The 72,089-nt window shown below is 43.0% G+C and overlaps 2 protein-coding genes across 2 annotated transcripts; one reads left to right on the top strand and one right to left on the bottom strand.

Annotated features, from left to right (window-relative positions):
* The first annotated feature begins 30,042 nt into the window (after nt 1-30,042).
* On the top strand, nt 30,043-42,977 carry LOC109735479 (uncharacterized). Its single transcript, XM_073504304.1, has 16 exons — nt 30,043-30,067; nt 30,171-30,260; nt 30,346-30,435; nt 30,532-30,636; nt 30,738-30,821; nt 34,851-34,940; nt 35,026-35,115; nt 35,212-35,316; nt 35,418-35,501; nt 35,588-35,758; nt 36,876-36,950; nt 37,040-37,189; nt 38,396-38,521; nt 38,621-39,338; nt 39,444-39,541; nt 39,628-42,977. The coding sequence occupies exons 1-16, from the start codon at nt 30,043-30,045 to the stop codon at nt 42,975-42,977; spliced, it is 5,451 nt and encodes a 1,816-aa protein (XP_073360405.1).
* A 6,020-nt stretch (nt 42,978-48,997) lies between these two features.
* LOC109735486 (hsp70-Hsp90 organizing protein 1-like) lies at nt 48,998-52,111 on the bottom strand. The gene is made up of 4 exons (XM_040396695.3): nt 52,058-52,111; nt 50,303-50,557; nt 50,133-50,212; nt 48,998-49,921 (listed from the first exon to the last, which is right to left on the bottom strand). Exons 1-4 carry the CDS (start codon nt 52,109-52,111, stop codon nt 49,801-49,803), a joined length of 510 nt encoding a protein of 169 aa, XP_040252629.2. The 3' UTR covers nt 48,998-49,800.
* Nucleotides 52,112-72,089: the final 19,978 nt, after the last annotated feature.

The following is a 72,089-nucleotide window of genomic DNA, read 5'->3' as shown; positions in this document are numbered from 1 at the left end:
TTCATAAACTTTTGGCAACTTTTTATATTATTTTTAGGACTAACATACTGATCCAGTGCCCAGTGCCAGTCCCTGTTTGTTGCATGTTTTATGTTTCGCAGAAACCCCATTTCAAACGGAATCCAAACGGGATAAAAGCGGACAGAGAATATTTTTATAATATTTGGAGAATACGGGAGGAAGATTCAATGCGAGACGGTGCCCGAGGTGGCCACGAGGCAGGGGGGCGCGCCCCTGACCCTCGTGGGCCACCCGTAAGGCTGTTGCTGCTCTACTTTGGACGCAAGAAAGCTAATTTTCAGAAAAAAAATCACGGCAAAGGTTTCAATCCAATCGGAGTTACGGATCTCCATATATATACAAAACAGTGAAAGGGCAGCAGAAAGAACGCAGAAACAGAGAGAGACAGAGAGACAGATCCAATCTCGGAGGGGCTCTCGCCCCTGCTACGCCATGGAGGCCATGGACCAGAGGGGAAACCCTTCTCCCATCTAGGGAGGAGGTCAAGGAAGAAGAAGACGAAGGGGCCCCCTCTCCCCTTCTCTTCCGGTGGCGCCGGAACGCTGCCATGGCCATCATCATCACCGCAATCTTCACCAACAATTTCACCACCATCAACACCAACTCTTCCCCCGTCTCTGCAGTGGTGTAACCTCTATCTTACCCGCTGCAATCTCTACTTAAACATGGTGCTCAACGCTATATATTATTTCCCAATGATGTATGGCTATCCTATGATGTTTGAGTAGATCTGTTTTGTCCTATGGGTTAATTGATGATCGTGATTGGTTTGAGTTGCATGTTTTATTATTGGTGCTGTCCTATAGTGCTCTCCATGTCGCGCAAGCGTGAGGGATTCCCGCTGTAGGGTTTGCAATATGTTCATGATTTGATTATGGTGGGTGGCGTGAGTGACAGAAGCACAGACCCGAGTAAGTAGGTTGTTTGTGTATGGGATAAAGAGGACTTGATACTTTAATGCTATGGTTGGGTTTTACCTTAATGATCTTTAGTAGTTGCGGATGCTTGCTAGAGTACCAATCATAAGTGCATATGATCCAAGTAGAGAAAGTATGTTAGCTTATGCCTCTCCCTCAAATAAAATTGCAATAATGATTACCGGTCTAGTTATCGATTGCCTAGGGACAAATAACTTTCTCGTAACAAAAAGGTCTCTACTAAAACTAATTTAGTTGTGTATTTACCTAAACAGCCCCTACTTTTTATTTACGTGCTCTTTATATTCTTGCAAACCTATCCAAAACACATACAAAGTACTTCTAGTTTCATACTTGTTCTAGGTAAAGCGAACGTCAAGCGTGCGTAGAGTTGTATCGGTGGTCGATAGAACTTGAGGGAATATTTATTCTACCTTTAGCTCCTCGTTGGGTTCGACACTCTTACTTATCGAAAGAGGCTACAATTGATCCCCTATACTTGTGGGTTATCAATCGTCTATGTGAATATGCCCTGCCTATCCATTTTCAGTAGATATTCCATCTGTCATCATACCATATTTATCCATTCAAATGTTGTTCTTGTGTATCAGACGTTCAAAAGGAAGAGGGGGATTGCTGATCACGAAGGAGGACGAACAAAGCATTTGGAAAAGGTAGTGACACCTGATAAATCAACTAGCCCATTAGGTGTAGTGGCATATCACCAGACCCACAAAACACGGCCCCAACTCCAGCAGACTCTAGCCCTACTACACTGGCCCTCTCTGATGCCCCAATTCAGCAGACCCCAACTGCAGCAAAAAGTATGATGATGCCAGTTGACATAGCACCAGCTCTACGATGCAAAACCCCCATTCAAATAAAGAGTACACCAAATCAGTTGCCAAATCCCTTTTTGAACGACAGAGAGCCCCAATTGCAGCAAATAGGACCCCTTTTCCACTTCTTCCCAGTTTAGAAGACGAAGCTTATATTGTTGTCAGGACCTTTGTGCGCATCTTTCTTCATGGAAAGATTATACCACACACAAAGAACAATTTCCAATCTTCCTCCACAACTTACGTGTAAGTAATGTACTAATGTTATTCATGGTAATCAGTGCATATGTTTCTACTGACAGAAGATACAAGATTTCATTCTTTTAAATAGGCGAGGACCAAACTCGATAGTCAAGACGAGTAAGGCTTGGTTGCGCTTTTCAAGCACTCGTTGATGAAGTATCGTTCCTACCTGAGGCAAGCGCACTTCGATGGCAAGCCTCTAAACGAAATTTATGTAAAGTCTCCGATGCTACATTTAGTAGACAGTGACTGGAATAATCTTGTTACACATTGGTCATGTCTGCAGTGTAAGGTACTGTATGTGGTATCACATCACAATTTGAACTACATTTATGCATGTGCCTTACCGTCTCACTTGTACGAAAACTGTTTGCACGAGAATACTCATTCTCAAGGGAGCACAGAATCTCGCAACTACACTGCACACTCCATTGCTCTTGTGAGTACCTCTTGCCCTGTATGACCATACTTACTTTCATAGCTGGTTGATCATGTAGCATCACTGCACATGTTAGCCTCCTTATCCTCTGGTAGACAATATAAGATCCGTATCTGAAAGTGCATTATATCGACTAGAGGGGGGGGTGAATAGGCGATTTTTACAAATTCATCACTGAGGAATTTCAGGGTGAGGAAATTCCTAAGTCACGAACAACTAGTAGCGGAATAAGTACTCAGATGCAAGCATAACAGAAAGGTAGCACAGTCATCATGATGAAGTGAAAACAAGCACAGAGTACAAGTAGCGTCAACACAGGATAAGCAGGCTGAAGACAAACTGACTGAAGAAATTGAACTGAGGAAATAGAGAAAGTCTTCAGTCAAAGTCTTCAAACAGTAACAATCAAGAACAACAACACAATAATGAGGAAATGGAAGGGTTGAGGAAATAGAACCAGTAGCTCGGTGAAGACAGTGATTTGGTAGACCAGTTCCAACTGTTGTGACAGTTGTACGTCTGGTTGGAGCGGCTAGGTATTTAAACCTGAGGACACACAGTCCTCACCATATTCTCCTTGAGCTAAGGTCACACAGACCTCACCCAATCACTCGTGGTAAGTCTTCAGGTGACTTCCAAACCTTCACAAACTTGGTCACTCGGCGATCCACACTTTTCTCTTGGATGCTCTAGACCATGACGCCTAACCGTTTGGAAGATGCACAGTCTTCAAAGGTAACAAGCGTCGGATCCACACAGGAACAATCTCTTTAGTGATGCTCAATCACTTTGGGTTTGTAGGTGTTTGGGTTTGGGTTTTCCTCACTTGATGATTTTCACTCAAAGTCCTCGGAGGATGGGATGCTCTTAATGACAAGTGTCAGTTTCTCTCGGAGCAGCCAACCAGCTAGTGGTTGTAGGGGGCGGCTATTTATAGCCTAGGGAGAAGCCCGACATGATAAGACATAAATGCCCTTCAATGTTATGACCGTTCGGTGGGTAGATATTTTGGGACAGCTGGCGCGTAGCACAGCAACAGTTGGAAACTTGGCTATCAAATTCCGCACGGCTATCATGATCCTTACTTGTAGGCAATCCGCACCGGCGAATTCCTAACTCCTCAGTCAGAACAAATTCCTCAGAGACCATAAGAAATTCGTCTCTATCACTGAAGAAATTGACTGAACTGTATTAGATTTCCAATGGCTTCACTCGAAAGGATTGGTAGGTGTAGGATTTTGAGATGAGCATCACTTGGAAACTTTTCCTTAGTTTTTCCTCGACCCCCTTTGACAGTACGGTGTTTCCTATGACTCAAGAAATAGAAAATGAAACTAGGAAAACAAAAGTCTTCACGATTCATGTTCCTCGCATGAATATCAAGTCTTCACGGTCACACCAATTTCTCACTTTCAATCTTCAGAAAGCCAAAGTCTTCAGTTGAAGACATTCATTTTAGGGGTCGACTTTCTCTGTAAATATCAAACTCATCATAGACTTATAGACCTGTGTACACTCATAAACACATTAGTCCCTTAACCTATAAGTCTTCAATACACCAAAATCACTAAGGGCACTAGATGCATTTACAATCTCCCCCTTTTTGGTGATTGATGACAATATAGGTTAAGTTTTCAACGGGGATAAACATATGAAGTGTAAATATTGATATTGAGGAATTTGATTGCAAGATATAGAAGAACTCCCCCTGAAGATGTGCATATGTGAGGAATTTGCTTTTCAGAAGCAATGCACATTGAAGAGTAGAATCATGGAGAGCTCCCCCTATATCTTGTAATTCATAGATGCATTTAACATATGATATGAAGAATTTGAAATGCATGATGAAATATGGCGACTGATGTAATTCAGCATGCGTGCATTAACATATATGAGGAAATAGCATGCAGAAGAACATAGCAAAAGTATCAGACCACCATCGGGTTTAAGTTTACAACTCAATCCAACAAAGACTTCAGAAGAACGAGAGTTGAAACATAGCCAAAAAAAGCCCATATATAGACCCTCTTGAAGACTAACTCAAATTTCTCCCCCTTTGTCATCGAATGACCAGAAAAGGGACAAAAGAGAGAGGACTAACGCCCCTGAAGAATATCATCACGAAGTCGATGGAGGAGCGCCAGCGTTGTTGGGGTCGGTTGTTGAAGTAGTGCCTGCCGCAGTGTCGTCCAAGTCTTCATTTTCATCAGTCTTGCGCGATGAAGAATAAGAGCTGGCCACCAAGTGAGGAACTTTGGCCTTCTTGAATTTCTTCGAAGGTGGCTGAGACCAGTCAAAGTCCTGCTTGAAGCCCATCTTCTTAAGATCTTCTTCACCGTAGAGATGAGACAGAACAACCCAGGTGCGATCAAATACTTCATGCAGATAGTAATGGTTCTTCTTCACTGAATTCTGAGTGATTGTCATGTTCTGAAGAATTGAACCAAAGTGCCTCTTGACCCATTTGTGATTGAGATCGACCTTCTGGTGAAGACTGAGGAGGAGCTCACGATCAGTCATCACTCTTGGAGCAGTGGCTTGAGGATTTGACTTTGAAGCGTTAGCGGCAGAGTCATGAGTGGCAGAGTCATCATTGGTGGAGTAGGATGCTACTTTGCTAAACTATCCATCCAATGGATGTGTTCCTTCATCAATAACAGTGGCCTTGCCCTTCTCATCAGCTGAGGAAATGGTCCGTTTGAGGATTTCAATTGGGGGCAAGTAGCTGCCGTGGTTAAGAGTATCAGCCTTGTAGTTGATTGAAGACCTTGATATGATGAATCTCATGATCCAAGGAGCATAAGGCTTCAATTCAAATGGTGAAAGAGCGACATTGGCCATAGTCCTCATGAAGAAATCATGGTAGTTGACAGGAACTCCATGGATGATATTGAATAGCAGATTCTTCATGATGCCAACAACCTCTTCTTCATTAGAGTCGTAGCCCTTGATTGGACTGAGGGTCTTGGTCAATATTCTGTATATAGTCCTTGGCACATAGAGAAATTCCTTCACGAGGAATTTGGTTCTTGGGGCTTGGCCAGGCTTCAGAGGCTTCATCAACACTTGCATGAAATGATCAGATAGCTCAGGTTCATGGTAGATGAGTCTTGCACCTTCAAGGGGAGGACTGACTGGTAGGGCATGAAGCAATTCAGAGGCCGATGCTTTGTAGTGAGTGTTCTCAGTCATCCAGTCCAACACCCATGAATTCACATCTTTGGCGTTGCCGGTGATGTACAACGTAGCGTAGAACTGAAGAATTAGCTCTTCATTGCAGTCACAGATGTCGGTGCAGAAATTGAGCAGCCCAGCATCATGAAGAACACTGAGGACTGGGGTGAAGCAGGGCAGCGACTCCATATCCACATGAGGAATATGCTCATGGTCAAAGATCTTGTCCTTATCGAATAGCAGTGAAGAATAGAAACTCATTTGACTTGCGGTCCAGAAGCGCTTCCGTCGAAGACGAGCAGAGTCATAGGGGTTGTAGTCAGTGAAGAATATGTGTTCATGGAAGAAATCGTCAGCTTTGAACTTATGTTTCTTTGAGAAGGGATTCTTCGGCTTGGTTTGAGGAGTATCAGTCATAATCTTCACAGCCTCTTGAATCACAGTCTCAGGAGCCGTAGGCTGAGGAATTTCAGGTGCAATGTCATTGGTAGCAGCCTGGGTCTCCATGTCATCAACAACAGTCACATCAGCACTACTAGCTGGAACTTCTTCAGGAATGGCAAGCAGTGAAGCTTGAGGTTCTTCAGAGCCCGTGTGAATTTCTTCGGTCTGGACAGGGACTGAGGAATTTGTTGCAGAGGAGTGAATAGTGGTGAATTGCGGTGATGACTTTCCCAGTAGTCATCATTCAGAATAGGAGTGGAACACCCAATATCCACGTCTTCATCATCTTCATCAATTTCCTGAACGCCTGCCTCTTCAGATGTAAACTGAGGCATGGGCGATGATACCAATGGAGTTGAAGTGATATTGTCCACTTCAATTTCCTCATCCAACTGCTCTGACGAAGCAGTGGAAGGATCTTCTTAATCTGATCCACTTGGGATTTCATAATCCTCACCAAAGGGAATAATCTCCTTTGATGGCATGCTTGAAACAAGAACATCATCTATAGGATTGTCATAAGAGCTCGTCAAAGTCTTCATTTTCTTTGGTGCTCAAGACTCTGAGGCGGCAGATGCTTTCCTTTTCTTCACAGCTGCTCGCTCCGCAGCTTTGGTTTTCTTCGCTTCTGATGCAGAAGGAAGGATAGGACTTGGCGTTGGTGCAGGAGGAGCAGAGGAATCTGGTGCAGTTTCCTCATGCGCAACTGATGCAGTTGCCCTGCCTTGTTCAGTGTCTTCACGCTCAGCAGCAGATGCTTTGACTGGCCTGGCTTGATCGTCAGGTGCAACACTAGTGGTTGCCCTGGCAGTTTCTTCAGTGGCTGGAATAGCTTCATCAGCCCTGGTGCTCTCATTTTCTTCAGCAGCCTGATCTTCATCAGCGGCGTTGGTATGTTCTTCAGTTGGCTGGGCAGATGCTTCAGCCTGAGGAGATTCATGTTGCGTTAGGGCTGCAACATTTGAGGTGAATCTCTCTGCCAACTTGACGAATCTGACCTTGGCTCCTAGCCAATCTGCACGGTAGGCGTCAAATTCATCACTGAGGGTTTTGATCTTAGCTTGCATAGTCACAAGTTCATCAGTTGTCATTTTGAGAACATTCTTCTTCAGAAAACGCTCGTTCTTGTACAGAGGTTTCTTCAGCTGCCTGTGCTTCTCAAATTTCCATTTTCCTCGCCTATGAAGGCTATCAACATGTGACTTTGGCCAGGTGTGAGATTGAAGTTAGGCATAGGAGTGTTGGGGTCCTTGTGCCAGAGATCAATGAAGTCCAGGATCAACTTGGGATCCAAAAGAAGAGGCACATTTGTGCCTTTGGCTCTAGCGGCCCTTTGCTGTCTGTCTCTGATGATATCAGCAAGTTCATCATCATCAGCTTCGTCTTCACTTGACAGAACATGGAAGGCAACCTGCTTCTTGTGAGGACTTGGTCTAGTGCCTCGTCCAGCAGTGGCCTTGCTCTTCAGCAATGTGGGGGCCTGTTGAGGACTATGGAGGAGCTGAAGAACTTGCAGATGCTTCTGAAGCAATTGAGATGCATATGGTCCTTTGGCAAGAGGCAAGATGCACAGGTGTTGAGGACTTTGCAGGAGCAGCTGAAGATTTTGCAGCTGGAGGAACTGGAGCATCTTGAGGAATTTTCTTTGAGGGCACAGAAGAGCTTGGCCGTGAGGGCATTGCTGAGGAACTTGGTGGTTTGCGAGCTGGCTTCTTAGGCATAGCCTTCTTGGGCTTGCTAGCAGAGGCCTCAGCAGCGGCAGTAGCAGAGTCTTCGTTGAATTTCCTCACTGCTTCCTTAGCCAGTTTGGCCAGTTTTGCTTGCCGCTTGGCCCATTCATCAGGATAATCCTCATCGCACATGAGGCTAGTGGGATCAGCTTCTTGGCCAGGTGCCAGCGGAGGTCTTGGGCAAGGAGGGTGTACTGCGAATTTCTTCATATACTTAGGAGTGACATATCAGTACTCCCTCCAATCTCGTGCCCATCATCTTTCAATCCTCTAAATGCGCACCTTGCGCTCATTCTTCCTTTCCTTTCCATGAATTGCTTCATCAGGAGTGCAGTACCATGCATAGATGTCATCAGGGATTTCAAAAGCAGTGTTCACTTCCAGTTTCTTGCCTCCCTTCTGAGGTTTCTTGCCATCTGCCATTTTCTTCAACTGAGGATTTTGAACAATTGAGTTCTCTGAAGAGGTATGCAATTTGTCTTCGAGGAACGCTGCAAATGTGTTAAGTTGATGAGAACCTAGTGATTCAGCAACGGACATGTGTACCTATGAATAGAATATAGGTGCGAAGAATTTGGAGAGGTCGTATGCATTCTCAGAAGTTTTTGCAAAAATGGACAAGTTTGAGGAATTTGACCAGAGGTGTCTTGAGGAATTTCACTAAGCGTTCTTTGACTTAGGTTCCAGAGTTGTATAGATTGAAAAATCCACACAATTGAGGAATCTTCAAGAAAAACATTGCTTAGAGAAATAGATCAAGAACAGAGGCTTGTGTGAGGTGTTTAAAGTGTGGAAGTTGAAGAATAAACACCTTTTGAAGATTTTGTGGAAATCATCAGAATCAACAAGGGCAGTAAAAGTAACTTTTAATTACCCTTGACGAAGAACACGATGAACTGGGAGTTGTAGATTGGAAGTTCGTCAGTCCAGATCTTCCACGCCCTAACTTGGCAGAGGAAGACAGCTACCGCGGCGGCGGAGTGAAGATTTCCGCGCTCGGCGCGAGTACGACGGAGACGAGGTCGAGGCAGTGAAGCTCTTCCTCACCGGCGACGATGGAAGTAGCGGCGGCGCTAGGTCTGGAGAGCTCGAGCGAGGGGAGAGAGGTCGAGCAGGGTAAATGAAGTCTGAGGAGGGTGAGGGGTATTTATAACCGAGGTGAAAAACCGTTCGTCCGAGAAAAATGGACGAACGTGCCCCTGACCCTTCTCATCCTAGCGACATGTGTCACCCACGTATAGAGCGGTGGCGATTGTGTGAGATTGTGGGTGAATAGATAAATCCTATCGTGGGATGTGGAACGGTTTGAGCGGCAAAAGCCGAAAATTCAGATAAGACTATTTTAACGTTTCGTTCGCAAATTCTTCAGCTGACAAGGACACAATGAAGATTTTGAACGGGTTTCAAATAGAACGCACATGAAGAATTTGTGAACAAATTGGGTTGAGTTTAGCATAAAGGGGGAAGGGTCCGATCACATTCACTTAGCAGAAAAGGCAACTTGAAGAATTAGCAATAAGTGAATGCTGTAGAGGACTAAAACTCAAATATATATAGTCAATGAAGAACAACGACGGAAAGAGTGAAGACATTGCAAAGTTGAAGAAATTAAACGACTGAGGAATTTCAAAAACTGAAGAAAAACTCAAATTGAAGATTTTCAACTTTTGTTGGTGGCGTGACCCACCGTATAAGAATGATGATTTCAAACACCGCGTACAATTGTCGTACGGCTCTGAGAATCAAATTCTTCGTTAATTTCTTCACACTTAGAGGGTTAGTCTTCATTGATTGAAGAAAAAAGTTACTTCGTGTGTTGCACAACTAAGTCATCAATTTTGCATAAGTGTTAGGATGTGTGTCCTTTTCAAAGGACATTCGAAGATTCTAAGATATTTAGCTCACACCGCAACTTGCTAAATCTCTTCTCATCCAAGGGCTTTGTGAAGATATCGACTAGCTGTTCTTCAGTCTTCACGTGCTCGATAGAGATGTCGCCCTTCAACACATGATCATGAAGAAAATGATGATGAATCTGAATGTGCTTTATCTTCGAGTGCTGAACTGGGTTATGAGAAATCTTGATGGCACTCTCATTGTCACGGTAGAGAGGCACATTCTTCATGTTGATGTTGTAGTCCTTGAGGGTTTGCTTCATCCATAGCAATTGAGCACGGGACGAACCAGCAGCAATGTGGTCAGCTTCAGCAGTTGAGAGTGATACGTAGTTCTGTTTCTTCGAGGACCAACATACTAAGGATCGTCCGAGGAAGTGGCATGTGCCTGATGTTGACTTGCAGCCCACACAATCACCAGCATAGTCGGAGTCAGAATATCCAATAAGATCAAAAGCCGAGCCCTTGGGGTACCATAATCCAAGTTTTGGACTGTGAGCTAGATATCGAAGAATATGCTTCACAGCCTTATGGTGTGATTCCTTCCGTGTAGCTTGAAAGCGGGCACACATGCAAACACTAAGCATAATATCTGGCCTAGATGCACATAGATACAATAAAGAGCCAATCATGGAGCGGTATACCTTTTGATCAAAGTCAATACCATTTTCATCAGTGCATGGATGGCCATTTGTGGGCATAGGGATTTTGACGCCTTTGCAATCTTGCATGCCGAATTTCCTCGATACATCCTTGAGGTATTTCTCCTGAGATATGAAGATGCCGTTGCACTGTTGACGAATTTGAAGACCTAAGAAGAATTTCAATTCTCCCATCATAGACATTTGATATTCCTCACTCATCATATAGGCAAATTTGTCACTGTAACATTGGTTAGTACAGCCAAAGATAATATCATCAACATATATTTGGCACATGAATAATTCATCATCATAGGTTTTGGTGAAAAGAGTTGGGTCAAGTGAACCGGATTTGAAGCCTTTCTTCATGAGGAATTCCTTCAAAGTATCATACCATGCCCGAGGGGCCTGCTTGAGGCCATAGAGGGCCTTATTGAGTCTGAAGACTTTGTCAAGATGCTTTGGATCTTCAAAACCTGGGGGTTGAGCAACATATACTTCTTCCTCAAGCTTACCATTGAGGAATGCACTTATCACATCCATTTGATATAAGATGATATTATGATGGTTAGCATAAGCAAGCAATATGCGAATAGCCTCAAGTCTAGCAACAGGTGCAAAAGTTTCATCGAAATCAATTCCTTCAACTTGTGTGTAGCCTTGAGCTACAAGCCATGCCTTATTCCTCACCACAAGGCCATTTTCATCTTGCTTGTTGTGGTAGATCCATTTAGTGCCGATGATATTGTGCTTGCGAGGGTCTGGTCGCTTGACAAGTTCCCAGACATTGTTGAGCTCGAACTGATGTAATTCCTCTTGCATCGCTTGAATCCACTCAGGCTCCAGAAATGCCTCATCTACTTTGGTGGGCTCTGTCATAGAGACAAAAGCAAAGTGCCCACAAAAGTTAGACAAATGTGAAGCTTTTGAGTGTGTGAGAGGACCTGGTGCGTTGATGTCGCTGATGATTTTCACAATCTGCACTTCATTTTCGATGCGAGGATGAGTAGGTTGATGAGTTGAGTCGGCTCAGCATTTTCTTCAGAGCCATTTTCCTTAGGTGCACCAGTATGATGTTCTTCACGTTCTGGAATGACTTCTTCAGCAGATTCTTGGTAGGAATGACATCCTCAGTAGCCTTGAACTTGATGGTTTCCTCAGGTGACTTTTCATCTAGCACAGGAGGTAGGTGCTCTCTTTGTGAGCCATTATTTTCATCGAACCGCACATCTACAGTTTCAACAACCTTGTGGTGAACGGTGTTCAAGACTCTATAGGTGTGCGAGTCCTTTCCATAACCAAGAATAAAACCCTCATGTGCTTTCAGTGCAAATTTAGAATTGTGATGAGGATCTCTAATCCAGCATTTAGCATCAAAGACTTTAAAATAACTCACATTGGGTTTCTTGTCAGTGAGGAGTTCATATGAGGTCTTTTTGAAGAATTTGTGAAGATATACCCTGTTGATGATGTGGCACGCAGTATCAATTGCCTCAATCCAGAAGTGACGAGGCGTCTTGTATTCATCAAGCATAGTGCGAGCCATCTCAACAAGAGTCTTGTTCTTGCGCTCCACCACGCCATTCTGCTGAGGAGTATACGGAGCAGATAACTCATGAGTAATACCAAGTTCATCAAGATAGTCATCAAGACCCGTATTCTTGAACTCGGTCCCATTGTCACTTCTGATGTGCTTGATCTTCACACCAAAGTTGGTTGAAGCCCTTGAGGAAAATCGTTGGAACACTTCCTGCACTTCATGTTTGTAAGTGACGATATGCACCCATGTATAACGAGAATAGTCATAAACAATAACAAAGCCATATGAAGATGCTTCATTGGTGAATGAGGAATAATGATTAGGGCCAAAGAGATCCATGTGAAGCAATTCAAATGAACGAGTGGTAGTCGTGATCGTCTTTGAAGGATGCTTGGCCTTAGTCATCTTTCCAGCTTCACAAGCTCCGCACAGGTGATCCTTGAGGAATTTTACATCCTCGATGCCAATGACATGCTTCTTCTTCGCGAGCGTGTGCAAGTTTCTCATGCCAGCATGACCAAGTCGTCGATGCCATAGCCATCCTTCTGAAGCTTTTGCAAGTAGACAGGTAGCAGGTTGTGGTCCTATAGAGAAATCAACAATATACAGATCTCCTCTCCTAAAGCCTTCGAAGACTTTGGAATGGTCAGCTTCCATGATCAAGACACAATGATACTTGCCAAAGATAACAACCATATCAAGATCACAAAGCCTTGAGACAGACATGAGGTTGAATCCTAAGGACTCGACAAGCATGACTTTGTCCATGTGTCGATCCTTTGAGATCGCAACCTTACCTAGACCCAATACATTGCTTTTGCCTTTGTCAGCGTAAGTGATATGCTTCCGATGCGATGGAGATAAAGCAGTGTCCATCAATAAGTTCTTGTCACCAGTCATGTGATTTGCACATCCACTGTCGAGGACCCACTCAGTGGCTTTGGGTTGATCATCCTGCAGATGAATTAGTGCAACTTACGAACTCATATACTTCATCAGTGAAGAATATGACATCAAATTCATCAGATCAATTTCATCAAGCAATAGAACAGATAGCAATATGAGGACGTGAGAAATGAAAATTCATTTCTTCATGATTAGCTTGTGCCCTTTCAAGCATATTCAGGTCTCCAGTAAATTCTTCAGATGATTAAGTTCGTCTGGAGACCTGACCCTGCATAAGAGATTAGTTCTTTTTCTTCACCACCCAGATCTAGAGGGGTGGCAAAGAGTTCATCATTCTGAGAGCTCCATAAGAGAAAGGTGGCATAGATGCTAGTCCACTTTGTTTCACATAAGAGGGGCTAGGGTAAGCATATGAATAAGTAGAGAAATTCTTCGAGGACTTATGAACATAATGGTTTGAAGAATAATGCACATATTCATAGACCTTAGATCTTCCCTGCGAAACAAAAGCGTTAGCACGATGATTTTCATATGAAGACATTGATCCATATGAGGAATTTGGTCCATGTGAGGACTTGGATCCATATGAAGACTTTGGTCCATATGAAGAATTTGATCTGGGATTCCTGTTCTTCACAGGTGGTGTCATGATGACATTCACCTGAAGAATTTCAAGGTATCTTTTGGGAACCCAGATTTTCCTCATAGGGGGACAGTTCCTGCAGTTAGTGCCAACATATCTAGCAAATACTTCACCATTATGATATTTCAACAACTTATGGTTGGAGTCAAATGACCCATCAGAAGAATATGAAGATTCACATGTAAAGCCAGATAAAGTAGATGGATCTACGGGAGGTCCCTTTGCAGCAACCCATAAGGTTTTGGGATACTGCTTGGGTTTCCAGTAGGTCCCATCAGCATTAAGTTTCCTCTCAAAGGCAATACCCTCTTTCCTAGGGTTCCTGTTGAGGATCTGCTTTTTAAGCACATCACAAAGAGCCTGATGCTCTTTGAGGCTTTTGTACATGCCTGTCTCATACAATTCCTTCAGCCCTGCATTGTCAGTGATACTAGCAGCATCCTCGGATGAGGAATTAGTGATAGCAGAGACAGTTGAAGAATTTGCAGTAATAGAAGCATTTGAACTTTCAGGTGAGAATTAGCAGATTCACGTTCAATGCACTTCAAACATGGTGGAATGAATTCTTCCTGAGCAGCACTGATCTGCTGAGCAAGCAATGAATCATGTTCCTTCTGAAGATCTTCATAACTCTCCCTTAGCTTCTCAAGATCTTGCTTTTTTTGAAGAAATTCATAAGAAAGCTTCTCATGATCAGATAAGAGAGTGTTATGATGACTCTGAAGGTTATCAAACTTGGACTGAAGTCTGTGGAGATTATCAGTCAAGGTTTTAGTGCGATCCATTTCTTCACCCAACAGGTCATCGCTTTTGTCTAGAATATTTTGAACCTTTTCAAAAGCCTTGTGTTGTTTCACAGCAATCTTAGCAAGTTTAGAGTAGCTAGGCTTGAGGTTTTCATCAGATTCATCCTCACTTGATTCAGAGGAGGGATATTTGAGTACCTTGGCACCCTTTGCCATGAAGCAATAGGTGGGAGCATAGTCATCATCGCTGTCGTCAGCCTTGTTGGGGAAGCTAGTCTCCTCAGAGTTGAAGATGGACTTGCTGACGAATGCAGTAGCGAGGGCTAGGCTCGCCACACCAGATTCTGACTCCTCAGATGCCTCCTCTTCCTCATTTTCCTCAGATTCAGCTTCAGAATCCCTTTCCTTGCCAATGAATGCCCGAGCCTTTTTGGAGCTGCTCTTCTTGTGAGATGAAGACTTCGAGGATTTTGATGATGAGGACTTTGAAGGTTTCTTCTTCTTCTTTGAGTCATCAGAACTGTAATCCTTGTATTTCTTCTTCTTTGATTCCTTTTCCCACAGAGGACAATCTTGAATGTAGTGACCAGGTTTCTTGCATTTGTGGCAAGTTCTCTTCTTGTAGTCACGGGATGAGGAATCTGATCGTACGTCATCACTTCTTGAGGATTTGCCAAAGCGACCATGCCTTGAGAACTTCTGGAATTTCCTCACGAGCATTGCTAGCTCCTAGCTCAGTTCTTCAGGATCACCAAGGCCGCTACCAGTATCCTCACCATCAGATTCAGATACTATCTTCGCCTTCAGAGCGTGTGATCTGCCATAGCTCGGTCCATAGAGATCTCTCTTCTCAGCAAGTTGGAACTCATGAGTGTTTAGCCTCCCGAGGATATCAGCGGGATCAAGTGACTTGTAGTCTCCACGTTCTTGTATCATCAGTGCAAGGGTGTCAAATGGGGAATCAAGCGATCTCAGCAATTTCTTCACCACCTCCTGGTCAGTGATGTCAGTGGCACCAAGCGCTTGAAGCTCATTTGAGATGTCAGTGAGGCGATCGAAGGTTTGCTGAACATTTTCATTGTCGAGTCTTTTGAAGCGGTTGAAGAGATTGCGAAGAACGTTAACTCGAGAGTCACGCTCTGTTGAGACTCCTTCATTGACCTTGGACAGCCTATCCCAGATAAGCTTAGCTGTCGCCAAATCACTCACTCTGCCATACTGCCCTTCACTCAGATGGCCACATATGATGTTCTTCGCTTGACAGTCGAGTTGCTTGAATCTCTTCACGTTAGCAGCGTTCATGGTAGGAGTGACAGAGGGAACACCATTTTCCAGAACATACCAGAGATCGTTGTCAATTGCCTCAAGATGCATTCGCATCTTATTCTTCCAGTAGGGGTAGTCTATCCCATCGAAGGTAGGACATCCAGCAGAGACCTTGATCATACCTGCAGTCGACATAACTAAATCTCCAGGCGGTTTGCTCTGATACCAATTGAAAGTGTGTTATATCGACTAGAGGGGGGTGAATAGGTGATTTTTACAAATTCATCACTTAGGAATTTCAGGGTGAGGAAATTCCTAAGTCACGAACAACTAGCAGCAGAATAAGTAATCAGATGCAAGCATAACAGAATAGTAGCACAATCATCATGATGAAATGAAAACAAGCACGGAGTACAAGTAGTGTAAACACAGGATAAGCAGGCTGAAGACAAACTGACTGAAGAAATTGATCTGAGGAAATAGAGAAAGTCTTTAGTCAAAGTCTTCAAACAGTAACGATCAAGAACAACAACACAGTAATGAGGAAATGGAAGGGTTGAGGAAATAGAACCAGTAGCTCGGTGAAGACAGTGATTAGGTAGACCAGTTCCAACTGTTGTGACAGTTCTACGTCTGGTTGGAGCGGCTAGGTATTTAAACCTGAGGACACACAGTCCTCGCCGTATTCTCCTTGAGCTAATGTCACACAGATCTCGCCCAATCACTCGGGGTAAGTATTCAAGTGACTTCCAAACCTTCACAAACTCGGTCACTCAGCGATCCACAATTTTCTCTTGGATGCTCTAGACCGTGACGCCTAACCATCTGGAAGATGCACAGTCTTCAAGGTAACAAGCGTCGGATCCACACAGGAACAATCTCTTCAGTGATGCTCAATCACTTTGGGTTTGTAGGTGTTTGGGTTTGGGTTTTCCTCACTTGATGATTTTCGCTCAAAGTCCTCGGAGGATGGGATGCTCTCAATGACAAGGTCAGTTTCTCTCGAAGCAGCCAACCAGCTAGTGGTTGTAGGGGGGCGATTATTTATAGCCTAGGGAGCAGCCCGACATGATAAGACATAAATGCCCTTCAATGATATGACCGTTAGGTGGGTAGATATTTTGGGACAGCTGGCGCGTAGCACAACAACGGTCGGAAATTTGGCTATCAAATTCCTCAGGGCGATCATGATCCTTACTTATAGGCAATCTGCACTGGCGAATTCCTAACTCCTCAGTCAGAACAAATTCCTCAGAGACCAGAAGAACTTCGTCTCTGTCACTGGAGAAATTGACTGAACTGTATGAGATTTCCAATGGCTTCACTCGAAAGGATTGGTAGGTGTAGGATTTTGAGATGAGCATCACTTGGAAACTTTTCCTTAGTTTTTCCTTGACCCCCTTTCACAGTATGGTGTTTCCTATGACTTAAAAAAGAGAAAATGAAACTACGAAAACAAAAGTCTTCACGCTTCATGTTCCTCGCATGAATATCAAGTCTTCACGGTCACACGAATTTCTTCACTTCCAAAGTCTTCAGAAAGCCAAAGTCTTCAGTTGAAGACATTCATTTTTAGGGGTCGACTTTCTCTGTAAATATCAAACTCCTCATAGACTTATAGACCTATGTACACTCACAAACACATTAGTCCCTTAACCTATAAGTCTTCAATACACCAAAATCACTAAGGGGCACTAGATGCACTTACAGTATCGACTCTTATGTAAATTTATAATCAACCCAATTTTTTTGAAGAGGTTTAGCTCTGCAGTCCTCTTGTAAGGACCGAACGTCTTCTATCATTGTACTTACATTAACATCTACTCCTTCCGTCCCATAATATAAGAGCGCTTTGTACAGTACACCACTGTACAAAACGCTCTTATATTACGGGAAGGAGGGATTGGTTCATTGTGTAGCATTACTCTGCATCTTATATCCCTCGCCCACCATTTACTAAAAAATATCAGATCTATATTTAATCTTACCAAAAAGTTGAATACACAGACAATGCCAGTGCAGAAGTGTAGCCCATTGCTCTTGTCAGTACATTTTGTCCTATAATGCTTGTACTTACAGGGATAGGTAGTTGATTATGTAGCATCAATCTGCATCTTATCTTTATTATCCTCTATCCCTTCCAGTTTTATCATATCTATAATTACTCTCTACAAAATGTAGAGTACATGCAATGCTTATGAAGAAGATTATGTGTTGAAATTCTTGAGTTATCCTTCTCTTGACATGGAGAAGGGCATTATAGAGCCGGTGTTAACTGTTAATGTAAGTTAGTCCTTCTAAAGCCTTTATCCCCAACTGTTGTTTAATTTTCTCCTACTCACTATCGTCAACTGCTATTTAGTTTATTGTTTCTATCAAAATGCATGCTCGCAACAACTGTAAGTTCCAGCTTTTAGTTGTAAAACCAAATTCCTTATTCATACCATGCACATTACTCAATACCGATCCAATGATTTTCTTTAGCCCTGCATGTACGCGTGTTTTTGTTGATCTATAATCCAGTGTGTGGTGAAGCAGCCAACATTTGCACCTTGTCATTTCCTACTTTATCTTACTGATGTGGCTGATGATATGAACAACATGCCATGCACATTAACCAAAATAGATACAATGATTGTCTTTTGCCCTTCATCTATGCTTGTTTTGTTGATATGGTAATCCAGTAGTGTGGTGAACCTCCCCGCTTATGAACAATGCCAGATTATGCTATTGACATTTTGAACTGTCTCTTTATTTTCTAATTTGAAATTGGATGGAATTGACAGCACAATTACCATCTTTGTTTATATACGTGCAAAACCTGTCATCTCTCTGTTTATTTCAGGGTGATATGACCGATGGCATGCACAAGTCTGCTGAAGGCTGTGATACAAACCCAACATATATTGCAGCAAAGAAGGAAAAACATCTTGAAGATAGCGAGACAACCCCAAAGTCATGTCTTGATGCAGTGTTCAAGTTACTTGAGACTAGCAGTCACACAAGCTCACAGAAATTGCTGCCTGAATCAGTTCGACTTCTTCAGTCTCAACTTCAAGCAGAAAGGCATTCTGCAACTCAACTTCGACTTGAAGTCCAATCTCTAAGGAAGATCGCGGAGAACTCCAATGAGAACCTCATTGCTAAACAACTACAGTTGGAAGCCTACAGCTGGAAGCTATGACAAACATCCTAGGCCGGTCTCTCAGCCTTGCTCAGCTGCTTGCGCAGCAACTCCCGTGCAAGGCTAACCTTTCTTGAACTATCTTGGAAGTGGTCTTGGTTCAGTATTATTTTGTTACGCTGCAATGGCGCCCAGTTTTTGTAATCTGCTTCTTCGTTGCGCTTTGTGATCACTGGTGGTGAACTTTGATGCCCAGTGGATGTAATATACCATAAATCCTTTATTGTATAGTGTAAGTTTGTTCTAAGTTACTATGTTGTAATTTATTTATTGTATAGAGCAGGTTTGTTATTAATTCCTAGTTACCGTATACGCCTTCATTCGGTATCTAAAAAACAGCGAAAATATGATGTAGGCGACGAGGCCGAAACAGTCGCCTCTAACGGGCCTGCATTTCATCGGGCCACAATTGGGCCGGCCCGCAACTTTCTTGGGCCTGTGCTGCCGGCCATTTGGGCCCTCCATGGACACTATGCGACAGGCCCATAACTTACACGGGCCTTCATTGGGCCTATAGTGGACCCAACGCTAGGTTGGGCCCATGTAGCTTTGGGCCATTAACAGGCTAAATATTCTGCTGGCCTGTTACGGCCCAGAAGATAACATGGGCCTTTAGCAGGCCAAATGCATGTTGGGCCTCAATTTTCAATAGTCGTCCACGGGGTTTAGCAGGCTGAAATGTACACCGGGCCATTATTGGCCTAGTTATATGACGAGTCGTTGCCAGACCAAAACATATCTCGGGCCTTGGTTGGCCCACTGATATCATGGGCCTTTAAGAGGCCGAAAGCTTAGTAGAGGCATAAATGGGCCGAATTATACGATAAGCCTTTAACAGGCCCAAAGTCACGTTGGGTTGAACTGTTGCCAGCTTGATCACGGGCCGTTTGTGGGCCGGATGTCGTATCGGACCATATATGGCCCATGGGAAGCACGGGCCATTACCAGGCCGAAAGTCACACTGGGCTGAAATGGGCCCATGTCTACATCGGGCGTCTAACAGGCCAAAATCTCATTGGGTCGTAATTGGGCCCAAAGACTCGGCGAACAATTAACGGGCCAGTCTGACGGTGGGCCGTAAATGGGCCATGTTTAAGTAGGCCGCTAGTGGGCCAGCCCACTAGTACCTGAGTATATCAGACGGGCCTTTGACTGGGCCGGCCTATTTAATCTATAAGGGCCTCTGTTGGGCCATGCCACGTGTCGACGTATCATAGGCACGTCTCCTCCATTGGATGGACGACAACTGGCCCATCTCGAAGCCGACACGTGTTTCCTCCGGCCAATGAGAATTTTACACGTGGAAAATCGCCATTAGTCGTTGTTGTTAACGGGTTATTGCTACCTCTTGAGCATGCGTTGGTTTTCCCTTGAGGAAAGGGTGATGCAGCAAAGTAGCGTAAGTATTTCCCTTAGTTTTTGAGAACCAAGGTATCAATCCAGTAGGAGACTACACGCAAATCGCCTAGTACCTACACAAACAATCAAGAACCTTGCAACCAACTTGGTAAAGGGGTTGTCAATCCCTTCATGGCCAATTGCAAAAGTGAGATCTGATAAAGATAATAAGATAAATATTTTGGTATTTTTGTTGTATAGATTGGAAAGTAAAGATTGCAAAATAAACGGCGACAGAAATTGGCAAGTTGACGGAAAACTAATACGATGTAAACTAGACCCGGGGGCCATAGGTTTCACTAGTGGCTTCTCTCATGATAGCATATATTACGGTGGGTGAACAAATTACTGCTAAGCAATTGATAGAAAAGCGCATAGTTATGAGAATATCTAGGCATGATCATGAACATAGGCATCACTTCCGTGTCAAGTAGACCGAAACAATTATGCATCTACTACTATTACTCCACACATCAACCGTTATCCAGCATGCATCTAGAGTATTAAGTTCATAAGAACAGAGTAACGCATTAGGCAAGATGACATGATGTATAGGGATAAACTCAAGCAATATGATATAAACCCCATCTTTTTATCCTCGATGGAAACAATACAATACGTGCCTTGTTGCCCCTACTGTCACTGGGAAATGACACCGCAAGATTGAACCCAAAGCTAAGCACTTCTCCCATTGCAAGAAAGATCAATCTAGTAGGCCAAACTAAACCGATAATTCGAAGAGACTTGCAAAGATATCAAATCATGCATATAAGAATTCAGAGAAGAACCAAATATTGTTCATAGATAATCTTGATCATAAACCCACAATTCATCGGATCTCGGCAAACACACCGCAAAAAGTATTACATCGAATAGATCTCCAAGAACATCGAGGAGAACTTTGTATTGAGAACCAAAGAGAGAGAAGAAACCATCTAGCTAATAACAATGGACCAGAAGGTCTGTGGTAAACTACTCACACATCATCGGAGAGGCTATGGTGTTGATGTAGAAGCCCTCCGTGATCGATTCCCCCTCCGGCGGAGCGCCGGAAAAGGCCCCAAGGTGGGATCTCATGGGTACAGAAGGTTGCGGCGGTGGAAAAGTGGTTTCGTGGCTCCCCTGGATGTTTTTAGGGTATAAGAGTATATATAGGCGAAAGAAGTAGGTCGGTGGAGCTACGAGGGTCCCACGAGGGTGGGGGCGTGCCTACCCCCCCCCCCCCCGGGCGCGCCCTCCTGCCTCGTGGTCGCCTCGTTGCGCCTCTGACTTCCACTCCAAGTCTCCTGGATTGCGTTTGTTCCAAGAAAGATCCTCGCGAAGATTTCGTTCCGTTTGGATTCCGATTGATGTTCCTTTTCTGTGAAACACTGAAATAGGGAAAAAAACAGCAACTGGCATTGGGCCTCCGGTTAATAGGTTAGTCCCAAAAAATAATATAAAAGAGCATATTAAAGCCCATTAAACATCCAAAACAGATAATATAATAGCATGGAACGATAAAAAATTATAGATACGTTGGAGACGTATCAGCATCCCCAGGCTTAATTCCTGCTCGTCCTCGGCTAGGTAAATGATAAAAACAGAATTTTTGATGTGGAATGCTACCTAACATAATTTTCAATGTAATTTTATTTATTGTGGCATGAATGTTCAGATCCGAAAGCTTCAAGACAAAAGTTTAATATTGACATAAAAATAATAATACTTCAAGCATACTAACCAAGCAATTATGTCTTCTCAAAATAACATAGCCAAAGGAAGCTCATCCCTACAAAATCATATAGTTTGGCCATGCTTCATTTTTGTCACACAAAATTCTCTCATCATGCATAATCCCGATGACAAGCCAAGCAATTGTTTCATACTTTAGTATTCTCAAACGTTTTCAACTTTCATGCAATATATGAGTGCGAGCCATGGACATAGCACTATAGGTGGAATAGAATATGATGACGGGGGTTGTGTGGAGAAGACAAAAAAGGATAAAGTCTCACATTGACGCGGCTAATCAACGGGCTATGGAGATGCCCATCAATTGATGTCAATGCAAGGAGTAGGGATTGCCATGCAACGGATGCACTAGAGCTATAAATGTATGAAAGCTCAACAAAAGAAACTAAGCGGATGTGCATCCAAATGGCTTGCCCATGAAGACCTAGGGCATTTTGAGGAAGCCTATCACTGGAATATACAAGCCAAGTTCTATAATGAAAAATTCCCACTAGTATATGAAAGTGACAACATAAGAGACTCTCTATCATGAAGATCATGGTGCTACTTTGAAGCACAAGTGTGGAAAAAGGATAGTAACATTGTCCCTTCTCTCTTTTTCTCTCATCATTTTTTTTGTTGGGCTTCTTTGGCCTCTCTTTTCTTATTTGGGCTTCTTTGGCCTCTTTTATTTTTTTCGTCCGGAGTCTCATCCCGACTTATGGGGGAATCATAGTCTCCATCATCCTTTCCTCACATGGGACAATTCTCTAATAATTAAGATCATCACACTTTTATTTACTTAGAACTCCAGAATTACAACTCGATACTTAGAACAAAATATGACTCTATGTGAATGCCTCCGGCGGTGTACCGGTATGTGCAATGAATCAAGAGTGACATGTATAAAAAAATGAATGGTGGCCTTGCCACAAATACGATGTCAACTACATGATCATGCAAGGCAATATGACAATGATGAAGCATGTCATAATAAACGGAACGGTGGAAAGTTGCATGGCAATATATCTCGTAATGGCTATGAAAATGCCATAATAGGTAGGTATGGTGGTTGTTTTGAGGAAGATATAAGGAGGCTTATGTGTGATAGAGCGCATCATATCACGGGGTTTGGATGGACCGGCGAAGTTTGCACCAACTCTCGAGGTGAGAAAGGGCAATGCACGGTACCGAAGAGGCTAGCAATGATGGAAGGGTGAGAGTGCGTATAATCCATGGACTCAACATTAGTCATAAAGAACTCACATACTTATTGCAAAAATCTACAAGTCATCAAACCCAAAGCACTACGCGCATGCTCCTAGGGGGATAGATTGGTAGGAAAAGACCATCGCTCGTCCCCGACCGCCACTCATAAGGAAACCAATCAAAGAACACCTCATGCTTCAAATTTGTCACACAACGGTTACCATACGTGCATGCTACGGGACTTGCAAACCTCAACACAAGTATTTCTCAATTCACAATTACTCAACTAGCACGACTCTAATATCACCATCTTTATATCTCAAAACAATTATCAAGTATCAAACTTCTCATAGTATTTAATGCACTCTATATGGAAGTTTTTATTATACCCATCTTGGATGCCCATCATATTAGGACTAATTTTATAGCCAAAACAAATTACCATGTTGTTCTAAAAGACTCTCAAAATAATATAAATGAATCATGAGAGATCAATAATTTCTATAAAATAAAACCACCACCGTGCTCTAAAAAGATATAAGTGAAGCACTAGAGCAAGATTATCTAGCTCAAAAGATATAAGTGAAGCACATAGAGTACTCTAATAAATTATGATTCATGTGTGTCTCTCCAAAGGTGTGTAAAGCAAGGATGATTGTGGTAAACTAAAAATCAAAGACTCAAATCATACAAGACGCTCCCAGCAAAACACATATCATGTGGTGAATAAAAATATAGCCTCAAGTAAAGTTACCGATAGACGAAGACGAAAGAGGGGATGCCTTCCGGGGCATCCCCAAGCTTAGGCTTTTGGTTGTCCTTGAATTTTACCTTGGGGTGCCTTGGGCATCCCCAAGCTTAGGCTCTTGCCACTCCTTATTCCAAAATCCATCAAATCTTTACCCAAAAACTTGAAAACTTCACAACACAAAACTTAAACAGAAAATCTCATGAGCTCCGTTAGTGTAAGAAAACAAACCACCACTTTAAGGTACTGTAATGAACTCATTCTTTATTTATATTGGTGTTAAACCTAATATATTCCAACTTCTCTATGGTTCATACCCCCCGATACTAGCCATAGATTCATCAAAATAAGCAAACAACACACGAAAAACAGAATCTGTCAAAAACAGAACAGTCTGTAGCAATCTGTATCAAACGAATACTTCTGGAACTACAAAAGTTCTGAAATAAATTGGTGGACGTGAGGAATTTTTCTATTAATCATCTTCAAAAAGAATCGACCTAAAATCACTCTCCAGTAAAAAATGGCAGCTAATCTCGTGAGCGCTAAAGTTTCTTTTTTTTTTACAGCAAGATCGCAAAGACTTCACCCAAGTCTTCCCAAAGGTTCTACTTGGCACAAACACTAATTAAAACATAAAAACACATCTAAACAGAGTCTAGATGAATTATTTATTACGAAACAGGAACAAAAATAAAATTGGGTTGCCTCCCAACAAGCGCTATCGTTTAACGCCCCTAGCTAGGCATTGAGATTTCAATGATGCTCACATGAAAGACAAGAATTGAAGCACGAAGAGAGCATCATGTAGTATATGAAAAACACATCTAAGTCTAACATACTTCCTATGCACAAGCACTTTATAGGAAAACAAATTAGCAAGACAAGCAAGATCTAGCATATGCAAGGAAGAAGAAAGAAACAAAAGCAATCTCATCATAATGAGAGGAAATTTAGTAACATGGAAATTTCTACAACCATCTTTTCCTCTCTCATAATAATTACATGTAGGATCATAAGCAAATTCAAAAATATATCTATCACATAAAATATTATCTTCATGATCCACATGCATGCAAAGTTGACACTCTTCCAAAATAGTGGGATTATCATAAAATAAAGTCATGACCTCTCCAAACCCACTTTTATCAAAAATACCATAAGATTGAACATTCTCCAAATATGTGGGATCTAAAGTTGACACTCTTCTAAACCCACTTTAAATATTATTGCAAAAACTATTATAAATCTCATATTCATCATCGGGCTTAAATAAATTTTCAAGATCATAAGAAGAATCACCCCAATCATGATCATTGCAACAAGTAGTAGGTATAGCAAAACTAGCATCCCCAAGCTTAGGGTTTTGCATATTATTAGCACAATTGACATCAAGAGAATTTATAGTAAAATCATTGCAATCATGCTTTTGATTCAAGGAACTATCAAGTATGGGTGCAATAGCAATAATCTCATGTTTAACATAAGGAAAATAGCAAATTCATCTCGATAAATATTGGCATCATGGCCATAAGAATAGCAAGCATCATGTTCATCAAGGGATATTTCAATCAAATCATCGGAATCATAATTATCTATAGATTCGTGCATATCATTATTTTCTTCCAAAGCAACGGTCATTCTCTCAATAAATTCCTTAACATAGGCATTATGAGCATAGTTTTCATAGCAATATTTAAGTATGTCGGAATTTTCAGATTTGTAGAGAGTAATATCATACTTTTCAATCAAACAAGCAACTTCATGAGCACCCTTAAAAATGACCAATTCTTCAATTTGTTCGATATCATAGTAACTATAAACACCTTTTTCATAAGAAGATAAGATTTCATTATCATTAAACTCACATAGGTAGGGAAGGTGTTTTTAGGGTTCTTAGAGCAACAAGTAAAATCATAAACTTCACAAAAATTCCAAGCATAGCATAGCAAACTATTTATTTGACACCATAAGAGCTTCCCCTTTTCAGACAAACAATGACGCACAAAATGAGCATGCTCATCTAAATATTTTCCCTCAACTAAACTAGTTGGGGTTACAGCACGAGCACATATAGATGAAAGATGATCCAAGTACAACACTTTAAGCGGATCCATATCACCAATGGCAAAGATGAAGTGGGGGAGAGGAAAACAAGAGGCAAATGGCAAATAATGTAATGCGAGGGAGAAGAGTTTGTGATGGGTACTCGGTATGTCTTGACTTGAGCGTAGATCTCCCCGGCAACGGTGCCAGAAATGGCTAGTTGACGGGAGATCAAATCTTGACTTGACTTGGCGCAAATCTCCCCAGCAACGCACTACTAGGAAAAGGGCTATAGATGGAATGGTCACTAATGGCGCACCAGACATGTGGTGCGCCATTGCTATATAGCAATGGCGCACCATGTGCTGGTGCGCCATTAGTGTGAAAGACACTAATGGCGCACCAGACAAACGGTGCGCCATTAGTAACAATTTTTTTTTATTTTGCCAGACATACTAATGGCGCACCAGGACATAGTGCGCCATTACTAGTTGTCTCTACTCCTAATGGAGCAGTTGGTAGTCTCCGTTCCAGGTTAATTTTCGTCCCACCTAACCCGGTTTTTTTGGTACCTTTTTTGGTACCTCCTCCCACCTCCTGCCGCGTAACGCTGACCGGTAAAAACCGAAAAAAACACGTACCAAACCCTCCGCCAGCCCCATCCCACTTCAGGTCGCGCCCCACCACCTGCGACAAAAAAAACCTACTACGGTTAACCAGCGAAAAAAAACCCCGCCTCGTCACATGCCCTCGAGAGCAGCGAAAAAAAGCCCCGCCTCGTCACATGCCCTCGATCAGAACGTAGGACGACTCGCACGCCAGTCTCCCTGCACTGGATCGGAGACCGCCGCCGCCCTTCATCCGTTCACCGCCGCCCCAGTCACACAACGAACGCGTCGAGCCGTTCACCATCTGGCCACGCGATCCGCCGCCGCCGAAAACGTCCGCGATCCGCCGCCGCCAAAAACGTCTGTGATCCGGCGCAGATCCGGCGCAGATCCATCAGGTATGACGCCCGCTTTACCTATACCCATCACATCTCATACAACCATCACAACTCGCCGATGCATCTCATATAGGTATCACGCGCACGCCGCCGCCGCCGAAAACGTCCGCGATCCAGCGCAGGGAGACATTCAGTTTACCGATGAATTGATCCACGGCCGCCAAACACATACAGGATCCGGCGCTGATCGTTTTCGAGGAGACGCCGACGAAATATAGGTATCTCATACAGCCATCACATCTCATACACCCATCGCATCTCATACTCCCATCACATGTAATACACACATCACATTGCAAGTTGGTAGTGCTTTCACAATGGCCAGCGACCATACGTCATGAGTGAGAGTTCAGTATCCTGTTCCAGTGAAAAATTAGGCACACTTAGTCATATTCTAATTGAATCTGGAATGAGATAGTAGACTTTTCCAGTTGAAGCAAAATCTATGTACAAGTTCGATTTTATCCTAGGGGTGTGAGTCAGGTCATGTTAAATGTATATAAGCCACGACAGATGCATGTAGAATCAGCTCACAAGTCATCAAGATTTTGTTTCTGTGTATGTTCGCCTTATAAGTATCAAGAAACTTGTTTGCTAACCTGAATATAATTCTCAACTGATGGCTAAAATGGCAGGCAGAGAAAGAGCAGATCTGATCAAAATGCCTGGTAGAGCACCCTACAACAAACCTCCAAAGTGATTAGTGGCATTCGATCATTTCACAGTGCCTGCAGAAATAAAATCGGAGTAGTAATCAGGACAAAACCTTTTTTGCAGAAATCCAGTGATGCTAAACATGACATATCTTGCACATATATGAAGAAGCCAGCATCATCCCGCATTGGTCATGGCAGTGAGAAACGATTAGAAGTCCTAAAACAGAGTAGGATCCATTAGAGAAAATTTGAAACGGTGTGTTAGTATGTGACCATAAAATAAGGTTGTAGACAGACCAGGAATACTCGTTTAGATCATCATGTTGGATTTGGTGTTTTTCCATGCTGGATTTTTTCTGACTCCTACCAAATATAAGAGAACCATCTCCATTACCAAGAAGCTTCATTATCGGAATCCACTCCCCTAATCGCCTTTCTCTGTATCTATCTTCAACATATTTTCTAGCCCTGAAATCTGTAGGGAAATTAGACGCAAACTATGATAGAAAAGTGTGAAACACATTGACAATAGAATTAGCTCACCCCTTCATACTGCTGTAGAGTAAAGTATTTATATATCAGAAAGGCTATTAGAAATCATCACTGAAGCAATCATATCAGAAATCCATGAACTGTCATCTGTACAACAAGAACAAGGAACAAAGGGTTTACTATTGGGTATCCAACTCGGCCAGCAGTGGCGACCTTATACATTGTTCAAATCAACCTGCAAGTCTAATATAATTTAATTATAAACAAAATTATTAGCAGAGAACCGACACTTAGTCTTTTTAGAAACTGGAAAGTTTGATTTGATAACATAAGTGTGTTCTTTCATAAGGCACAATATCTGAAGCATTTCAATCTATATTTCATAACATAAGTGTGTTCTTTCATAAGGCACAATATCTGAAGCATTTCAATCTATACTCCAAATAACAATAGCCAACACCGTGACTAATAGTATATCAGGGAAGAACATTAGGTTCATTTTTTTCATGAGGCAACAAAAATATATGATAAATATCTTACTGCGTATTAGCAACAGGATGGATATATAGTGCCAAGGCGGCAAGCTCTTTCAGCAATTAGCTCAATATAATGAGCCTAATCAGTAATCCTATAACGAATAGCAAGATTTAATTTCATAAAGCAGAAGTAATCAGCTAATGTAAATCTACTGACACACAGAAACATATAAGATATTACCTATTGCGAGAAGAATATACGTCAGGATTAGCAAGGTTCAGACATATCTTAGAGCCACAATTCCCAGTAAGCGTGAGCATTGCTACAAAACAATAGGAAAACAAATCCCCATGCATACATAATGCTTAGCAGATAGTAAACCCTTTAGTGGTATAAAAATCTAAGGAAAACTCAACTCATAATAGCACTTACAGTTCTGCTTCTTAAAAGTACAACCCATAGCAAGAACAATTATAGGTTCGTGATGGCCTCTCCTGCAAAAGAGGCTGAAATTTCACAATCTATCCCTTTGGAATAAGACCATGAATACCACTACATCAGCACTGGCGTAACAAAACCAATAACCAAACCAGAAGAATTAGCATACAGAAGAACACATACTAAACACACTTACCACTGCTTCCACCAACACCATATCCTATGCAATCCTAATACAAACACGCCAGTCCTATGCAATCCCTCCCCCCAAAAGTTGTACATCACATTACATTGCACCATACACCTACATTGGTCATAAAATTTATGAATAGTGCAGCCTGTTTTGACGATGGAAAATACAGAATGATTGTACTCAAAAAAATCAATATATAGAGTGAAAAACGAGGCAAACTCATTCTGTAACTTCTTAGCCTTCAGCTTCCCAGATTTAAGACTAAATCCCAGCTCAACAGCCCAAAAATATGACAGTGTTGGATTGTTCCATCTCAACACCCCAAAATTACTAAATCCCATCAATCAGAACATGTACAAAGAAACAAAGGAGTGATCAACAGCCAAAAAATAGGCTACATTACGAAACTGAGAATCAGGTCATGGGGTTCCAGGGGGAAACTCTTCGTGCCCTGAGAAATTGCTAACATAACATATTACAAAATGGAAGGCAATATAGTAACATCCTGACACATGGAACTGGATCATTAATGATGATTCTTTGTTCATTGATAAAATGTGGTAACACTACAAGTCAAATGCAAAAAAGATGCCTTGTATCAATGGCATTTAGTGAGGATCACTTGATAGCAGTAATGATCATTATTTTTCAAAAGCCTGTCAGATTATCATATTGATCATGTACATCAAAAAATAAAGGGTTTCAATCAGCTTAGGCAATAACACTTATCTTCTTTGTGTCGTGAATAATCATTGCAAGACTGTCAGATTGAAGATCCAGAGCAAACCCTTTCTGTTGCTGCTGAATATTTGCATTTAGTGAGCATCACTGGTTTGCTGCGAGTGTCCCTTAGATGTCCAGCATGAGTAGATAAGTGTTCTTGCTAAGACAGACTCACTCATTAAAATTAGTATAGAAAACAAATTGTAGTGGATCATCAGTTTTAGTTGTCTTGGCTAAACATCAGTTAATTCAAATATTCTTCCCATCAAGCCATGATTGTTCATTAAAGGGATCTTTTTGGTACCTTAGGTGAGTATGGGGAATTCAAAAAGTACGGCAGGTGAACATCAAAGAGATGATGACGTAACTACAGGTATGATGCAGTCCAACGTAAATTCGATCACATGCGATGCTTGCTTTTCTGACAGTGAAATGTGTTGCAGTCCTTAAGAAAGGGGTAATTGATGATGAGTACAACGCAAACACCATACCCGTATCTGAACATTTTGACGAAATTTACGCGACAGAACCAGGTATAGTTCAGTGTGCAGATTACTTATATGTGTTGCCTAACACAATATTCTTACATGCATCGACTATCGGCATTTTGTGTTGCAGTCCTTACGAGTGTTGGAACTGTTGAAGAATACAATGCAGGCATCATACCCGTAGCTGATAATGTTGACGATACTAACACAACAGAACTAGGTATGAGACTGTGTGAGTACTTCTTCGAATGTTGCCTAAATCCTATGCCTCCGTTGATTCATTTGTCTTGTATTCATCAACATTACAACTCTACAGATGGTTCTAAATTGCTACGTATTGATGATGCTCATGATTCTTCGTTGTCCGCAATGATTATTATAACATTGAATTTTGGCACACCTGTAGCGCAGCATGGAAATGGTACAGACTCAGACTATTTCATGTGACATGATTAATAATATTTATGTGTGTAATCCATCATGCACAACCTAACGCAATTTGATTTGATTTCTAATTTGTAGGGCAAGAACCTTTGAAATTCAGGATGCTTGAGTCTTTCGAAAACAATAAGGATAATACGACTAACCTACAGGATGAAAATGAAGGTAGTCTCCAAGCATGCCTACCCATTTCCAGATTTACGAGATGACCTGTACGGGATTATTGTTTTATCCTTTTATTCACATTGCAAAGGACACAACTTACTCCTAATGGAGCAGTTGGTAGTCTCCGTTCCAGGTTAATTTTCGTCCCACCTAACCCGGTTTTTTTGGGTACCTTTTTTGGTACCTCCTCCCACCTCCTGCCGCGTAACGCTGACCGGTAAAAACCGAAAAAAACACGTACCAAACCCTCCGCCAGCCCCATCGCTCTTCAGGTCGCGCCCCACCTCCTGCGATGAAAAAAAACCTACTACGGTTAACCAGCGAAAATAAACCCCGCCTCGTCACATGCCCTCGAGAGCAGCGAAAAAAAGCCCCGCCTCGTCACATGCCCTCGATCAGAACGTAGGACGACTCGCACGCCAGTCTCCCTGCACTGGATCGGAGACCGCCGCCGCCCTTCATCCGTTCGCCGCCGCCCCAGTCGCACAACGAACGCGTCGAGCCGTTCCCCATCTGGCCACGCGATCCGCCGCCGCCGAAAACGTCCGTGATCCGCCGCCGCTGAAAACGTCCGCGATCCGGCGCAGATCCGGCGCAGATCCATCAGGTATGACGCCCGCTTTACCTATACCCATCACATCTCATACAACCATCACAACTCGCCGATGCATCTCATATAGGTATCACGCGCACGCCGCCGCCGCCGAAAACGTCCGCGATGCGGCGCAGGGAGACGTTCAGTTTACCGATGAATTGATCCACGGCCGCCAAACACGTATAGGATCCGGCGCTGATCGTTTTCGAGGAGACGCCGACGAAATATAGGTATCTCATACAGCCATCACATCTCATACACCCATCGCATCTCATACTCCCATCACATGTAATACACACATCACATTGCAAGTTGGTAGTGCTTTCACAATGGCCAGCGACCATACGTCATGAGTGAGAGTTCAGTATCCTGTTCCAATGAAAAATTAGGCACACTTAGTCATATTCTAATTGAATCTGGAATGAGACAGTAGACTTTTCCAGTTGAAGCAAAATCTATGTACAAGTTCGATTTTATACTAGGGGTGTGAGTCAGGTCATGTTAAATGTATATAAGCCACGACAGATGCATGAGGAATCAGCTCACAAGTCATCAAGATTTTGTTTCTTTGTATGTTCGCCTTATAAGTATCAAGAAACTTGTTTGCTAACCTGAATATATTTCTCAACTGATGGCTAAAATGGCAGGCAGAGAAAGAGCAGATCTAATCAAAATGCCTGGTAGAGCACCCTACAACAAACCTCCAAAATGATTAGCGGCATTCGATCATTTCACAGTGCCTGCAGAAATAAAATCGGAGTAGTAATCAGGACAAAACCTTTTTTGCAGAAATCCAGTGATGCTAAACATGACATATCTTGCACATATATGAAGAAGCCAGCATCATCCCGCATTGGTCATGGCAGTGAGAAACGATTAGAAGTCCTAAAACAGAGTAGGATCCATTAGAGAAAATTTGAAACGGTGTGTTAGTATGTGACCATAAAATAAGGTTGTAGACAGACCAGGAATACTCGTTTAGATCATCATGTTGGATTTGGTGTTTTTCCATGCTGGATTTTTTCTGACTCCTACCAAATATAAGAGAACCATCTCCATTACCAAGAAGCTTCATTATCGGAATCCACTCCCCTAATCGCCTTTCTCTGTATCTATCTTCAACATATTTTCTAGCCCTGAAATCTGTAGGGAAATTAGACGCAAACTATGATAGAAAAGTGTGAAACACATTGACAATAGAATTAGCTCACCCCTTCATACTGCTGTAGAGTAAAGTATTTATATATCAGAAAGGCTATTAGAAATCATCACTGAAGCAATCATATCAGAAATCCATGAACTGTCATCTGTACAACAAGAACAAGGAACAAAGGGTTTACTATTGGGTATCCAACTCGGCCAGCAGTGGCGACCTTATACATTGTTCAAATCAACCTGCAAGTCTAATATAATTTAATTATAAACAAAATTATTAGCAGAGAACCGACACTTAGTCTTTTTAGAAACTGGAAAGTTTGATTTGATAACATAAGTGTGTTCTTTCATAAGGCACAATATCTGAAGCATTTCAATCTATATTTCATAACATAAGTGTGTTCTTTCATAAGGCACAATATCTGAAGCATTTCAATCTATACTCCAAATAACAATAGCCAACACCGTGACTAATGGTATATCAGGGAAGAACATTAGGTTCATTTTTTTCATGAGGCAACAAAAATATATGATAAATATCTTACTGCGTATTAGCAACAGGATGGATATATAGTGCCAAGGCGGCAAGCACTTTCAGCAATTAGCTCAATATAATGAGCCTAATCAGTAATCCTATAACGAATAGCAAGATTTAATTTCATAAAGCAGAAGTAATCAGCTAATGTAAATCTACTGACACACAGAAACATATAAGATATTACCTATTGCGAGAAGAATATACGTCAGGATTAGCAAGGTTCAGACATATCTTAGAGCCACAATTCCCAGTAAGCGTGAGCATTGCTACAAAACAACAGGAAAACAAATCCCCATGCATACATAATGCTTAGCAGATAGTAAACCCTTTAGTGGTATAAAAATCTAAGGAAAACTCAACTCATAATAGCACTTACAGTTCTGCTTCTTAAAAGTACAACCCATAGCAAGAACAATTATAGGTTCGTGATGGCCTCTCCTGCAAAAGAGGCTGAAATTTCACAATCTATCCCTTTGGAATAAGACCATGAATACCACTACATCAGCACTGGCGTAACAAAACCAATAACCAAACCAGAAGAATTAGCATACAGAAGAACACATACTAAACACACTTACCACTGCTTCCACCAACACCATATCCTATGCAATCCTAATACAAACACGCCAGTCCTATGCAATCCCTCCCCCCAAAAGTTGTACATCACATTACATTGCACCATACACCTACATTGGTCATAAAATTTATGAATAGTGCAGCCTGTTTTGACGATGGAAAATACAGAATGATTGTACTCAAAAAAATCAATATATAGAGTGAAAAACGAGGCAAACTCATTCTGTAACTTCTTAGCCTTCAGCTTCCCAGATTTATGACTAAATCCCAGCTCAACAGCCCAAAAATATGACAGTGTTGGATTGTTCCATCTCAACACCCCAAAATTACTAAATCCCATCAATCAGAACATGTACAAAGAAACAAAGGAGTGATCAACAGCCAAAAAATAGGCTACAGTACGAAACTGAGAATCAAGTCATGGGGTTCCAGGGGGAAACTCTTCGCGCCCTGAGAAATTGCTAACATAACATATTACAAAATGGAAGGCAATATAGTAACATCCTCACACATGGAACTGGATCATTAATGATGATTCTTTGTTCATTGATAAAATGTGGTAACACTACAAGTCAAATGCAAAAAAGATGCCTTGTATCAATGGCATTTAGTGAGGATCACTTGATAGCAGTAATGATCATTATTTTTCAAAAGCCTGTCAGATTATCATATTGATCATGTACATCAAAAAATAAAGGGTTTCAATCAGCTTAGGCAATAACACTTATCTTCTTTGTGTCGTGAATAATCATTGCAAGACTGTCAGATTGAAGATCCAGAGCAAACCCTTTCTGTTGCTGCTGAATATTTGCATTTAGTGAGCATCACTGGTTTGCTGCGAGTGTCCCTTAGATGTCCAGCATGAGTAGATAAGTGTTCTTGCTAAGACAGACTCACTCATTAAAATTAGTATAGAAAACAAATTGTAGTGGATCATCAGTTTTAGTTGTCTTGGCTAAACATCAGTTAATTCAAATATTCTTCCCATCAAGCCATGATTGTTCATTAAAGGGATCTTTTTGGTACCTTAGGTGAGTATGGGGAATTCAAAAAGTACGGCAGGTGAACATCAAAGAGATGATGACGTAACTACAGGTATGATGCAGTCCAACGTAAATTCGATCACATGCGATGCTTGCTTTTCTAACAGCGAAATGTGTTGCAGTCCTTAAGAAAGGGGTAATTGATGATGAGTACAACGCAAACACCATACCCGTATCTGAACATTTTGACGAAATTTACGCGACAGAACCAGGTATAGTTCAGTGTGCAGATTACTTATATGTGTTGCCTAACACAATATTCTTACATGCATCGACTATCGGCATTTTGTGTTGCAGTCCTTACGAGTGTTGGAACGGTTGGAGAATACAATGCAAGCATCATACCCGTAGCTGATAATGTTGACGATACTAACACAACAGAACTAGGTATGAGACTGTGTGAGTACTTCTTCGAATGTTGCCTAAATCCTATGCCTCCTTTGATTCATTTGTCTTGTATTCATCAACATTACAACTCTACAGATGGTTCTAAATTGCTACGTATTGATGATGCTCATGATTCTTCGTTGTCCGCAATGAGTATTATAACACTGAATTTTGGCACACCTGTAGCGCAGCATGGAAATGGTACAGACTCAGACTATTTCATGTGACATGATTAATAATATTTATGTGTGTAATCCATCATGCACAACCTAACGCAATTTGAGTTGATTTCTAATTTGTAGGGCAAGAACCTTTGAAATTCAGGATGCTTGAGTCTTTTGAAAACAATAAGGATAATACGACTAACCTACAGGATGAAAATGAAGGTAGTCTCCAAGCATGCCTACCCATTTCCAGATTTACGAGATGACCTGTACGGGATTATTGTTTTATCCTTTTATTCACATTGCAGAGGACACAACTTGCGAGCATAAGGCAACGGGATCTGGATTTTTTGAACGGACTATATCCGCAGATCAAGCTAGGGAACAGTTCAATGCACAGAAGCGCGCAGCTTATCGGAAGAAAAAAGAGGATATGGTCAGGTTACAAAAGGATAATCAGCCTTCCCTTCCAAAGACTGGTAAGTAGTTTGGCGTGATTTTTCTGACTACTCTTAGGATTACATAGATTATTATTTGAAAGGGAACGGTATGCGATGAATTCGTTATAGTAACGTAACTATATATTGCTCCTTAAACTCTCATATATGTGGTACGTATGATAGACCATAGGGATCTTATCAACGCGTGGAGGCGGGCATCTTATCGCACAAACAAGTCAGATTGTTTAAAAAAACATGAAGAAGATGGGCATAATGTTCATCGCCGTTCTCTATGTGATATCACCAACGTGAAACAACCTTCATATGTAATTCCAGGTATATTGTTGGTACTTTCGCAATGTTGTGCGTTATATGTGCGTATTACATAAGTGTACTAGATCAGCTTCTATGCATTTATGCCGGAATACAATAGGAGATGAACTGATGGGACAATTCAACAAAAGCGGCTTGGATCATAAGTTTGGGCAGCTAAACAAACAGACACGAGATGATGTATGTCCCCTTCGTATTTCAAGTAAGTCTATTTTATCTTACATCCGTACATTCATATGTTTGTACGGCTACAGCTAAACATTCCCATACAAGACGATATTCGTCCCGTAATTGATTCAAACACATCTGGTTCTGTCATTTAAGTTTATACGATCCAATCATTCCCATCAGATAACCCAGGTAGCTCGGACTATACATCAATCTCGCATAATGATGCGGGATATCCTTGTAGTGGTACGGACACTTCTGGTATGATTTCTGCGAATGATATACAAGGTAATATCATTGGACCTAATCCAATTTCATTTCATATCAATTTATGTTGTTGCCTATGGTTTTTGAGAGAATGGCATGAATGTCACCAGTAAATGACTTTAACGCCAACAAAGAAAATGCGCAAAAAACAGAAGAAGATCGCAAAAGAGACCGTAGAAACGCCCTAAGGAGAAGTACTAATCGGCGGAAAAAGGATCTGCGACTCCAGGATGAAAATGCACAGACCCTTAATTTATCAGGTAAGCTTTAAAAGTTTTATTAATTATAGTCAGTACCACGGTTAATGTCAAAACCTTTGAGATTGCAATATGTATTGATTACTTTGCGTAAGTATTCAACCCAACAAGCTTATTTTGGTATACATCAGTGTCGCATGATGGTTCAACATTTCCTGCAACAGCTACTGTCACATCTGGACTCATTAATGACATAGATCTACAAGGTGAACAAATTGTGGGTACTAAAGTGTCAGTTGCTGAGTTGGTTATGTTTTTGTTATCTAAAAAGTGTGAGTGTCCTGATTGACTTCAGATTTAATCTTGAATGACACCCAAGAAACAAATCCAAAAACGGAGGAAGAACTCAAGAGAGACCATAGAAACGCCATGCGGAGAGCTACATATCGAATGAAAAAAGATCGGCAATTCCAGGATGAAAATGCTAATGCCATTATTGTATCAGGTGAGTTCTAAAAGTTATATTAATTATGATCAGTACCACTACTCTTGTCTTAACCAGTGACTTGGCGATGTGTATTGACAACCTCTGTTAACAAGACAACCCATCTATCTCCAACTATCCATCATTCTCGCATAATGGGTCAACATTCCCTGCTACAACTACGGTCACATCTGGTCTCATTAATGGCAATGACCTAGAAGGTAATCATATTGTTGGGACTTCATGATCAATTAAGGGCCCGTGGATACATTATATTTTAAATTTTGTGAATGTCCTGAATGACAGCAGACGTCATCTTGAATGACGCCCAAGAAACAAATCCAAAAACGGATGAAGAAATGAAGAGAGATCGTAGAAACGCCATGCGGAGAGCTTCTTATCGGAGGAACAAGTATAAGCTTCTCGAAGAGGGAAACAAACGTCCACTTTCATCATCAGGTAAAATATTACCTTGAGTTTCACCATGTGTGTTACTGACTTGTTGTTTCTCATACCAAAATACTTTTTAGCGACCATCATGCTCGAAGCGTACAGTTTAACGGTACATCTTAATGCACATTGTTTGTATTTACGTTAAATTAGAATATGTATGATGACACTGCCTCCATACGTCCTAATATCAAATAGTGTTAATAGCAAGCCCCCCCCCCTAATAGCTTGAGCTATACAGAAATATTGCAGGAGGAAGCAACATTTACCCCTTCAACATTTGACATGTCTGGTGTCAATCATGATAATGATCTTGCTAGGAGGAAACGTGATAATGAGCGGAAATGTAATTTAACAAACGAGCAAAGGGAGCAGATAAACGAACGTAGCCGAGCTTCTTATCAGAAGAAAATGGAGGAGGTAACGGTTGATGTGAGACAAAAACAGAATGAAAAAGTACGAGATAAGCGGACGGAATGTCAGTAATTGAAAGGGGGGAGACAAGTGCTCAAAGGAAGGCCAATTATGCCAGAAGGAAAAACACCCCGTGCAACGAATCCATCGCTATCCCCCGTCCAGACCTGGGAAACTCAACCTCTCAATGTCCGGCATTCACCTGCCGCACATCACCCGTCTCTCGGGCCAGAGGAGATGATTCATCTGATGGCGACCCTCCGACGAACATGCCGAATTACACTGTCCGTACCGATGGTATGAAAGTACTATTGTCACTTTTCTTATGGTAATGATAAGCAACCCTCTTGTAACATGATGAAGTCTACTGGCACATTCGCCACGACGACAATGCAGATGACATCGGTGTATTCCTAAGCGACATCATGGGCGATGAGCCGACAGGTCCCAATTTGATGGACGAGGAGTACTACATGTTTCGCAACCAAGGTATGGTCAACTCTGAACTAGCACGTCGTGTGGCTTTATTGTAGTTAGAATTATGTGCAGTTTTTATTTTGAACGTGATGTTTCGACAAATCCCCGTAGGATCCGATAATGACAGCATGGATGATGAGAGCGAAGCAACCATGACTGGTGGTAATCCTAGCGAGATTGATCCATTTGACTTTGTCTACTCAAACATTCCAGACAACACTCACATCCTGAAACTCGCCGCAAACTGTGAACACTGCAAGGCCAGAAAATTTGAGTCTGAGACTGACGGGTTCTGCTGTCGCAATGGCCAGATCGAACTTAAGCAACCGGAACCAGTCCCAGAGTTGATGAGGCTATGGTCCAGCATGGAGGCAGATTCTAGACATTTTCGGGAGAACATACGGTTCTTCAACGGGCATTTTTCCTTCACAACCCTTGGCGTCAGCCTTGATGAAAACTACACAAACATGAAGTCTGGGGTGTACACATTCCGGGCACACGGCACCATCTACCACAATGTGCATTCGTTCGGGCCTAGCTCCCGTCCTGAACATCTGCAGTTGTACTTCTATGATGACGACCCAAACCTTAATCATCGTAAGGCGGCGACCAATCAATTAGACCAGGATGTCATGAAGATGTTAGTAGACATACTCAAAGAAAACCCATACTCCCAGCAATTTAGGAGTTTGGGTGCACACAAGGACAACCTCGATGATTATAGGATAGACCTAAACACCGATAAGAGGCTTGACCAAAGAAGATATAATAGACCGCTGTCAACTGAGGTTGCTGCAATTTGGGTTGAGGGCAGTGACCTAGCCAAAAGGTTTGACAGGAGGATAACGCTTTGTGGTAACAACAACGAAAGGCACAGTATACGTGTGACCTCCGGAGCATATGATCCGTTGTCTTATCCCCTATTCTATCCAAGGGGGGAGCTAGGTTGGCACCCAAAGCTACCTAAACGTAATGTTCCATGGGAGGTTGTACAACATCCTCAACTGGGCCATGATGATGAGGATGATGCAGGTATGTCGTTTGTGTCCGATTTGGTTACAAATAATATATTATTTCTGAAAAGTATCCTCATTTTCGTGGTACTCAATCATGTGCAGAGGGGAATAGCAGGTTATGCGTCTCCGTTAGAGACTACTACTGTTACATGCTGCAAACACGGCCTGCGATCTTCAATCCCATACTCTGTGGAGCACGCCTGCTGCAGCAATGGGCGGTCGACATGTACATCAAGATTGAGAGTTGTCGGTTGAGGTGGTATAGGAAGAACCAGACGCAGATTCGTGCCGACTTGTATAAAGGAGTTGTTGATGCGATCACATCGGGGGAGACGAGAGCAAGCGCTGTTGGCACCCGAATAGTTCTCCCTGGAACATACCCTGGTGGCGACTGCGACATGAAGAAGAGGCATATGGATGCCATGGCAATTGTCCATACATACGGGAAGCCTGACATCTTCTTGACCATGACTTGCAACCCTAAATGGGAAGAGATAACAAATGAGTTGCTTCCTGGTCAGACGGCGCAAGACCGACCTGATATTGTGGCTCGCGTGTTCTACGGCAAACTAGAGGCTATGAAATACATGTTGTTCAAGAAGCATATCCTGGGTGTTGTGGTCGCTTACGTTTACGTAGTCGAGTTCCAGAAGAGGGGCCTCCCCCATGCACATTTTCTGTTGATCATGGATTCAACATATAAGCTTGTCGTCCCGGAGCAGTATGACCGACTAATTTCTGCAGAGCTCCCAAACAAGCAGAAGTATCCGGAATTGCATGCATTGGTGGTAAAACATATGATGCACGGACCCTGCGGTGCTCTCAACCCGAAGAATGTTTGCATGCAAGATAACGAATGCAAGTGTAGATACCCGCGCCCGTTCAATGAGAACACAACACAAGGCAAGGACTCATACCCAGTTTATCGGCGTAGAGACGATGGAAGTTGTGCTAAGGTCCGAGGGAAAATGTTGGACAACAGATGGGTTGTGCCTTATAACCCTTACCTTCTGCGGATGTTCAATTGCCACATCAACGTTGAGGTCTGCTCTAGCATAAAGGCCGTCAAATATCTTTACAAGTACATTTACAAGGGCCATGATAAGGCTTCTTTCAGCATCGACCAGCCCGATGCCGATGGTAACATCGATGAGATCAAGAGATACGTTGACGCAAGGTGGGTCACCCCTCCGGAGGCTATGTGGAGGATATTTGGCTTCCCACTTTGCGCCAATTACCCGCCTGTCTTGCAGTTGCCTCTTCATCTCCCAAATATGCACAGGGTTGCATTCAATGCGCAGGCTGACTTGAAAAATGTTGTCGCCTCCGAAAATGCTTCAAAATCCATGTTAACGGAGTATTTCAAGGCTAACCAGGAACACCCTTGGGCTAGGCATATATTGTACAAGGATTTTCCCGGAAGCTTCACGTGGCAGAAGAAAAAGAAGTTTTGGAAGCCTAGGGTCGAGCATTTTCAAATAGGTCGCATCGTGTCTGCCAATCCTGCCGAGGGGGAGCGATACTACCTGCGTGTGTTGCTAAACCATGTTACGGGCAAAACATCCTTCGACGACTTTCTCACCGTGGACGGCGTGCTATGTGGGAGCTTTAGAGATGCTGCTGAAAGGTTGGGACTCATCGAGGCAGACAACACGCTCGACGACTGTCTTACAGAGGCTGAGCAGTGGGCGATGCCATGTTCTCTTAGGAGGCTCTTCGCAACCATCTTGGTGCACTGCGAGCCAGGCGACGTGCGCGGTTTATGGGATAGGCACCTCGAGCCTATGTCAGATGACTATCGTCGAACACGCACGTCCCCAAACGAGGTGGAGCAGATGGTGTTGCTTGACATTAGGGGTATGTTGCAGTCCATGGGTAAAGACATTGTTGATTTTGCTCTGCCAAGCATCGATGATGCGTTTGACCCAACTGAGGGCGAGGCAAGAGAGGTCATCGAGGAATCAACCGTTGAGTTTGACATGGATGACACTAAATTGGCATCTTCCCTGAACTTGGAGCAGAGGGCCGCATACGATGAGATACTAGCGGCTGTTGAACGCGGTGATGGGGGTGTATTCTTTGTTGATGGCCCTGGAGGTACAGGAAAGACCTTCCTATATAGGGCGATGCTTGCCAAGGTGAGGAGCGATGGCAAGATTGGTATCGCTACCGCGATGTCAGGCGTCGCCGCTTCTATCATGCCTGGCGGCAGGACTGCCCACTCGAGGTTCAAGATCCCATTGAGTTGCGATGATGGAGCCTCGTGCAGCTTCACCAAGCAGAGTGGGACCGCGAAGCTGCTAAGGATGGCCTCATTGATAATATGGGACGAGGCCAGCATGACGAAGCGACAAGCGGTCGAGGCATTGGACAATAGCATGCGCGACATTATGGGAATACGCGACCGACCCTTTGGAGGAAAGACTGTTGTTTTTGGTGGGGACTTTAGGCAGGTGCTTCCGGTCGTCAGAAGGGGGTCGCGGGGCCAGATAATTGATGCAACCCTCCGAAGTTCTCATCTATGGAAGGGTATGCGGCAGCTTCGGCTCATCACCAACATGAGGGCTCATAATGACACGTGGTTTGCAGATTACTTGCTAAGGGTCGGCAATGGCACTGAGGATGTCGACGATCAAGGCAACATACTACTCCCTGAAGACATCTGTCTGCCGTCCACAGGCGAGGTTGACGACCTGGAGAAGCTTATTGACCACGTGTTTCCGAGTCTAGATGACAACATGTCTGATTCGAATTACATGACATCTCGCGCAATCCTTTCCACGACAAACGACAATGTCGACAAGATAAACATCCACATGATAGAGCGTTTTCATGGAGATGAAGTAATCTACCATAGCTTTGACAGTGCGGCGGACGACCCATATGGCTACTACGCTCAGGAGTTTCTGAATGGATTGACTCCTAACGGTCTTCCTCCGCATGCACTCAAGCTAAAGCTGAACTGCCCTGTCATACTTCTAAGGAACATTGATCCAGCTAATGGACTGTGTAACGGCACTAGGCTTGTTGTTAGAGGTTTTGAGAGGAACACCATTGATGCAGAAATCGTGATTGGACAACACGCTGGCAGGAGGGTCTTCCTTCCTCGAATACCTCTCTGCCCATCTGAAAACGACATGTTTCCTTTCAAGTTCAAAAGGAAGCAATTTCCTATAAGGCTTAGCTTTGCTATGACCATTAACAAGGCTCAAGGGCAGACCATCCCGATTGTTGGTGTGTACCTACCCAATCCCGTGTTCTCTCATGGTCAGCTCTATGTTGCTCTGTCTCGAGCCACCGCAAAAAGAAATATAAAGATACTCATTCAGAAGGAGAAGCCGAAGGAGAAGGCCAACAAGCAAAAGGACAATCCAAAGAAGCGAAAAAGACCGACCGTGTCCTTACTGACGTCGATGAAGAACATCGTCTACAAGGAAGTCCTTACAGGCTGAATTCCGGTCTTGATAGACCGGCAGGTTTTGTAATGACAGAGCATTTACTCTTGCGATGGTCAAGATTTGCTGTAATTCGTTTTTTACATATAACTTTTTATTTGTTATTTTGATAGTTGGAGGTATACTCCATTTAGTTGAGCTACTAAATGCATTTCAATAATCATCCGTCACATTGGCACCATCATCGTTGTTATAGGTTTTCTACTATCGCAATGTTTTTGGGAATGTACATGTCACACAGCGTAGTATTTCATGTGTAATATGTGATTCAGATATAATGATTGGCCTGATAAATATCTGGAACATGCAATGAAACTCTTGTATTACGGCAAGTGATCATATCCGTTGTTATTATTTTGGTATTTTGATAGTATGCTTGAATGTAAAATTATTGGCATCCTTATTATCCCTGTATTATTCTGATAGGTCAGAACTATCAGATTATTATTTGTCTGAATTATAAGGCCAACACATGCAGTGTAATTTCAGTGTAATTTCCAAAGTTAACCACACTTCAAATTTTTCTGTGACTTCTGTGTTCTTTTTGGGGGGGGGGGGGGGGGAGGGGTTGCCCTATGTTGGGTCTCCAAGCATTCTAGAACCTTTTTCTTTTTGTGGTTTGTCTTCGTTGGGTAGTATTTGTATCAATTTTATAACCTTTTTTCTATGTTTTCTGTAGTGTTGCATCTAAGTTTACAGCAGTTCCAAGATTGTAATCTCATTAGTTACAGTGTAATTTCCTCTGAAATTACATAGTAATCATAGTGTTCTTACAGTGTACTTGTAATTGCAGTGTAGTTTGCAGGGTAAGTACAATGTAAATCCCACTACTATGTTATTGTAATTACAGTGCAATTTCTCTATAATTTATAGTGCTGTTATAGTGTAATTTCCATGGGTAATCACAGTGCATTCTTACTAGAATATTTCTTTTTTATATCTCATTTCTTCTATATACATTTTCTTTACATTATTCTTCCTTGTTGCAGTTTGCTTCCCTGTAACCATTCGAAAGCATTGGTTTTCTTAGATCGTTTGTTGGGAGGGAAGAGCCTTTGCTTTCCTAGATCCAGCTTTCAATGAGCAGTCTGAATTTCTCTTGTAGATTAGAATGATGGAAATTAAGAATTGATTCTAATTTCTTATTTGATCCCTTTTTCAGAATGCAAATTAACAATGATGGAGAAGAATGCTTTTTTGCTTGAGAGAGATGTTGAACTTCTTTTTTCACACTATGGATAGGGCAGTGTGTATGTTGGTTCAGTGTGTCTTCATCTGTAGAAGAGAAAGTGTGTATGTTGGTTCAGCTGTGTCTCTATAATCCGTAGATGACATGAGGTACTATACTTGCAAGGTTTTTTTACTATAATTTCAAGGTTTTTCACTGCTTGTCATGAATGCAAGTGTGTCCAGCCCAACCGACGTACATACATACCAACTCATAACTTGGGGCTGCAAACCGGTGTCTTTGAGACTCGATAAGTTCCGGTCATAATATCATTGTAATTTCAGAAGTTCCAGTGCTAATTGGACTAAGTTCTGTGCATCTAGACTTTAACTCTTAAGAGCAACTCTAGCAGACCCCGCATTCTCCTGACTCGCAAAACATTTTTGCAGTTCGCAGAAAAACGTCTTTGCGGGTCGGCGCGGATGGCTGCAGTTGCAGACCCCGCATAATGGACCTATCATTCTGGTTTCATTTTCTGCATATTTGCTATGTTCATGTTATCTATTCTCTTCCCCACAATCCGGGATATTATTGTACTTCTTATTTGCTGTTACCACCGCTTGGATCTATAAATGGGTTAAGCATATTTGATCTTATTAGGAGTTTACGAAATAAAATGGAAAAGGAAAATACTATATATATTGACATTTTTAGAGCGAGTGAAAAAATACTGCAGATAAATATTGATAGTTATGGAATTTCCTAAGGTGGTTCATATGACCATACCTGGAATATTAAGAGTTTAACAAAAGACGACACTAAACCACCAAGCATAGATGAATGAGGTGACAACGAGTAGCCCTAAGAAACAAAGAAAAACATGCCCAGAGAGAATCAATACTCAGGTATATTGCAGTGCCAACTAAATTGGCATTACTAATACAACTGCTTTTCGAGGTTTTGACATTGTATAAATACTCGGTGTGTGTGCCGGAAAGCTATAGTGATATTGTGTAAAAGGCAAGAGAAATAACATCCATATTGCACAAAATGATCCATTAGTCATAACTTTATACAGTACTTTTGAATGCAAAGTAGCAACACACGGGCCTGCCAAAGTCGATGCCATTAGCAAGAAACTGTTAAAAGGATGAATATTAAGTTTTTGTCCTACTATTTATCTTCTGCATGTTTAAAACCTAACAAAATCGGAAAAGGAAATAACTTAATTTTAATATCTTCAGACTTATTAGTATATATATCCATAATAAAAGAAGACAAAATCCCCATATAATATCCTGAAAGAAATAATATATTATCGGCAGACTTAGTATTTATTACGGTAGGTGATCATATCCGGTGTTTATATAATGGCATGTTCGGTGTTTTTCCTTGTATAGTACTACTGGGTTGATCCCGCCGAATCACAACTTTCCTTCCAATACGTTATAGTATCCAATCTCCCGTTGTGTCCTACCATACGTTCCTTGGGTTTCCCAGTTTGGCCATTAATTTTCCCTTATAAGGAAAGTTAAATCCTGCTTGTTTCGGTCGGGAAAGGGAGACGTATATACTAGATATATGTTCCGGCGTTTATTTATTTACCCAATGCAGTAAGGAATAAAAATAATTGCTTGTCCGTTTATTAGCAAGGTTTTGTAATGGAAACATGCAAAGATGGAAGGATAAGGGGCACCTTCCAATCCATACAGCATGCTAATGCCTCACCGACCTGGTGCCGGACAATTCCCCTCCGACACTCATATATATGGTCCGGCTGTGAGTCCACCATTGTCCAATGCCCCCTCGCTCGCTCATCCTGGTGCTAAGACGACTTTCTGCCCGCGGTAATGGCTGCAATGCCGATTTTTGATGGAGTGGACGACGCAGTCGAGTACATCTACAACTACGTCATGGTTTCCTCAGACGAGGAGGAATTAGAGTTTGTTCTGGCAGACCTAAACTCCATCTATACTTTATTTGCACTTGTTAGCTGCAGATCACTACCATTATAATTTGCATTATCGGCTTCTTATTTTAAACCCGAGTAAAAATCTGTTCTTTCACCTAACCATGGCGATTAGTTGGTCACGTTCATAAGTTGTTGCATGCATGTACTGGTTAGGATCATGCTATCCTTTCTAGGTCCATAAGGTTCTTAAGATCAAACGCAGTGGTTGCAAAAAACTGGCCATGCGCTAATATTATCCTTTTACATTACGCCATGATAGTACCATCCACAGCACGTTATTTTAAACTACAAATTTTCTTTGAACAGTAGTATATTGCAACAGGTCCTGGTGCATGATACATGTACCATCTACAGATTTTTTCATAACTGTAATACTACAGAAATACATTACAACCTAACATGTCATAATAGATTTGGTTATCTTAAGAAATAGTACTTCTCTCCTCAAATGACAGTACAACTCCAATTAGAAGATACATACATTTCAGACCTTACTAAATTTTTGAAAAAATGTACTATTGTTTGCCCACACATTGAAGTACTACATTTTTTGATACCCTTATTTTTCTAACAGCTTTGCTATCATGCCGGTTTGTTTGCAGCACAATATGGATAAGGAGCCCTCGTCCATTCTTGATCGAGTTAAGTCTACGGACTATCCAAGACACCATGCGAGCTGATACATGGGTCAATCCAAGGTGCTTCGATCTTGCAGTGCGTAAGCTTACTAGCGACGCGATACAGAGGAACGCAGGAACAGACTTTGTTGGCTCCACGCATATGTTTGATTTGCAATTCCATCGCCTAGCATGGGGGCTGAGTCAGACTGGCTTAGGCCAAGTTGAACGCACCAACTTGTTGATTAACACTGTTATTGTACGGCCTTTGCCGAAATACAACGTGCTCATGACCCCGTCCATTGTAAGGATTTTCATTCTAAAAAATAGGTGTGTATACTACCTGTTCACCATTAACTTTGTATACCTATTGCAGTACCTATTGCCGTTGTATTTGGTGGATTCCTCCTACGGCCTCCTTGCAGTTAATATTGAAAATAGGAGGACTCTCCTGATTGATCATTTCAATGAGTCATTCCTAGGCTTAGAGGACTTTCATGACAAGGAACTTAAGATGGAAGCCCTGATAGTTTTGCAAGAATTTGGCAGTGTATTGCAACAGGGGAGGCCTGGTTTGAATCCCCAACTCGTGGATTGGCCACAAGATCATACCTATATTACAGCCCCGCGGTAATAGTTTAAATTGGTCATGCATATTATAGCCACACTGATATAGGTTCTAACATATGCATTTTTTTGGTCACAGCCTGGACTCTGGATTCAAAGTCCTACAGGAGATGGCTCACCAAGATGATACTCTCGGGCATAACATGTCCAGGACTTCGGTACGTGCATATATAACAAGTTTCTGTCTTCCATAGCTTTGTAATTATAAATTTATGTTCTTCCTATCACGTAGGTCTGTTGTGCAATTCATTTTTCAGCGAATTATTAAATTTTTATTTATGTTTTTCAGGATTCAATACAGCTCAGAAAGCACTTGCTGGTCCAGATGCTGATGATCAAAGGCAATGAAGCAGCTGGAAACATCCCAGCTGAAATTACAGCATCCTTGAGGTTTTTGGACGAATGACTATGGACTGATGCATATTCAAATGTCGCAAATATAATAAGCTAATAGAACTTTGTTAGGGATCAAATTGAGAATTATCCTTTTGGCAATATGAATAATGTATTGGATTATATATATGTAGGGAATAAACGGTTTGATGGCACCCTCTAGCTTCGTATTCGCTTCAACGTTGTCTACTTGTTTTGGTTATATCTATATATTTTGGCTTCTATGTATATTTTGTACTTTAATACCCGTGCGGTCAGGAGCAGGTTTGTTGCATGTTACTTTTTGTTGTTTTGTTGTTTTGGATATATTAAACATTTGTTTTGCGACGCACCCTATAATTCCTCATTTCGTATAACTGTATCCAAGATATGTCAACTAGAACTCGAAATATCACGTCAATGAGAACAGTTCATGAACTACATATTTGGCAATACGAACTATATATAACTAACACGTCAATGCCTACTTATCAACATCAGCGCTAAAAGAAAAGAAGTTGTTGTAAATCATAGGCTTATGGAAAGTATGTACCTCATATTCAAAGCTTATTGAAAGCCAACAATCATTTCCTGCATGCTTTGCCTGCAAATTAAAGTGGAGCTTCACCCTATTGTCATGATGTAATGGACTCAAGTTATCAAAATTTTGTGGATCTTACTCTTACATGAGAAGGCATCAAGGCTCCCCCTGATTGTACATTCACAAAGGTTTGGTTCATTTAAGAACACATTTACACTGAAAACAGACATATGCAATACAATACATTAGTAGCAAGGAAATCCCGTGTTACCAGGAGCATGACGAGTTCAAGACAGAAGAAAATATGCCATACCAGTCGAACGATGTGTATTCTAATAGCTTCATGTCGAATGTCTTGTCAACTCATACAAATAACTACCAGATCAGATGTGTGTCTAGAAGCTTAGTTTCATAATAAAAGCTGCCAATCAACACATCAAAAGATAACTACAATGAGTTAATATACAGTCAACCAAACAAGTGACATAAAAGGCCAAAGCATTATTTTTCAGTGAGAAAATAAGTGAACAAAAAATTTATTATAATTTCACCGTTACCAATTTAATATTTTAATAGACAAATCGCATATTGTAACTATTGTATTTTTATATGCGAAAATTTTATACCTCATAAAAACTATTCAGTAACTTAAATAAATAGTAAAGAAAAAAAATTGTTTTAAGCAAGTTTGGATCTTTTACATCTTCTCTGATTTATTAGCAGACGTACTCCGTTGCAATCCTTCGGTGTATACATTAATATGAGTTAGTAAATTAAATATTTCATTTGTCTAGAGATATGATTTTCCTAATAAAGAGATAATGCTTGTACATACAGACGACCACGGGGAGTAGGAAAAGGAAGTTTCTTTTATTTCCTTTTCTGTTGTATTCACAAAATAAGTGGGCTGAAATAATGGAATTGGGAATATATTATCTGATACTGGGATAAATAACAGATACAATAATTTAATTCTTTAGTAAGTTCTGATTTTTACATCTTTTCTAATTTATTAACAGGTGTGCATTTGATGGAAAAAGGAAATATATCTGCACCATCAACAATGGTATATATGGTAGAAAACAATGGTATAAATGGTACAACTATAATCAGCCATGATCTGCTACCCAGTTATTCTCCGCATGGCCTACCTATAGATGTTAACCTCCTCTGCCATCCCTCCTCCCCCTCCTTGCTCGTCCTTCGGCCATCACAACAGCAGACCTGGAGGAAAATCACAACAGCATCAAGAAGGTGAGTTCCTCTAGGTACGAACAATTCTGGATCTTTATCTTCTCTAAAAGTGTAATAGTTGTTATATTAGGATCATGTTAGGTTGTGGTATACAATCAAATGTTTTATCTTGCATTTTCTGTATGTTCACCTACAAAATTATGCATGCAATTATGAACACATGATTTTCTAAAGCACATTTTATAGCAATAAAAGCATGCATGCAATTCTGAACATGGGAGAAAACAAACAAATAAACAAACACTTCTGAAAAACTTAATATCATGCTGTCAGTGGTTTATTGTGGTGGGAAACAGTACATTCTCAGTGTCTGTTTTCTCTAGCTGGATGGCTTGAAGCATTTTCTCTTTTTCTGGCCAAGTCATCCTTTTCATCGCCTCAACTGCCTCCCTGCAACCAGGAAACAAAACAAAACTGTTTTCAGCCCTTCAATCTAGGCATAGAAGCTGATCATACCTGGAATATTATTAGAAAAGGCTTATTAGAAAAGGCTGAAACATAATTTACCCTCACAAACACAAGCATCTCAATTCAAGAAACAACGGAGGAGTTGGAGTTTCCTTCTTATTAGAAAAGGCTGAAACATAATTTAGGAGCTTACTGGAATACTTTCTCCAACTCGGTGTTTCCAGGGTCCAGTTTCAGTCCGGCTTCGAACGCATCACATGCTTCTTTGTACTCCTAAACATGGACAGCTAGGCAGATTATACGAGTGGAGGTGGTGACATACACACACAAGTGCAAGTCAGGAAAACTAGCTAGGATTCTCACCTTGAGCGACATGAGAGCAGATCCTTTCCTGTAGTAACCTTTTAACCATTCAGGACGCAGTTTTATGCAGGTGTTAGCATCACGCAAAGCCTTATCTGCTTCAGTCATTTGCAGGTAGCAAAGGCTCCTGTTTGCGTACAGCGTCGCATCACTAGGGTCCAGCTCAATTGCGTGCATATCAGCAATAACATACAGGTTAACAAGACAATACTGATTCCAAGTATCAGCAATAACATACAGGTTAACAAGAAAATACTGATTCCAAGCATATCAGCAATAACATATAGGTTAACAAGACAATAATGATTCCAAGTATATCAGCAATGACAAACAGGTTTATTTAGTGATGCTTCAAGTTGGTATCAGTATGAACATGAGAACTGAGGTTTCTCAAACCTCTGGACCTATGACTGCTGAAGCTTTATTCTTTTCAAATAAGAGAGGGCTGCTGAAGCCATATTTGTTTGTACTGAAGCCATAACTATATTAGACCAATGTCTCTCTACTCCTAAGGTTTTGTCAGAGTGATATTTTTGCAGACATAAATTAACTTACACATTTATAGCATCCTGCTTCTCAGGATCTGTGTAAGCATAATTATGTTGACTATTGAACAATGCCTACCAACAAGACTCAAATCATTCTGAAAGAAAGATGTTCAAGATAAAACAGCAAACACTTAATGCCTACCAACAAGACTCAAATCATTCTCAAAAACTATATTCAGTAAGAAATGCCTGTTACTTTAGTCACAAAAATTTCAGATGGAGGGTGACAGATGCCCTCGGCCTCTTATCGTCTTGTACTACTAAACAAGTTTCCAAAGGGCAAAGCCGCGTGTACGAATTGATTTAGGAAGTTCACTAGCTAAATGCCCGTGCGTTGCTAGGGGCAACAATATAGATACATAAATTAAAAGAAAAATTCCATTTAGCACTGAGATGACAAATAAATACTGAATAGCAGTATGGGACGTTATCATTGGTGTACCATGTGCATTGTACTCTCGTTGAGGTACCCATTAGCAAAATGATCTGTATAGGGAGCCAAGTTCCTCGATTCGAGATCACATCGAAAACAAGACGCATATATCTTCAGAATGTAAAAGGGAGCCAAGTTCCTCAAATCCAGATCACATCAAATCCAGTGATCAGGTGAGAGCCCATTTAAAGCCAGCATCCACCCATCCATTAAGCACCTACTTCTTTGATCGTCTGGATGTCTAATCTACGCTAACGATTTGCTAATCAAATAATCTGTCCAATTTCTAAACCAAGATGAAAACCTAGCACGCAAACCTTGATAGAGCAATAGTACTTATAAGACAGAAAGAGAAGGGCAAAGGGAGGACTCACGCTCCTGCTTCGCTTTCTCCGGCGGCACAGGTCACGCATGCACGGACTCGTTGAAGCTAGAAGGAAAGGGGTCGCCGGCCAACTCCTCCACAGCATCTCTCCGACCACCGCATCACCTGAGCCCAACTTCTGTCCCACCAAGTGCCTCTGTTCACTTGCCTCCTACATCATCAGGCGCCTCCCAACCAAGCCCCATCAGGCGCCTCTCATGGATGCGTCAGACGCGGCGTCGGGAAGCAGTCGTCGTCCTCGCCGTGCATGTGTGGTTTGGTGACGGCGCCGCGGCACAGAAAGACAAGAGGAACGAGATCAGGAAAGCAAAGATTCAAAGAAGACCAGGAGGGGGCGGATCGGAGCAGCGTGCGTTTAATGGAGTTGTCAGGTATGGGGAGTGGCGTACCAGAGCTGTGGCGTTGCAGATCGGGACGCCTCGCTTCGGATCCACCTGACACATCGCCGGAGAGGAGCGCCGCCGCGGATCCGACCGGAACGGGACCGGATCGACCACTCGCAGGTGCTCCAGGAAGCTCGCCCCGTCCGTCCCGCTCGGTCGCGCAGCACACAGCACGCAACACCAAGGTCCGTCAATGCAGGAGATCGATGCGGTGGTCGGTGGGCGAAAGAGTGCGGCTGCCTGGTCATCGACGCGGGCGGCGATGCGGCAGGGGAAGGGGAAAGGGCGAGATGGTTTGAGCAAGTGAGTTGAGAGGAGAGGAGAGAGTGATGTGGATAAGGGGAAAGGGGCGAGGGGGTAGGTAGAATGTGGCGGGGGGAGGGGAAAGGGCTTGCCGCGTCGCTCCAGTGCTTTGCCGCCCGAGAGGCATGCGTGCCAGGTGGGCCGTCGTGCCGGGCCGCCTCGCAACAGCCCTGTTTGGGCCGGCCCATACTTGTTTCGCTGCTGCCTCCCTGTTTCTTCTGCTTTCTATTTCTTTTATTTTCCTTTTTCTCTTTCTCTTTCTTATCTTTTTTTGTTTCTATTTATATTTCTTTTCCTATACTGTTTTATTCTTTATTTATATCGTTTACTTTTTATTATAATATACAAAGTTCATTGCATGTTACACAAGTGTTCATGGGTATATTAAGGAAATGTTCATGGTTTTTTACAAAAGTTCAACATCCATTACAAAACTGTTAAACATTTATTAGAAATTGTTCAATGAATACATTGTTTTGAAATTTGTTAAGTGTATATTACACAAATGTTCAATGTGTATTACAAAATTGTTCAACTTATATTACATAATGTTCAATGGGTATTCAAAATTTGTTCAGATGATATATTCGTATGTTTTTAAAAAATCATGTATATTAAAAAAAAGTTCATTCTATAATGAAAAAAGTTCATTGTATGTCAAGAAAATGTTCAACGTATATTACAAAATGTTTAGTGTGTATTTTTTAAAAAAATTCAAAATAAGTTCGATACTTAATAGGTCGCTCCGCAAGCCTATCACTAGGTTTCTTTAAGACATGTGGTTAGTTTCGGGCCTATCACTACGCGGCTGGAGCTCGTTACCTCCAAATGGGCCGGCCCAGTCGCCCCTGCCTTCAGCATTATAATCAAAAGAATTTTTTATCACAGAGAAAATAGTTGTGTTAGTTTCACATTATATGATGCAACAAAAAATACTATTTATATTTCAGCATAGCTATAAAGTGATGGGTTCCAACATACGCACTGATGTAACGATGACAGACCGCACTGAAACACCACGAGAAGAGGTGCATATAGCTAACCTTCCTCTCTATGTATATTATAGATGATAATATGAAAGGTCTATTTTTATATTTTTGATTTTTCAGAATATAGGAGACATGGATATGGACTTTGGAGATGCACGAAAAGAATCCATTGAGGGTTCAGATGCAATGTCGCTGAAAGGGGGAGAAAATTCACAACATAATAATGTCGAAGAAGTTATATCTCATAACAAACCAAAAAAGGATGCTAATTTACATGTTATCCCACAAGGTATTTTTTTAATATTATTATCAATCTTTTTTTGTGATATTGCCTTTTGTATTGAACTAATCTTGCTCATTTTGATTGTTAAGTTGGCTCGTATTTTTATGAATTCGACAGACTATGTTTGTACCGCTAGGGATATTACAGTCATCGAATCAATCAAGTCTGCCCCGAAGAATACCCAGTTCATAGACATTGGAGATGCCTTGTTATCAACCGACAATTTGGAATGCCTTATTAAAGATGATATGTTCTTACATGATGGTGTAAGACCAATTGCACAAACTTTGTAATTAATAATACGAACAATATATAATATCATAAAATATAAATATAATCTAAATGCCCATTACAGGTGATAAATGCTTACATATATTGCATGCTTGCTCACGACCATCTACAAGACAGGGCGGGTGAAAAGGTACACATTATTAGCACATTTGTATCGGGCCAGATAAAAGAAGACGGGGAAAGAGACATAGACCCATCAAAATATCGTCGCATCGTGCGTCATGTTAATAGTTATCTACAACAAGATATGATTAGTTTTTGTCTCGTAATCCATGCATATAATTATGGATTGTTTTTATTTAGTTCATATGTTTAATGTTTTATTAATAACTATATCTAATTGTGACTGTGACTTGTATCTTATTTACACCAGTTATTCATTCCGATTAACATGCCGGGCTACCATTGGTATCTAGCAGTTGCCAACGCCAAAAAACGAGAGATCCAAGTATTGGACTCACTTGGTGAGAATGTCAAACGCAATGACCTTGCTACTACGGTAAATATCTATTTCTTTTCTCATCTTAGCATTTATTTTGTTTGACTTCATCCTTAACATTTCTCATATATAAAATAGTTGCTAGGGCTCGAGAAATGGCTGAAACTTGTAGAGCATAGTCCGGAGTTTATCAAAGCTCATAAGTGGCCTGATCTCAATGTTACAAAATGGACGGTTGTAGAGCAAATTCAGGAGGCAATACAAACCGATGGGTAAGCACTTGTTACAATGGTTTGTTTTTAGTTTCATCTGTGTGATATTCTGAAGCATTATTTTATAATATTATAGCGTATCATGTGGATTGTTTATGCTAAACTATATGGAATACTGGACACCGCATGGACTGTCAGAACAGTTTACGCAGGTATTTCAGTTTTATACATTATCTCATAATGTTTTATCGGAATATCTTATAAATTGTTTTCATATTTTTTTTGTAGGAGGATATGAAACATTTTCGACAAAAATTAGCAATTATTTTGCTCGATTCAGAGCTTAATAAGTTAAAAGGATGTCCCATGTACCATCAACCTCTCAACGAAGAAACTTTAGCTAATTCTGATCTTGAGATCCTGGATAATCCATCTGACGTGGTCGAAGAGAAACGTCCCGCCCCAATCACTATCATTCCCACGGACCAACGTGAAATACTTGCCGGCCTCTGCAACTACATCATGTCGATCAATGATGCTGGATGTTTGGAGTAAGTATCATGTATCAATATTTAATGTGCGGATGTATATTATTGTTCTTCTTACCATCCAAATTACAGGAAGGTATGGGTCCGGAGCTCCACACCCGATCCAATGAGCTTAAGTCTTAAGAAACTTCAGTGCATACTTAACATGGAGCAGCCCATGGACAATGATTGCTTCAACACCGCCGTGCTTATGCTGGCATGTGACGAGGGAGTATTGTTCACAGACCCTCCTATACACTACATGGATCTACGATTTTGTGTGAGTTACCGTAACTCTTCATTCTAGGTGCCATTAGTATCAACATGTTGAAACAATATTCTTTTTCTTTTACTTAGTCCATGCTGCTAGAGTCAACACGAGGTCAGAAATTTTGTGAGAAGGAAACTATCCAAACGTTGGCAACATTATTTGATAGCTGGCCTGGGATGGAGACCGACATCTCATCTTGCAATAAGGTAAATAAAATATTTTGACCATTGTTATCATGGTTTGTTTTTGTTTCTAATAGCTTCATTTGTAGATTTATCTTCCCTATGCATCCATCGGCCGATACATCATGTACATCATCGACAAAGAGGCACGTCGTCTATATATTATGGATCCTATTCAATCATCACAATCGTCAGAGGATAAAAACTTGAGGCATTCACTAAAATTAAAAAGTTTTTCAAGGGATTTCAAAGAAGCACTCGAAATAAAGCTGCCTGGGTGGAATTTTGATATATCTAAATGGCATCCTTTATTTCCGGCCGGTGTTCCAACGAGTATAGACGGGTAATGAATTCATAACAAGAATATTTACTTTTGTTATCATTATATTATTTATAATATTAATTGAAAGTTTTCCAGGAATGTGTCTGGCTATTTTGTTTTTCATTTTATGCTCTGGTGGAACGGTAAAGAATTGGTCAAGCCGGTTTGCGCGGTGAGTATTGTGGGTTGCATGTTTTAAGACCTTCTCCGTGAATTTTTCATACTAAGTACATTTATTTTTTTCTGCAGGATGGGTATGAATTGAGGAAGCATTTTTTATTATACTTGCTAAAACATCGCGGGAATGAAGCTAGAGGAAACTTTCCTGATATTGTGAAAGAATTTCTTAACCGCATCATCTAGATATTAGTATTTTTGTAATAGATGTTAAGTTGTAACATCACTCAGCTTGTTACATTGCAATAATGGACTTCAGTTTGTGTTATATTGTTTGTATGTGTGGATTTTAACATGTAACTCTGGTAAACTATTTCAAGAGCCCGTGGCAACGCACGGGCACTCTACTAGTAACTAGTAATGGCGCACCAGCAGCACAGTGCGCCACTAAAATATATTTTTTATTTTTTACTTTTTTGCAAAACTACTAATGGCGCACCTGGGGCAGTGCGCCATTACTAGTTTAAGCTAGTAATGGCGCACGGCTCCCCCATGCGCCATTAGTGTTTTTTTGCAAAACTACTAATGGCGCACCACCAGCAGGTGCGCCATTAGTAACCAGGGTTACTAATGGCGCATTATGTGGTGGTGCGCCATTAGTAACCTGGGACGAGCTAGATATTTTGGACAGCCACACCTACCCACTCACTTTCCCCACTTCATTCTCTCCTCCCTCCTCCAAGCTTGTCTCGGCTGCCTCCTCCTCCTCACCTCATTTGCACCATAAATTCATCCAAATTACGTGGTTAAAGCCCCTTTTTTGATAGGTAAGTAAGGGGGAAGCTATCTTTATGTTGTTCTCCCTCCAACAACGTGCACATGCACTTTTTATGTCCTAGCTAGATCTATGTATGTTTGTGGTGTTGCATATGTTCGTGGTGTTGCATATATGTTTGTGTTTGTAGGTACCGGTATTTGAAATGCGATAGTTGCCAATATTTTGCCGGAATGTTGATTCATTTCCGTTTCGGCGAGAATTTTGGCACTATGCATTCTTTTTGGTCCTATTTTTAGGGAAAGTCATGCCAAATTTTTTCTTGGTTCTAAAATATCGTTTTGCTCTACCCCGCAGGTGACCATGGTCCGCACGATGACCGAAGGCATCGTGAATAGGTTTTTGAGCTCCACGAAGGCCGAGATGCTTGAAAAGAACGAGACGGAGATAAGATGTCCGTGTCGAAGATGCAAGCTGAAGAGCCTTATTGCGCACCCGGATTCCGGGCAGGTGCGGGACCACCTGCTCTTGCGTGGTTTCATGGATGGCTATCGGTGGCAAGGTGATGAAGATGACTATGAAGTCGTCCATGGGGGTCGGGCAAGAAATGAGGATGGGCAGCAAGACAACCACCGCGGCTCGGGCGGGCGAGAAGACGAAGAATCTCCAGGACATGATCACGATGGTGATGCTGTACACAGTCATCATGTAGAAGATGCCGCACATGATGATGAGGAAGATGCGGGAGCAGATGAAGGGCATGATCATGAAGATGAAGATGCCGGCGGAGCAGACGACGATGGACCATCGATGGGCTGGGTGCAGGACCCTCATATTCAAGAGCTGCTTCTCAAGCAGACGGATAACGCAAGAGCTGCCGCCCGAGAGAAAGCCAAGCTGGATCAACTGGAGATAGACGCGGTTACTCCATTGTATGAAGGATGCAGGCCCGAGGATACCCGCCTGAAAGTAACGCTCATGGCTCTGGAGATGAAGGTAAAGCACAAAATGACCGACGCATGCTTCGACGAGAACATGTCATTCTGGCATGAACGTCTTCCCAAGGGGAACAAGTGCCCAACCAGTTTCGAGGAGGCGAAGAAAATCATGTGTCCTCTGGATTTACCGCACGTGAAATACCATGTGTGCATGAACAATTGCATCATTTATCGGGACAAGCACACGGAGTCTACCATATGTCCGGTGTGCGGCGTCACTCGATACAAGAAGAGGAAGAAAGCTCCTCGAAAAGTGGTGTGGTACTTTCCGATCACTCCTCGTCTGCAGCGGTATTTCGCGGACCCTAAGGTAGCAAAGCTCCTGCGTTGGCACGAGGATAGGGAGGAGAAGAAGCGAGAAGATGACGCAAATGATCCGGAGATAAATAAAAAAGACAAGATGCTGAGTCACCCTAAGGATGGGAGCCAGTGGCAAGCGTTGAACTTCGAACACCCAGAATTTGGGAACGATCCAAGGAACATCGTGCTGGGCGCGAGCACCGATGGAGTCAATCCGTTTGGCAGCCAGAGAAGCACACATAGCACCTGGCCTGTGTTTATGTGGATGTACAACCTTCCCCCCTGGTTGTGCATGAAGAGGAAGTACATTCACATGAGTATGCTAATTGAAGGGCCGAAACAACCAGGGAACGACATCAATCTGTACATGGGGCTGCTGGAAGAGGAGCTAGACACGCTGTGGAAAACGCCAGCCAATACGTGGGACGCCGCAGAGAAAGAATATTTCCCTATGAGAGCCGCACTGCTCACGACGGAGCACGACTATCTCGGTTTCGGATATCTCGCGGGGTAGGTGGTCCACGGATTTTCTGGATGTGTCAGGTGCATGGATGACACAAAGTATCGCCAGCTAGATAGAGATCCCGGGTCTTCAAAAACCGTGTTCATGGGACATCGAAGGTGGCTTCGCGACGATGACCCGTGGAGGAAATGCAAGGATCTGTTCGATGGTGAAACCGAACCCCGAAGACGCCCGCGTACGAGGAGCGGCGAGGAAATAGACGAGCTGTTGAAAAATTGGAAAGATTGCCCACTGCCGGGAAAGAAGCAAAAGGCGCCAGAGCCGGGAAAGAAGCAAAAGGCGCCAGAGCCACTGCTGAAGGTATGGAAAACGAGGTCTGTTTTCTGGGACTTGCCGTACTGGAAGATCCACCGTGTGCCTCACAGCCTTGATGTCATGCATATCACGAAGAACGTGTGCGAGAGTCTGCTTGGTACCCTGCTCAACATGCCAGAGAGGACCAAAGATGGGCCGAAAGCAAGGGCAGACTTGAAATCAATGGGCATCAGGGAGGAGCTTCACGCTAATGATGATGATGATGATGATGAGGTGAAGCAGGACACGGAAAGTCATCGCAAAGGCAAAAAGGCCAAGAAGACCGGAAATGACTTCCCTCCCGCGTGCTTCACTCTAAGTCAGGAGGAGATCGATCAGTTTTTCACCTGCCTCGTAGGAGTAAAACTTCCTTACGGTTACGCGAGGAAGATAAGCAGATACCTAGACTCAGTGAAGCAGAAGTTCAGCGGGATGAAGTCTCACGACTGTCACGTGCTGATGACGCAGATACTTCCAGTTGCAATCCGTGGGATCATGGACGCGCACGTCCGTGAAATGCTATTTGGCCTATGCAAATTTTTCGACGTCATCTCTCGGAAGTCGGTTGGCGTGAGGCAACTCCGAAGGCTACAGGAAGAGATCGTGGTGATACTATGCGAGCTTGAGATGTACTTCCCTCCCGCATTCTTCGACGTTATGGTGCATCTGCTGGTCCATATCGTGGAGGATATCATCCAACTCGGGCCGACGTTCCTGCACAGCATGATGCCGTTCGAAAGGATGAATGGTGTCATCAAAGGATACGTTCGCAACATGTCACGTCCAGAGGGAAGCATAGCCAGGGGCTTTCTGACCGAAGAGTGCATCTCCTACTGCACGAATTATCTAGGCATCGAGAACCCCGTTGGTCTGCCCGTCAACAGGCACCTCGGCAGGCTCGCTGGATGGGGTCACCGTGAGGGTCGTCGCGAAATGCATGTCGACTTCGATGGTCGACTCGCCGACTTTGAAAGAGCAAACCTAGTCGCGCTCCAACACATAGACGTGGTCGATCCTTGGGTGGTAGAGCACAAAACATTTATTGAGAAGACGTACAATGACCGAGGCCAACAGAGGACAGACGGAGATATAATCAAAGAGCACAACTCATGTTTCACGCGTTGGTTCAAGCAGAAGCTTCTGTCGTACCCTTTACATGAGGATTCTTCCGCGGAAGAACAACTCATATTCGCCTTGTCACAGGGCGCCGAGCACAACCTGATGACGTATGAGGCGTACGATATCAACGGCTACACATTCTACACCGAGGACACGGACATGAAGAGCGATGGTTATCAGAACTCCGGGGTAATGATGGAATCCTACACCGGTAACGACAAGGATAGATACTACGGAAGGATCGAGGAGATCTGGGAGCTGAGCTACGCTGGAGAGAAGGTCCCGATGTTCCATGTCAGATGGGCCAAGAGCGTCATAAAAGAAGACCGGTATTTCACCACCATGGTTATACCTGAAGCCAAATCCAAGACCGCAGGCGCGAACGTCACCGCAAAAAATGAGCCATGGGTACTGGCTTCCCAAGTGGACCAATGCTTCTTCATTACCGACCCATCAAAGCCCAGTCGTGTTGTCGTGAGGAGAGGCAAAAGGAAGATCATCGGAATGGATGGAGTCGCCAATGAGCAAGACTTCGACAAGTACGGCGACCCGAAGATGGAACATGACGACGACGATGAAGTATCAGCATACACCACAAGAAGAAGCAGGACCACCCTACCTAAAGGACGTCCGTTCAAGAGAAGAACTCCATTTACGAAAAATAAGGGCAAGAAGATTGTGAACAGATAGCTAGCTAAGATCGATTGTATTTAAATTGTAGCCTTCATTTCTCGATTGTATTTCATGAGCACTTTTTGAACTCATGAATGTTTTTAAATTTCATGGACACTCGATCTCGCACCATCTCCCCCGCTCCACCGGCCGCCGCAGCCGACCCCCGCACCCTCCCCCGCTCCACCGGCCGTCGCCGACGACCCCCCGCACCCTCTCCCCCGCACCCTCCCCGGCCCGCTCCTAGTGTTTTTATACTGTTTTTATAAATAAAAAATTACTGTTATGATTTAAACAAGTTTGAACATATTTAAACACAAATAAATATCAAACAGCATTTTATATGCATAAAAAAATTGGGGAGCCTGGGAATCGAACCCAGGACCTCCTAGTGTGTGTGCTGCATGCTGACCAGTCGGGCTAGTGGGCGTGTTCTGATGGAGATAGGGTTAGGTGGGATATAACCTGACCAGTCGGGCTAGTAAGTAAAACAAAATTCTAATGGCGCACCAGGGGGAGGTGCGCCATTAGAATCGACGTACTTATGGCGCACCAGGGGGAGGTGCGCCATTAGAATTTTTATACTTGTTCCCCTCGCACTGTCGCCTCCCTCCCTCCCTCGCTCGCCAGATCCCCCACTCCTCGACCCCAACCGTACGCCGCCGCCCCCATGCTCCGCCCCCTCCGTCCGCCGCGCCTGCACGTCGTCCGCCGCAGTTCGACGACTAGAAGGAGGTTCACTTTTGTTTCCCCAATTCCTCTCTAGCCATTTCTTCCCTGCCCATGCTGGGGATTAGGGTTTGATGCTTTGGTGCCTTCCCCGAGGAGCAGCAGCGCGTCCACCTGCGCCGCCCCGACCCACTGCGCAGCGCGTCCACCTGCGCGGCCCCGACCCACTGCGCAGCGTGTCCACCTCGCCGAGGAGCAGCAACGCGTCCACCTGGGCCAAGGTGCGGCTCCCCACTTGGGCCATCGAGGTCACGTATGCCGCCGAGTCCGGGAAGCGCCGCCAACTCCCAGACTGGTCCAAGGCACCCGCCCCCGCCTCCGTCTGCCCATAGCCCAACACAGTCCCCTCGCCCCCTCCTGCCAAGGTGCGGCTCCCCCCTCTTCTTGCCTCCCGCTTTCCCCTTCTTGTACTCCAAAATGCTTCTTTGGAGTATATTAGCTGTCAAATTTAGTCTATCTTGAAGCTTGGGAGCTTCTTTAGCAAGTTCACTGTAAAATTGAGTACAAGATCACTGAAAATTTTCTGGAGTGCATGTTCTGCAGTCACTGAATTTTCTCGAGTGCATGTTTACTGAATTTTCTGAAGTGTATGTTCACTGAAAATGTGTTAGGATTTCATGGCCATCCTAGCTAGCTGCTAGGTGGAGAACGTGTTAAGTTTGAAATCAACTTGACTGAACATCAACTTGTTCTGGTTTAGTGTAGAATCACTTAAGTAGATGGAGTAGTTATTTTTTATACTCTCACTGAAGACTGTGTTGCTAAATCGACATCAAGTTTAGGAACAAGTGTGTTCCTAAATAATCTTCAGTTTCCACTATATTTACTATCAAGTCTGAAATTTTGATCTTTACTGTCAAGTCTGATTTGCCTCTGAACATTGGTTACAGTAAATTAGTGGTTAACTAGACATAAGGATTAGATCTTAGCTAGTGCTCTTTTCAGACGGCTTGTTCTCAAAATTTGGTACTCCATTAGAGTAACTTAATTCTCAATATTAACCGTTTCAGTTTCTAACAAGTTTCTTCCATGTGTTCTGAATTAAGTACAGTCAATGATCAAGTGATCTCTTCTCCAAGTTGCCTGAAATTGAATCAGTCATTTAGTTAACTTGGATTTTTTTTCTAAAATCTGTACATTTAGTCAAGTTTCTTCCATGTGTTCTGAATTAAGTACACTATGGGATCATTTTATTTTACTGTACATTTGCTTGCAACTGGTTTTAGAAGTATTGCTTGTTTTCCAATTTATGCTGTTTTTTGATATTTTATGCCAATTAAGTGTATTACTTGTGATGATGCTGCTGCTGTTGTACTACTTGTGATGATGCTGCTGCTGTACTACTTGTGATGCTGCTGCTACTTGTGATTTTGTCAAGTGATGCTGCTGCTACTTGTGATCTTCTGAAATGACCCCTTTCTCCTGAAATGTTGATTAATTTCCGTTTCGGTTGAGAATGGGGCACTCCTAGGTCAAGAAAATTAGCAAAGGTCATGCCCAATTTTCTTGACCTAGAAGGTGCCCGATTCTCAACCGAAACAAAAATTAATCAGCATGTATCTTGACATCAACCAATAGTAGTGATCTAGTGCTTTAGTGGTTGGATTAGTTTAGTATTTTTTTCACACACTCAGACACCCTTGCTTGCCATGTGTGTGAGAGAGATAGTGAGAGGAGACAAGAAGAAGGGGGTTAGGAAGATGTTGCCTGCTCATCAAAGCTAACCATCTCCCCCTTTTCACCCCTTTTCCTTTCTCTTTTGTGGGTTGCAAGGAAGCTACTGGTTCCATCCCACAACACCTAGCAACAACACACTAACAGGTTCCATCCCAAAACACCTAGGCAATATCACAAACATCTCTCAATTGTTCCTTGACAATAACCATCTTTTTGGCGACATTCCTCGAGAATTAGGTTATTTGGTCAACTTAGAGATCTTGTTCCTTGACAATAACCAACTTTTTGACCAAACTTGTTTCCTATTTAGAGCGAAACATGGCCCACAACGATGAGGCCGGCGGTTCGGGCGGCAAGCAATTCTGGGAGCTGTCCCAGGAGATGGAGGAAGAACCTCACCGCTATGAGGACGCCGCGGAAGACACCGATCCTGACTACACAACCCCTAGTGGCGTCGGGGATGACACCACTGATGGTGCCGCCGAGGATGCCACCACTGATGATGGCGGCGCACGCACAGATGGCAGCCAACCGAAGAGGCAACGGAAGGACCGGCGCCCGAACGTGCTCGGCACCGTCAAGGAGGAATTTACTGAAGTGAACTCCGACGGGCATCCAACGGCGCCCAAACATGTAGTCAAGGGGTACTCGGTTCAGCTCGGGTGCATTCTCCGGAGCACCGTCTCGATCAACACCGAGAACCTAAGGCATAAGGACCTAGGGAATTTGCGCTGCCTCCTCTTCACGAAGCTGCACGAACGATACAAGTTCCCCAATGAGTTTGCAAACACACGCCTCTCAGGGAATAAAGTGAACAGTGTCGCCCACACGAGGATGAGCACGGCCCTGTCTACATGGAGAAGCACGGTGAAGGCAATGATTGAAAAAGGTGATAGTTATGAGAAGATAAGGACGAAATATCCTTTGATGAGCGAAGATGACCACAAGGAGTTCAAGATCAAGTGCGAGAGCAGCACAACCTCCGAATCAAGTCAGTGGGGGAAAGAAATGCGGCAGTTGAACTTAGGGGTCCACCAACTCGGTCCCGGCGGTTATAGAGTGGCGGAGCCTATATGGGACAAGGAGGACGCGGAGCGTGCCGAGCAAGGCCTACCGCCCCGCTTCAAGAAATTCCCTGACAAGCAGACCAGGAACTCTGTCAGGGCCCGGTACAAGGAGGACCCGGTAACAAAGGAGCTTACCACGGATCCGAAGACCAAGGCGCTTGAGAAAGTTCTGGTAAGGAATACACCCCCGCGTAATTAGCTACATATATGGTTGCATTCTAGTTAATCAAGCCAAATTTCTAAATGGTTCACATTCCTTCCGCAGGAGGCTGAAAGCAGTAGCGCGGGGTCATCTCAGAGCTCCCCTTTTGACACCCCTTTAAATAGGGCGTTGAACTAATGAAAAACAAGGATAAACTCAGTAAGCCGTCGTCAGCTGGTCGTGTGGCCGGCAAAGGCTTGTCCACAAAATGGTCGTCATACTATACCGCTGGTGGGCGAAAGGAGAAAAAGACCAGCTCGGAAAGCCAGTCGCGCGAGGTTCAAGAACTCAAGGCACAAGTGGCGCAGATTCCGGAGATTGTCCAAGAGCAAGTGCAACAACAACTGGGAACGACGCTCACCGCCATTGTGCCTACCTTGATTCAGGGGCTGACGACGTGGATTGCGGGCGGCCAGCAGGGGCCTCCCCCGGTTCCCAGCTTCACGGCCAGCAACTGGCACAACGCGCAGGCGGCACCATTGGTGTCTCCGGCGGAGGCGGTATTCGTGTCTCCGGCACCGGCACGGGCATTGGAGCTTAATGCACCTGGGTGTACGCTGGCCGGCACCTCGCCAGCAAGCGGCCCCTCCGTCAGTTGCATGCGCACGCCCGCCGTTGGCGGTGCCTCGACATTAGCCGAGCTCGACGGCATCACGGTAACTAAGCCTCTCGGCCGATGACTTCATCTCCTTGCCTTTGACTGGGCATCCCTGATGCCCTACATGTTTTCGCAGGGCGCCACCGATGTTCCTTGCACTCTCCTGCACTTCGTGGGCGGCAAGTTGGTCGATGTCGCCAAGGGCAGAATCGTTCAACCGGGCAACCGCGTGTTCCACGGTAATCCGATGCCACCCACCTTCTATAGGGTTGAACTGGTTCGGGTACTGCCAGGCTGCGACGAGTTGTTACCTCCGATTTGACCCGCTGGGGCCGACGAAGATGATGTGATGACCCTCAGCGCCTGTGTAAGCTGGCCCCTGCTTTGGCCGAAGAGCCAGATTCGTTTGGGGGCGGGGGACACCACCCCACAGACAAGACCGCCAGTCGTGCTAGCGCCAAGCCATGGCAAGAACGCCGCAATGCTACCGGACCTGCCGGAGATCCCTATGGCACAGGATCCGAACATGCATATGGCACAGGATCCGGACGACGATGACAACGACGACGGTACATTTACCAACGTCGATAAGTACTTTGCCGAGCATGGGTACGGTGACGAGTTCTGCGGGCCTCCTTCTCAAGAACCCAACCCTCAAAAAGACGACCGCGATCTAGCTGGTACGGCGGAGAAACCCAATTGCAACAGGCGTCGTCTGGCGTTCAGTTCTGAGGAGACGCCTCCAGCTGCCGCCTTCACCGAGCCTCAGATAGCTGAGGTGCCAAATATTATCAGCCTCAACACGCTCAAGAAGGCGGTCTGTGAGCAGAACTCGATCCCATTACAGCAGATCAAGAAGAAGGGACGGAAACGAAAGACTAACAAGGGCGCCAGTGCGAGCCAACCGGCACCGAGTACGATCCGTGCTCAGGACGGACCACCTTCACCTAAGGATATCTCGAGGAGGGTGCATGTGGCGGGTAGGCCGATGCTACCGACAAATATGCTCAATGCTGCAACCGGTGCTATGCGGAGTCTGCATGACAGTGTTCTTTCTTTGGAGAAGCGGCGTCTCAGAGAGAATGATGTGGCATACCCGGTTTTCGTGGCCAAGGTGCCAGAGGGCAAGGGCTTTGTGGATAGCGCCATCGGGGGTACGATCGTCCTGCGATTTGATGACATCTTTGCTATGCTTAACCTTCATCCGCTGCACTACACCTTCGTTCGGCTGTTTTCGCTGAGTATGGAGATGCGGATCATTAGAGACAAGACCCCGGACATTGTGATAGTCGACCCCTTCTACATGCGTGCCAAGATCTTGGGCAGCGCTGGGGATCGGCAAGTCGCGAGTTCACACCTCGAAGGCGTCATTCTGGCAAACCCAGATAAGGATAACTTCCTCGTGCCTTACTTTCCCGAGTAAGTCATCTCCTAACCGCCCCGTAACATATGATTTCTTAGATTTCGATCGTTCTTTTTTTTCTAACATTCCGTGTTCTGTGCAGTGACACACATTGCACACTCATCCTCTTAAGCCCGAAATATTCCATGGCCACGTATCTCGACCCGGACCGTGACTCCAAGAAAGACTACACAAATATCAAGAAAGTTCTTGATGATGCTCTCCCCGGCTACGCCGCATCTGGAGGCACCTTTAAGAGGACAGTTCGTAGGTACGGCAGGCACGTGTTCACCCACAATACGACGTTCCCCTGCGTCAAGCAGCCGCCTGGCGGTCAGAAGGATGCCTACTACGCCCTCCATCACATGCGGGCGATCGTGCGGGACCATAATCACCTTCTCCTACCAAATAATCTCAAAGATTGGGCCGCAAGCTTGGGGGCAATCCAGGACGCGGACATCCGACAAGAATTCTTTCGCATCCAGTCGGAATTTGCAGAAATCATCCATCAAGATGTCCTTCGTACCTCGGGGCAGTTCTACCTCAAATTTCAACCGTCCAACAGCGAGATAGACACAACACTACAAATGCAGGCTGACAACGCCCGCGACTTCATGACCATCACGACAGACGGCGGCTTCATCCACGCTCCGGTCCCATGAGTCGAGTCGAAAGTTGTGATGCTATGTGTAGTTCTGAAACATTCATTAGCTCATGTTGTAATTAAACTGTAGTGAACTTGTATGTCTCTTTGGTTTGGACAGTCGTTCAACTTAGATGTAATCGATGCTATTTGTTAGTAGGACCATGAATCCTGCTATGGATGTCTTGCTTTTCTCTTCCGATCCTTTTGTTGCATACTTATATATTGCTTATGTATTGTCTGTTGTTTGGCTAGTGCATAGAGATGCCGTCGTATGTCGTGTACAAGGGTAAGGTTCCCGGAGTCTGCGACGACTGGGAGGAGTGTCGGAGACAGGTTCACCGTTTCAGCGGTAACAGTTACAAAGGGTACACCACTAGGGCGGAGGCGGAATCTAGATACGCGCGCTATCTAGCGGGAGAGAGGAGGGAGCGTTGGAGGAACCGGATGAAGACCAGTTTCATCGCGATGATGCTCATCGTGATGACCGCATCTCTCTTCTATGTGATGGTAGTTTAGATGATCGATATCGACTTGTAATGTGAAGACAAACTCGCTACTCGCGGTCTCGAGACTTGTAATGTTCTATCTTCGTTCGGTCTTATGAATTCGGAGACTAATATGATGAATTGTATTCGGAGACTAATCTTCTATTGTATTCGATGAATCTGCTGTTGCTGTGTCCTGCTGCTTATTTTCTGTCCAATAATATATTTTGTAATCTGTGCAAAAATCAGAAAAGAAAAAAAATAATCCCTAATATACATACTAATGGCGCATCACGCCAACGTGCGCCATTAGTATGCCAAAGGATACTAATGGCGCATCCCAGAGCAGTGCGCCATTAGTATGCCAGAGGGTACTAATGGCGCATCACCCAGCAGTGCGCCATTAGTATGCCGAAGGATACTAATGGCGCATCACACTGCAGTGCGCCATTAGTATGGCAAATCACATGGGTATATATGCCCCCCTGGGAGGCATACTAATGGCGCACCGTGGCCTATACTAATGGCGCACTGCTCGGTGCGCCATTAGAGTACCAGATACTAATGGCGCACCAGCGGTGCGCCATTAGTAAAAATTACTAGTGGCGTGATGCTAGTGGCGCACTAGTAGTGCGCCATTAGTAGGCAAAACTGGTGCGCCACTAGTAAGCCTTTTTCTAGTAGTGACGGCGCCAGAAATCCTTCTTGCTACCTCTTGAGCATGAGTTGGTTTTCCCTTGAAGAGGAAAGGGTGATGCAGCAAAGTAGCATCAGTATTTCCCTCAGTTTTTGAGAAACAAGGTATCAATCCAGTAGGAGACTACACGCAATCACCTAGTACCTGCATAAACAATCAAGAACCTTGCAACCAACGCGATAAAGCGGTTGTCAATCCCTTCACGGTCACTTGCAAAAGTGAGATCTGATAAAGATAATAAGATAAATATTTTTGGTATTTTTGTTGTATAGATTGGAAAGTAAAAATTGCAATATAAACGGCGACAAAAATTGGCAAGTTGACGGAAAACTAATATGATGTAAAATAGACCTGGGGGCCATAGGTTTCACTAGTGGCTTCTCTCATGATAGCATATATTACAGTGGGTGAACAAATTACTGTCGAGCAATTGATAGAAAAGCGCATAGTTATGAGAATATCTAGGCATGATCATGAACATAGGCATCACGTCCGTGTCAAGTAGACCAAAACGATTCTGCATCTACTACTATTACTCCACATATCGACCGCTATCCAGCATGCATCTAGAGTATTAAGTTCATAAGAATAGAGTAACGCATTAGGCAAGATGACATGATGTAGAGGGATAAACTCAAGCAATATGATATAAACCCCATCTTTTTATCCTCGATGGCAACAATACAATACATGCCTTGCTACCCCTACTGTCACTGGGAAAGGACACCGCAAGATTGAACCCAAAGCTAAGCACTTCTCCCATTGCAAGAAAGATCAATCTAGTAGGCCAAACCAAACCGATAATTCAAAGAGACTTGCAAAGATATCAAATCATGCATATAAGAATTCAGAGAAGAACCAAATATTGTTCATAGATAATCTTGATCATAAACCCACAATTCATCGGATCTCGGCAAATACTGCAAAAAGTATTACATCGAATAGATCTCCAAGAACATCGAGGAGAACTTTGTATCGAGAACCAAAGAGAGAGAAGAAGCCATCTAGCTAATAACTATGGACCCGAAGGTCTGTGGTAAACTACTCACACATCATCGGAGAGGCTATGGTGTTGATGTAGAAGCCCTCCGTGATCGATTCCCCTCCGGTGGAGCGCCGGAAAAGGCCCCAAGATGGGATCTCACGGGTACAGAAGGTTGCGGCAGTGGAAAAGTGGTTTCGTGGCTCCCCTGGATGTTTTCAGGGTATAAGAGTATATATAGGTGAAAGAAGTAGGTCGGTGGAGCTACGAGGGGCCCACGATGGTGGGGGTGCGCCTACCCCCCTGGGCGCGCCCTCCTGCCTCGTGGCCGCCTCGTTGCGTCTCTGACTTCCACTCCAAGTCTCCTGGATTGCGTTTGTTCCAAGAAAGATCCTCGAGAATGTTTCGTTCCGTTTGGATTCCGTTTGATATTCCTTTTCTGTGAAACACTGAAATAGGCAAAAGAACAGCAACTGGCATTGGGCCTCCGGTTAATAGGTTAGTCCCAAAAAATAATATAAAAGAGCATATTAAAGCCCATTAAAGATCCAAAACAGATAATATAATAGCATGGAACGATAAAAAATTATAGATATACTGGAGATGTATCAGTTATCGAATCCAAAACCAGACCCGATAGCTTAACGGCGACCCGTTATGGTGGATGCCACGTGTCGGTTACCCTTAACGAAAGCACTTCCATGAAGCGTCATTTATCGTCATGGAAGTGAACACTTCCGTGATAATAATTTGAGTATTGTCATGGAACACTTCTATGACAGCACTGGTATGACTATCTTGATTCTGTCATAAAATCGTCATGGATGTACATGCATGACTGAAAACGTGACCTACTGTGACAAACACGTATCATCACGGATTTTTTTGTAGTGGGTGGACATGCAATTGAGTCAGAGTCATTCAAGTTGTGTATCAAGGATGAACATGCCACTAGGACTGGCGAGTTGCATGTCAAAAACTGGACATGCAACTAGGTCAGGTAGGACCTAGTTGTATCGACGGTGAACATATACTGATGGTAGGCGTTGAGGGGCAAGTTGCATGTCGATAGTGGACATGCAACCAGGTCAGATCGAGTTACACATCGAGGATGGACGTAGAACCGGGTTGACAAATAAGAACAAATTTCTCGCGCCCATCATGTATTCCCAACTAACCTTTTCACCTATATATTTTTTCAGGACAAATTTTCACCTACAAATGGAAAAAAAAGAACACATAAACCCATAAAGAAACAAGAAAAAGACTGCAAGCCATAAAAATATGAAAAATTCCATGACCCATGCGTACACCCATGTGGGAGCACAAGTGGCTTGCGTAGGAAACAGGACAATCGGACTACACACAGAATGATCTGGTGCGAAACGAAGGCGTCGGGCGAGCACACGCTACAAAACAACATGAATCTTAAAGGTTTTCATCCGACAATTTAGGTGTTAGACGTGAGATAACTAATTCTCATCTAGATGAAAAATAAACAAATCTAATTCAGAAAAACTATACTTGATGGAGGTGGCTATGTGGCGCCCGTGCCCTCCTTGATTAACCCGAGCAAACTTGCCATAATAGTCAACCAACGATGGTAGGCAACACATAGGACCTGGTCGATAGTGAGGATGAATTGTCCCCAACACGAGGGGGCATCCATATAGCTCATGCCTCCTTTCCTCTGTGGAGCCAACACCGTCCACATCAGGAGGACGTGATGTCAGAGGGGTGTAAACATAGCCAGCACGAGAGAGAGCCTGATCAAACAAGTCTGCCTAGAAGTCATGCTGCAAAATACAAACACATGATACATGAAGACTCACACTTCTCCTCGTGCCAATAACTTCAACAAAGATAACTAACTTCAAATTTTGCTTCAGAGTGAGCATCCATGTCACATGGCATGTGCGTACCGCTAATTAGTCATGTAGTGTCCTTTGTAGTGTGTGTATCGCTAATTAGTAGTGTAGTGCATGAATCAATGCCATTATGGCTAATTAGTCATGTAGTGTCCTTTGCGGTATGTGTATCGCTAATCAGTAGTGTAGTGTATGAATCAACGTCTTTATGGAAGAATGCAATACCTATGAGAAACCATGCAACCGTTATTTCCAATGACAAGAAAACCGTGAGTTGTCATATCTCAAAGCACTACAAATTCACAAGAAGCTAGTATAGATTGGCCAACACAACATGAAGAACTATATTACAGAGGAAATTATGGATGATGAGATATTTGGGGAAACCAACATAACTGTTGTGCTACTTTTTTTTGTGCATACATCAACAATTGCATTGGCCTTCAAGGGGCCACTCATATTAGAGCCCACACCATCCCATTGCACATTAGCAGTATAACATGGCTTTTGAGAAAGAACTATCATCAAGATAACATGGTTTTGAGCAAAAATTCTAGCCATCGAGAATACACACACCGATAAAGAATCCTTGTTCCAAATAAAGTTCGTCACAACATGAACCATGGCGCAAAAATCGTAGACAACTTATATACATGCATGCAGAGTTTTTTCATGATGATTTTAAGTGTGGGTAAGATATATTTGATGGCAATCAAGATTCTTGTCGCAAGGAATTTTTTTAGCTGAAGAAGTATTGTACTTTCCTAAATAGATAAGGGGACCACCATGGCACAACGAAGATAAGAACAACCGCAACGCCACGATGCATCAGCATCACACGCCAGCTCCAATTAATCTTGCTACTACAAGCATGTGTGTGGTTAGTCGTGTGGTGCAGAGCGTCGTATCTCACTGGAACCATCTAATGCACGCTCACTCGTTACTAATCCCGATTGATGAACACTTCATGTACATTTCGAGAAGGAAAAAAAATAATGTGTGTATGTGCGTTAATAGGGATGACTGTGTGTGAGCGTGTGGGTGTGTAGTATGTTTGAAAAACATGTT

Source organism: Aegilops tauschii, chromosome 7 (genome assembly GCF_002575655.3).
Source record: "Aegilops tauschii subsp. strangulata cultivar AL8/78 chromosome 7, Aet v6.0, whole genome shotgun sequence".
Taxonomy (NCBI): Eukaryota; Viridiplantae; Streptophyta; class Magnoliopsida; order Poales; family Poaceae; genus Aegilops; species Aegilops tauschii.
This window is presented reverse-complemented; position numbering and strand designations above follow the sequence as displayed.

Excerpts from the sequence above, each read along its gene's own strand:
- LOC109735486 (XM_040396695.3), bottom strand. The coding sequence starts at position 52,111 with ATGTGTCAGGTGGATCCGAAGCGAGGCGTCCCGATCTGCAACGCCACA. Across the intron at positions 50,558-52,057 it reads TCTGCAACGCCACAGCTCTG|TATTTTCTTGTTAACCTGTA; the intron begins GTACGCCACTCC and ends GCTTGGAATCAG. Across the intron at positions 49,922-50,132 it reads GAGTTGGAGAAAGTATTCCA|GGAGGCAGTTGAGGCGATGA; the intron begins GTAAGCTCCTAA and ends TCCTGGTTGCAG.
- LOC109735479 (XM_073504304.1), top strand. The coding sequence starts at position 30,043 with ATGGGGAATTCAAAAAGTACGGCAG. Across the intron at positions 30,068-30,170 it reads GAATTCAAAAAGTACGGCAG|TCCTTAAGAAAGGGGTAATT; the intron begins GTGAACATCAAA and ends AATGTGTTGCAG. Across the intron at positions 38,522-38,620 it reads CTACATGTTTCGCAACCAAG|GATCCGATAATGACAGCATG; the intron begins GTATGGTCAACT and ends AAATCCCCGTAG.